Raw genomic sequence first — 72,089 nt, forward strand, 5'->3', positions numbered from 1 at the left:
TTCTCCTATAGAAGCTGGCTCTTGGGGCTGTGCTTGGGAGTTTTAAAAAGAGCTGGCATCAGAATGGGAGGAGGCTTGGGCTTAGGAACTGAAACTTTAGGGGTGCCATGGCCTGGTAGGGGCATCCTAGAGTGGGGCCTCCCAGAGTCCTGAAGCAGATAGCAGGAAACATGTTCCTTCAATGCCCTTTGATAGTCTTATCTGCCCCCTTTCCTTTCCTCTTCCTCCCCAACCCCCCAGTCATGGAGGTTCCCTCCTCAGAACTCCAGGTCTGCTGGAGAGAATTGGGACCCTCCAGCTGCAACTCACCTGCATCTGGGAAGTTTGACACTCACCACTTTTGCCTTCCTCCTCCTCTAACACAGAGGTAGCTACTTCCACTGCTAAAAGTCCAGTGTTGTTTAGGGTCATCTTGGAGAGGGGGGCTGCCTCAGCAGGTTCCTGCCTCTCCTCTGTCTCCAAACTTGTCTCAGTCCTGCTCTAGTGGCATGCTGGGTTCCCCCATCAGGCTGGCTGGACCTCCACAAATTCTCTGTCTCCTGTGAGGGTCCACCCAATTGTGTGTTCTCCAGGTTCCCTTTCTCCCAATTGGAGCAAGTGAGAGTAAAGCAGACTCATCCACTCCCTTGGATCTGCAGCCCCATCTGAGGTCCTATCTACCTACTTTGAATGCACAGGTGGGTAGAAATCTCCTAGTATCCTGGTATAAAATGCAGAGGACTTTTGTTTGGTTATGGATGTCCAATTAGTTGTAAATCAAAGGGGAGAGAAAAAAGGAACAATGCATACCACCATGATGCTGATGTCATGTTAGTTTTGTTACTTTTTAGAGTGGTTATTTCTCTAATGTAAATGCTAATTGTCTTGTTCTTTGGTCTTATTTTCTATATCAATAAAGCAAGATGATTATATTTAGATACGTGTTTTCAAATTACCAAAAAAAAGGGACATTACAATTAATCGCAGATTTTTTATAAAGCTACAATTTCATGACTATATATTAAAATATGTTTTTATACAATGTTTTGAAATTTTAGTTATTATTTAAAATCTGGAAACCACTGGACTAGTTTATTCCAATAGTCTCTCTCAAGGTTAACATTCTCTGATCTTACGGTTTATTCTTCCCTTGACTTCCTACATCCCAAGAGAAAGAAAATGTCATATAAGAATGTTTTATGAATCACATATCTTAAGGGAACTTAATGGTTGTATCAATCAGGATAGAATAAGTTATGCTGCAGTAACAAAGAACTAAAAATTCTCAGTGCCTTACAATAGCAAAGTTTATTTCTCTTGTTCATCTCAGATCAACAAGGGATTATTCATATCAGTCACTTTACATTCTGTCACAGAAAGATATTGACACATTTTTTACCATATAGAAGCCCCAAAGTAAAACATTACTTCTGTTTGCATCTCATTGCCAAAGCAAATCACAATAGCACTCCTGAATTCAATAGGACAGGGATATATATTTCACCTGCAGGGAGGAGCACTGAATATTTATAAACAACAATATATTCTGTGGGTGAATATGATATTAGGAATAAAAACTAACAGAAAAATGAATTTATTTAAAATGAAAATTAGAAAAACAGGAAATTTGAGAATAACTCTTACTACTTCTCCAATCTTCTGAGCATAGTAATATTAGCTAAACAGAAATTTCCAGATATCAGAATATCTTCACATACAATTTTTTTTTTTGATTTTTTAGAACAACCCAATGAGGGAGATTAAAAAGACTGAATTGTGGCTAAAGTCTCACTACAGAGTTAGATCGTTTGGTTTTGAATTTCAGTCTCAGCATTTACTAAAATATGTTCATGGACAAATTGCATTGCTTAATTTCTCAGTGCCTCAGTTTTCTTCTTTTAGGACTGAATATAATCGTAATTCTATCCTGAATTTATATATCTGTGAGGAGTCAAAAGTAATAACACATGGAAATGGCACATAGTAACACTCAATGCATATTGCTAGTTGTTAATTATTTTTTGTATTTTTATCATTTATCAACAGTACTATGATTCCCATTTTCTAAATGAAAACCTAAATGCAATCTATAGACTTTAATGTTTCTCTAAGGTTCACATAGTAGATAGCAAAGCTTGGATTCAAAATTAGATTTTTGGTTTAGAGATTTTGTTTACATTCTAGTCACACTTATTTAACTAATTTGACGCAATCATATTCTAATCTGTGTCTTTAAGGTTATTTTAGCAAAAGGTTGTTTGTTTTTTTCCTATAGATTGATATAAATGGTTCAGGAAAAAAAGACTGGCTGAGATTGGGAGAGGATATTGAGAATAAGAAAGGAAGACAAAGAGAAAGCAAGCAACTGAGAAGGTACAGTGTAATTAGAGTAGGTGGCAGGGCAGCTGACTGAGCTGGCGGAGGGAAGTGAGTGGTTTGCTCAGGAAACAGGAGTTATAGTGGCCAATCTGGTGCTGTTGTGGAGCTCAGATTAGACTTTTTGTACAAATTGGATTTGGAGAATTAGAGCAGGATTGTAAGACCACCTACTGAAAGGAAGAGTATTATAGGAAATCTATAAAGTCCTAAATTCAGCATTTTTTTCCTAACTGAAGAGAAAGCAAAATCAGAACTGTGTGACTTTGTTGTTTTATAATTGAAATGACTGAACTGTGGATTTGAGAGACTGCTGACTTTAGGGAAGTCGATGTGGTAAGTTATTTTAATGGTTTTTGTGTATCATATAGTTCCCCCCTCCCTTTTTTCTTGAAATAGGTGGTTTCTGTCATATGCTTTGATATAGTTCAGAGTCTCACAATCTGTTTTAGGTTTGTTGACAACTCAAGTTTCAGTTTCCAGCAGCATATACTGTTTGTGTTTGAAATGCGTCTGAGGCTTGGCTCAAAATGTTTCTCTCATTTCAGAATGTGGTATGCAAACTTCATTATGTTTGCCTTCATTTCTCTAACCTTCACATGTGACTTATTATCCTGAGAATAAACCTTACGGGTAAGTCTGAGCTAACAATTTTTTTCTTCTTAACATTGGATATGTTTTATTGAAACTTCAAATATAAATTTTCAAATATAAATACTCCCTAAAAAGTACTGCTTTGTTGTTAAGCTATTACCAAATATCCTATTTAATATTATTTAGGAATTCCCAAGACATCTTATTTAGCACATTATAGTAACCATAAGAGCTTTAAAATAAAAAGAAATTTCCTCTATTTAGAGCAATCCAGAAAAAATGAGGTGTGGGCAACAGAGCATTGATATTAGTATCACTAATTATGAATAGCTTCTCTGAGGAGAACCATTTTAGGAAAACTATAATGGGAAGTAGACATAACAACTATTTCAAGTTCTTATTTTTTTGTTTTGTTTTGATGCCAAAGATGTCAAGAATTTGTTTGCATTGTTTACTTCCCATGATATAAATATACTTTAGTTGTTTTAATTCCTCTGCTGTGAAGTTTATAACTCTTTAGATTGACTGAGATGAAAATTAAGATTAAATGAGAAAACCTATGACAATGGCTGATCCTTGGTAGAAGCTTATTATATGTTTGCATATCTCCACCTATGCTAGGATGCTAATAAAGTCCCCCAAATTGTGTTTGCAAGTTGTCCTTTATTTTAATAATATTTTTAAATGCTTTATGAAAAACACTTATTTGTTACTTAAAGAACAGTTCAGAGATAACTAATGAGGCAATGAGGAAAAGTTGTTTCAAAACTAACATGTAGACTGCCAGAAGCTCTAAAGAGTTTTAAAAAAAGAGAAGAGAATGGGGAAAAAATTGCAGGTGGAAAACATTGCTCGTTCTTTCTTATCACCATCTGTTCCTCTGGGGGATAAAAATATGTCTGAGATGTAGAAAGTATTATTAGAATTTGGGAATAGTGGAATGGAAAGACAGAATGTCCAAGTAATGATAAGTGAAAGTGGGAAGAGAACATGAGTTTCTAGCAGTTTGAATAGTACCAGAAGTAAAAATAGCAATAAAATAATAACAATATTACAGCAACCAAATACATTGAGCTTTTACTGTATCCATCCACTGGGATAACAGCTTTATATGTGTTAATCCATTTAATCATCATAACAACTCTATGAGGTACATACTACTTTTTCTAGTTTACAGATAAATTTAGAGAGGTTACTTTCCAGGATCACACACCAGATAAATGGTAAGGTCAGGATTTAAACAATGCTTAGTCTAACTCCTAAGGTCCTAGTCTTAACCATTACATTTTAACATTTGGAACCTTGGGTCAAGTATGAAGTTCAAATGTTCTCTTCTCTAACTCTCAACTCTGTATCACCATCAGCCGTATGTCATCCACTATTTAGTCAGTCTTCTCTCCTATTCTGTTTCTAATATTCATGTACATTCAGTTAGTCTCTTGTCCTCCTTGCAAATTTTCCTTCCTATTTGTTTTTGAATACCTTTCTTTGGTAATTAAACTCCTCTCCCTATGTTGAAGGTAACTCTTTATATGTTCCCTACTACCTGCCCTATCATATAGACTGCAGAGTTATAACATTGGATTCAACATGTCTATTGGTACCTTGTCAACTTTTAAGGGTCCAGCTCTCTAGGCCTGATAATCCCACCAGAGTGAAATGGCCTACACATACTAGTTGCTTATGAATGGTATCTGTTCCGACTGGTTGGTGTCTGTGCTAAATTAGTTGTTAAATCTTTTGTGTGCCATTTCTGAAGCTATCATTTCTTTGTTGAAAGCTTCCAAGTCTCTCTTCTTCTTTCTTCATATCTAATTTTTTTATAGCCCGAACTCAGTATATTCCATATTAGCTCTTCAGTTTCCCTAAATCAATCTGCCTCTAGGTTGCACTATGCATGATAATGCCATTGTCATTGTTCCACTCACTAAACTTTAAATCATAGAGTCCTCTTTGATTCTTCTTTTTCTCTATTCCCCTACATCTGATTAGCTACCATTTCTGTAGAATCATCTCCACCAAATCTATTGCATCTCTCCTCTCTATATCAATTCATTATTGCTGAATAACAATAATTTATTATGTCTCATATGTCTATGGTTCACTAAGTAGTTCTTCTGCTGATTTAGCTCTGGAACAATCATTCAACTAACAGTTAGCTGGTAGGTCAACTCACATGGTTAGAATGGCTAGGGCCAATTAGATCTCTCCATGTGGCCTTCCCAGTTATCATCACAACACAGTGGTCTCAGATTTTCAAGAGATGTGCAGATGCTAATCAAACTTCTGTTTGTGTTTGTGGCTTGTTTGCTGACATCCCTCTGGACAAAACAAATTATAAACCAATTCCATAATCTATTTAGGAAGAGATTCCACAAAAATATGGATACTGTCAAGTGTCATTCATTGGGTGGCACTTATTGTTACAGTTTACCACAGTCTCCTAATTTTCATTTTTACTGCTGAAGTCATAGTTCAGATTTTCATCACTACTCTGTTTTACTACTGCACAAGTTTTCGATTGTTTCTATCTCAGTTCTCTTTGCCTGCCAATCCATCTGCTATACTACAAAAGCTCCAGTCATGTTACTTTCCTTTTTAAAAATAAACAAATGAATAAAAACCTTCTATAACTTCTCATAGCTATCAGAAGAAAGTCTGCTTTCTTCTCTCTGACTTTGAGAGCCCCCCAATATAACTTTCCTAAGTCCTATGGCTCCCCTACTTCTAACTCAATGTTCTACAAAACTATATTAATTTCTTGCTATTGTCCTTGCCTAATTCCTACAATTGCTATATTTTTTTCTTGCTTAAAAGCCATTTCACCTTATCTCTTTTCATTAAAATCAAATCCATTCTTCAAGTCAGTTTTACCTTCCTGTATTCCCATCAGTTACAAAGGATTTTCCTATTAGTGAAATCCTAAAGCACTTTACTCATCTCTCTCTTAAGATAGTGATCATATCCTTCATTTTATTATTGTTATTTGTATTTGTGCATGGACATGTCCTTTCTCAGACTTAGTATGAGAAAGGTGCTACAACAGTGTGGTCCAATAGAAATATAATGAAAACCACATATGTAATTTAAAAAAATTTAGTAGCCATATTAAAAGAGGTAAAAAGAAACTAGGAAATTTAATGTTAATAATAAACTTTATCTAGCCTAATGTATCACAAAATATTATCTCAGCATGTAAACAACATACTAATTAATTTTTTACATTGTTTTTCATGCTAACTTCAAAATCTGGAGTGTATTTTACATACATATCATATTTCTGTCCAGATAAATCATATTTCAAGGGTTCAATAGCAAAGTGTTGCTTTTGGCTACCATATTGGACATTACAACCTGAGAATTCTATGAGAAACATTGGTGTATTACAGAGAATGTTGACTCGTGGTAGGATGATTATCAGATTTTGGCCTTGTTACTTAGTATATGAGCCTGAACAATTTATTCAGTCTCTCTTAGCCTTAGTTCCTTTATGTATACAAAGTTTTTGCAAGGATTAGAGTTGACTGTATTACACAGTTTCTGACATGGTGTTCATTTACTTAAAAAAAACCAATGTGGACATGACCCAACCTACACCAATGTCTTGCAAAATACCTGGATTTTAGAGTCTGTATATTGTAACCATTTATTGATCACATAAGCCATTATGCTGTTTGTTTTGCAAGGAATATTAAATATGAAGTCTACCTTTAAGAAGATTGGTCCCAGAATGATGGCCATATAAATACTTATTTTTTACAATATAAATCAAATATCACTTAATAATACCATATAAGTTAAAAAGCTGTCTTACCGAGGAGTCATTAACTATTCCTGGGAATATCAAGGTAAGCTTCATACAGACGCTTTTTCAACTGCATCTGAAAGGAAGAAAAGTTACCAGATATTCAGGGGTGATGGAAGGGAACCATAGAAAGTTAAATAAAGTGCATGAAAGTCATGGAGGAATAAAATTCCTTGTAAAATATGAATAAATTTTAGTTTTGCAATGGATAAGTGTTAGGGACTTCATGTTTGTGTTCCACCCCACCAAAAATTCAAATGTTGATACCCCAACTCCCAATGGAATGGTATTAGTCTATGGGGCCTTTGAGAAGTAAATACGTTAAGGTGAAGTCATGGGAGTGAAGCCCCCCTGATGGGATTAGTGTCCTTGTAAGAAGGGAAAGAGACTGAGATTTTCTTTACTCTACACCATGTGAAGATGCAAGAAGAAGGTGGCCATCTGTGAACATGGAAGGGGGTTTTCACCAGACATTGGATCTTCTGATATTTTGGTCTTGGGTTTCCCAGACTCCAGAAATGTGAGAAATAAATATTTAATTATAAGCCATCCAGTCTATGGTATTCTTGTTATAGCAGCTTGAACTGAATAAGAAAATAGGACACAGAATATATTCATAAAGTAGGACACAGAGTATATTCATAAAGTGGGTGAATATGGACCCACTTTGGGTCCTAGAAAGGACCAAAGGAGAGCATTAGGATTCATAGAGTGCTCTTGGTACCCCCTCCAAAAAGCTAGTACTTCCTCATTTTTCATCATCTTAATAAATGGTATCACCAAATACCTATTTCTTTAATACTTCTCTTTCCCTCATTCTTCAGCTTGAATCTATGTATAAACCTATTGCCTTTCTACCTCTGAGATGTATTCTGTCAGTGCAGCACTCCAAGCCACTTACTACTTTCCAAGACCACTGAAAAAGCCTAACTGATCTCCTTGCCTTCACTGTTGTCTTCCTGTAATCCAGTTTCTTCACAGAAGAGGAAGAATGATTTTTTTTAAGTAAATCAGAATCTCTTACCTCCCCTTCTTTGAGCCCCAATGGCTTTCTCTTTCATTATGTTCCAAAGGGTGCTACATGATCTGGCCTACCTCTCTGACCTAATCTCGTTTTACTCTCCCCTTGATCACACATTATTTAGATGCACTGCCTTTATTTTATTTTAGTGTCACTGAGTATTCTAAGCTTTTTTCTACCTGGGCTTTTACTATTGCACTTTCTTCTATCTAGGTTGCTCTATCTTCAAATAACGGGCTCCTTCTAATCCTTCAAATTCTACCTAAAAATCACTTTCTCCGGGATACCTTCCCTGACTATTCTAGCTAAAATACCCTGATGGTGAAGTCATTTTCTATTTTATTACACTGTTATTTCATATTAGTTCTTACTGCCATCTTAAATTGTTTTATTATTATCATTATTTACTCATGTATTTTCTTTCCTTTCCATTAAAATATAAGCTGCTCGAGAATAAAATCTTGTCTGTCTTGTTCATCATTGTATCCTGAATATCATCCTTGTGCTTTAGCAAAAGGCAGACACTCAGTTAATGCTTGTTGAGTGAATGGATCTTTTTCCCCACATGTACTATATTCTCTCTAGTAGGATTTCATGTATTAAGAAGGAAAATGGATGTGAATATATTAATCTAGTGTTTTTTCAGGTATAAGAGATATTTGGTTATAAGAGATAAGAGGGAAAAAAAGCCACACTCTATTGCTATAGCCAATGAATTAAGCAAAGGATTTGATAGAGGGGGCAGGGGGAAAGGTCTGTTTCCTCAATTCATGATCATTCATCTTCCAAATAGTTTCTTAAATCTTAATGTAGAAACTTCAGTAACTAAAAATATTGGTTGTGATACCAGAACTGAATTGAATATTCTGTTTCTTTTTGAAATCGAAACATTGCAAATGTTTGCAGTAGGTAGTTAAGGCAATATTTTGACTGTGAATTCAGTTGGCTCTAATTGTTATTTTCCTTCTATTAGTGTAGGACTTTAGAAATAAGATCTAATCCTGTTAAATAATAATTGCTTACAGACTTTTTATATGTATATATATAGATGTGTGTATATATATATAAAATGCAAGATGTTTAAAAAGGTTAATATTCCCTCAATAAGGAAAACATTGTTATAAAATGTCATTTAGATCAGCTCTAATAAGTAACCAACTTGAAAAACTCAGAAATGCATAAAAAAAAGTATACTTAAATAATTATAATATCATTACAATCAACATTTTTTTATGTTTTAGAAGATTCTCATTAACCTTTTTGTCAAAGGCATTTCTAAGAACTCAGAAAAGCATATTGAAAAACATGTTTGTTGCCATTAACACCATTTGCCCAGCTATGCATCTCTAATATATGTCTGTATTTCTTACATATGGTGTTTCTAACAATTAGTTAGGGGTAGCTGATTTAATGATTATTCCCATACAAAGTCATAACACTTGGGTGCTTTTTACAATATAAAGGCCCTTTTATGTTTAATAAGTTAAAAACTAAAAGACACAAATTATGCAGTCTATAATAATTAATTATCTGGAGCTCACAGGAATCTTCTCCTACATTCCCTATATTCTTTTTTTCATTCTCTTTCCAATGGCTTTCACATGATGATGTTGTATGTCTTTGGTTTCCTCTCTTAACCCCTAATACAAATGGATGTTTATGTAGGGCTCTCATGACACCATTTACTCCGAGTTTTCTTCCTGATCCTCTAGCTATTCTCCTTCACCTTGACTGTAAATGTGGAATTTATTAACGCTTTCATCTAGGTCTTCTTATAAATTTCAGTTGTTTTATTTTAATGATTGAATAAGAAAATAGAAGCCATAACTTGGAAGCTCTCTCTTCTTTTCACCCACAAATCTATCTATACTTGCCCCTGTCATTTTCTTCTATTTTCTTTTATGATGAACAAAGTGCACTTCATTTTACCAAAGTCCATTCCCTCCATTTTTACCTTTGTGAGGACTTTATTTCTTAAATTATCCTTTCTCTTCAGATTTAACAGTCTTTCTTTTTCTGACAGATTAGTCCCCTCAGATTACATATATCACATTAGAATCTTTCAACTAAAATATCCGTGACCCTCAGTTTTTCTCTACTTAGTCAAACTGCTGAGTTTTCATCACATAGTCTCAACATCCTCAACACTAGTCATTTTTCCTCTCCTTACTGTTCAGTTTCCATCATCACTTTATTTAATCTGTTCTTGTCAACATAAAATATTTGTTACTCATACAATGTACCTTTTTTATCCTCATCTTGCTCTACTTCACAATAGGATTCAATATGGAAAGACACTCTCACCTCCTCTCTTCCTTTGGCCTCTGTGATTGTACTCTCTCCTTGTTTTCCTTCTCTCTCACTAATTGCTCTTTTTCAGATTTTTTTTTTATTGTTTTTGACCTAAGAACTCATTTGGATCTAATTCTCTTTCTTTTCAATCCTCTCTTTAAAGTGTTTGCCATCATTTCCACGGATTTAAAACACATACTTTGGCATGGAGGCATGCATCTTGAAAGCAGATCTTATCATGGACTTCAGCCTCACATTTACTTTACAAGAGATGCTTCACATCTCTACTTCACTGTTTCACAGACATCTCCTACTTAACATATCCAAACTGTGACCTTCAATTTGTTTCTTCAGGAAGCTTTTTGGTATTCCCCACTGCTCTGTTTCACCACTTACTAAGATACCTGAGGTATTTCCTTGATTTTTTTCCCCCTTCTCTTAACAACTTGCCCTACTTCTTCATATAAACCTTAGCATGATCTATGAATTTTTATCTTCAAACTATCTCTTAATTCCTTGCACTTTTTTCTTGTATCCTCTTCCACCTCTTCATCCAGGTCATCATTATGTCTTGCCTGTGTTCCAAAACAACTTTTCTCCTGTTTGTACTGTTTTACTTCCTCAATTGATTTTACTACAAACCACAAAATAATATTCATAGTATGTAAGTCAAATTACAAACTCACATGCCTTACACTATTACATTTTTATTGCATTTAGACTAAAATCTCAACTCCTCATGATAACCTACAATACTACACATTATCTGGCATGAACCTAGCCCTCGAACCTCAGCTTTGCTCTTTCCCTTAGCAATCCCATACCCTCAGTCATGATGGCCTTTCTTCATTTACTTGAATGGGCCATGTTATTTTTCACCTTGGAGATTTTTGGGGATGTTTACCCCCACTTATTTTGGAATGCTCCTAACCCAGGTTTTAGTATGGCTGGCTCCTATTCTTTATAAGTGGTCCCATAACTCAGTGACTGGCATCACCAGTCATTCAGTTCTGCAAGCAAGAAATCTGGTCTCATCGTTGAAACCCTCTTCTCATATGTCACTCAGACCATCATGCATTCAACATCACATTCCTAATTTCCCTTCTAAATATTTCTCGACTGAGTTCTTTTCTCTCTCCACTGCCACTGTCTAGCCATGCTTTTGTTAAATGACTAAAATCTCTTATTTTGCCAACATTATTACAAAGAAAACACCACAGACTCACAATTTAAAACCAGACTTTACTGTTTGTAACAAATGCATTGCAGGATGGATGCAGGGAGTCCAAACACAAGCCACGGCCTGGGAACACCTCACAGCAGTTTTGTAACACATCAGAATTACATGCTTTCTTTTAGGTAAGATTGTATACAGAGAACCCTTTTAAGAATTTCCTGGTTGTTAGCAGGGGAGTAGGGTAACCATGATAATCAGGTATGTACATCCGGGAAGGGAAGATGAACATTATGGACTTAAGGCTGCAAACTTCAAAAAGGATATTTGAAAGGGATTCAATGATGGGATAGCAGTATTTGTACAGGGAGCATATGTATATAGAGGTTAAAGAGCTTGCCCAGGAGAATAAAACATCAAGGACATCTATTGAAATTGTTACTATTAGCATATCAAACTGATAGAACTTCACATTCTGTTGACTATGGAGAGGCTCGCTTCAGCATCAGCATCTACCTTAGCCCTTCCTCTAATCATTCCATTGTCTACTGTGCATCCAGAATGGTCTTCTCAAATCAGAAAACCACCACCAGCACCACCACCTTTCCCAAACCCTGTCAATGGATTACCACTTACCTTAGAATAAAAGGCCAAAATTCTTAACAGGGCTATTAGAGTTTTCTGCATCTGAAGCCTCATCTCCCAAACTCTCCTCTTCAACTTTTTTTTTTTTTTTTTTCCTATAGCCATACTAATCTTTCAGTTACTCAGATTCACTGAACTCCTTTTATCTCCTCAAGTTCAACTCTGGGAAATTCTGCCTCTTCTTCTTGGAAGGATCTTTTCTCACCTCTTTCCCTAATTAACTGCTATTCATCATTCAATTCTTAGTTCAAAGGCCACTCCTATAAAGTCATTTATCCAGGATTAGGTCAAATTCCCCTACTATTGTCATGACTTTCTGTACTTTCCTTCTTACCACTCACCATAAATCTATAGGACAGTGTCTATTTTGGTCTTTATTGAATCCTCAGTCACAGGACAGGGTCTGGCAGATATTATTTAAGAACTCAATAATTATTTGTAAGATAAAGTGACATAATGAAAGAGAAGAAGAAAAGAAACATGTCAATTTTTGAGAAGTAGAAACTTAGTGAATATAAGGCCTTGGAATAGAGTTATTCCCCTCATCCTCAGTCTAATTCTTCCCACATTTCACCAGTTCCTGATTACCTTGATTTCTCAGGTCATAAATGTCCTGGGATCTCAATAGAAGCAGAAGAAGTATAGACATACCTCAGAGATATCGTAGGTTCAGTTCCAGATCACCATAATAATGTGAGTATCTTAATAAAGCCATTCACAGAATTTTTTTGGCTTCACCAGTGCATGTGAAAGTTATATTTATAGTGTAATCTGTTAAGTGTACAATAGCATCATATCTTTCAAAATGTACGTGCCTGTTTGAAAAAATACTTTATTGCTAAAAGAGGCTCTCATCTGAGGCTTTAGTGAGGCATAATAGTTTTACAGTAATAGCATCTAATATCACTGATCGCAGATCACTGTAATAAATATAATCATAATGAGAAAGTTTGAAATATTGTGAGAATTGCCAAATGTATGACAAAGTAACAAAGTGAGCAGATTCTGTTGGAAAATGATGGCTTTAAACTTCCTTTGTACATGGTTGCCACAGACCTTCAATTTGTAAAAAGTGCAATATCTGCAAAGCACAACAAAACAAGGAACGAGATATGCCTGTATTTGAAAAAAAATCAGCATTCTTCTGTCAACAAATGAAGTATAGAAGGAATGTACCTGAACATAATAAAAGTCGTACAGGACAAGCCCATGGACAACATCATACTGAAAGGTGAAAAGCTGAAAATTTTTCCTTTAATATCAGGAACCTCACCTCTCCTCATTTCTATTCAAAATAGTATGGGAACTTCTAGCCAGAACAATTGGGCAAGACAAAGACATAAAAGACATACAAATGAGAAAGGAAGAATAAACTTGTCTCTGTTTGCAGATGACATGATTTTATATATGGAAACTCTTGAAGGTTCCAGCAAAAATCTGTTAGAATTAGTCAAAAAATTCAGTAAATTTACAGAGGACAAGATCAACATGAAAAAATCAATACAATAACAACAAGCTATCAGAGAATGTAAGAAAGCAATCCCATTTACAACCGCACCAAAAATAATAAAATATTTAGGAATAATTTAACCAAGGGAGTGAAAGATCTGTATGCTGAAAACTGTAAGACATTGAGGAAAGAAATTGAAGAAGACATAAACCAGTGGAAAGATGTCCTATGTTCTTGGATTGGAAGAATTAGTATTGTTAAAATGTCCATACCACCCAAAGTGATCTATTATCAACAGTGCAATCCCTGTCAATATTCCAATAGCATTTTTCACAGAAATAAAATTCAATCTTAAAATTCCCATATGGAATCAACGAAGACCTTGAATATCCAAAGTCATCTTGAGAACGACAAAGAAAGCTGGAGGCATCACACTTCCTTATTTCAAACTAAATTTCAAAACTACAATAATCAAAATAGTATGGTATTGGCCCAAAACTAGGCAACAGAACCCAGAAATAAACCCTCACATATGTGGTCAAAAGATGTTTGACAGGGGTGCCAATACCCATCAATGGGGAAAAGACAGACTCTTCAATAAATGGTGTTGGAAAATCTGGATATCCACATTCAAAATAATGAAACTGGTCACCTGTCTTACATCACTGAAACAATTTTATTTGAAATGAAAGATTAAATGTAGAACCTGACAGCATAAAACTAGAAGAGAACCGGAAAATGCTTCAGGATATTGGTCTCAGCAGTGATTTCATGTATATGACACCAAAAATCGCAGACAGAAGAACCCCAAAAGTAAACAAGGAGAACAAGATCAAACTAAAGAGTGTCTGCATAGCAAAGAAAACAGTCAGTAAAATAAACAAGGCAATCTATGGAATGGGAGAAAATATTTGCACATGGTGTATCTGTTAAGGAGTTAATATTCAAAATAGATAAGGAACTCTTACAACTCAGTAGCAAAAAACCCAAATAACCCAATTTTAAAATAGGCAAAGGACTGAGTGGACATTTTTCAAAGAAGACATACAACTGGCCAGAGGTACATGAAAAGGTGCTCAACATCACTCATCATCAGGGAACTAGCAAATCAAAACCACAAGATATCACCTCACACGTGTTAGGATGTCTGTTATCAAAAAGACAAGAGATAACAAGTGTTGGCAAAGATGTGGAAAAAGGTAACCCAGGTATACTGTTGGTAGAAATGTAAATTGATACAACTATTACGGAAAACAGTATGAAGTTCCTCAAAAAATTAAACGTAGTACTACCATATGACCAAGCAATCCCACTCCTGCATATAGATTCGAAAGAAATGAAATCAATATCTCGAATTGTTATATGCACCCTCACGTTCAGTGCAGTATTACTCATAATAACCAAAACATAGAGACAACCTAAATGTCTATCAGCAGTGAATGGATAAAGATAATGTTATTTGTCAACTTGAAGGGCATTGTGCTGAGTGAAATAAGCCAGGCAGAGAAAGACAAATCTTGTATTGTATTACTTATGTGTGGTGCGTTAAAAAAAATTAGAATTGAACTCATAGAAAGAGAGTAGAAATGGTAGCTGTCAGGGCCTGGGGGCGGGGGAGGGGGCGGCAAATGGAGAGATATAGTCCACAGGGTACAAACCTTCAGTTATAAGGTGAATGAGGATCTACTGTACAGTGAGGTCACTATAGTTGATAATATGGGATTGTACACTTGAAATTCATTTAGAATAGATTGTAATAGTGCTTACCAAAAAATTTTTTTAAAAAAGGGAGTTAACTATGTGAGGTGATGGATGTGTGAATTAAATTGCTCTTGGCAATTACTTCATAGTGCTAATGTTATATCTAATCATCACATTGTACATTTTAAATATATAAAGTTTTATTTGTCAATTATTCTTCAATAAAGCTAGAAAAAAATCATGGGGAAGTCAAGTACCTTGAGAAAACCCCATCACGTTTCTAGGATTTTCAAACCATAAGAGCTGTCAACTCTTTGGTACGCTATACCCTTATTATGTCAACCAAGTACTCCTAAACAGGCAAAATGATGCCACATGGTCTAGGTATAATACATTTGAAATCTGTTTTTTCTTTGTTCACAGTATTTTCTAATCCTTTTCTCATGTGTAATAACTTGTTAACAGTTTCTTCCTTTAGATATTTCATTTTATCTACAGAAGTAATTCTGCCTATGAATACTGAGTTATTTCTCTTCTCATGGAAGGGAAAGTAGCTATTTGTGTTGAAGAATTATTATTTGTAATTAGACTTCCATTTGTAACTCAAAACTGAGCCAACAAACACCATCATAGAGTATGATGGATAACAGAATGATTGGAACATTAGCTCATGCCTTTGCAGAGTAATCTCAATATTATGATGATCAGGATCATTTTTTATTATCATTCAGCTTCCAAATAGAGTGCCTCTAGATGCTGAACCAATATGTGATATACGCTTCCAAAAAGACACTTATGTTCAATAAACCAAATCTCTAAAGAGATTACTTTCTGTGGTATGTAGAGATAAGTCAGATGGTTTTTGCAAAGGATAGAAAAGTCTTCACGTATTTAAACCAAAGTTTTTAGAACATTTGCATTTTGTTCTTATGGCTGTATCAAAGCAGTTTCCTTCCTTCCAATATGAAAGTGTGAAAAATATGAAAAAATTTCAGGGTCTTTATTCAGGGCTAGTTCAATTGACTTAATATTTCTTCTCTTTTGTTTCCCACTGCAAGCCTCTTAAAAAAATAATAAGTCTAGAGATAAAGGAAAAAACATCTAGATCCCTCAGATGTAGCTTAGAATTTGTTGCAGAAAATTATAAAGTTTTAGAAGAAATCATTCAAGGGCTCCAATAAAAACAATACTTCAAAAAAAAAAAAAAACAGAATGGAAAGTGATAGATTAAAAGACCTTTAAAGGTCTTTCACAAGAAATTGAACAGATCAGATGGGCAGATGTGCAGTCTGTTTTCTCTTTTTGTCCTTGAACATAGACTCTGGGGAAAAAAAAGTGTGGGTAAGAGCCACTCACATAATTTGTTTTTAGGTAGAAATGGGTGTCTTGAAAGTGTTTAGGTCCAAAGAGCACGATTTACACTAGAATAAAAGGTAAAATATGTATTATTTCTCTATAATAGCAAATCTGCAAAATACAACTGATATTTTGGAATACTTTTCAAGGTCTTATTTGTTATAAAATGATTATATGTGCATCAATTCAATGAATGGACATTTTGGAAACACTTCTTTGAAGCTCAGTTTCCTCACCTGTAAAATGAAAGGAATATCTATTGTTTTAGTCTGATGTATCAAATGAGAAATTGTATATAATATACTAATCATTATTTCTGCCTAAATGCATATTTCTTCATGTCCTCAATAAAGATGTGTTTCTTATTCTTTTTTTTAACTTTATTTATTTATTAAATTTATTTTTAAACTTATTTATTTATGGCTGTGTTGGGTCTTCATTTCTGTGCGAGGGCTTTCTCTAGTTGTAGCAAGCGGGGGCCCCTCTTCATCGTGGTGTGCCAGCCTCTCACTATCGCTGCCTCTCTTGTTCTCTGCGGAGCACAGGCTCCAGACGCGCAGGCTCAGTAATTGTGGCTCACGGGCTCAGTTGCTCTGCGGCATGTGGGATCTTCCCAGACCAGGGCTCGAACCTGTGTCCCCTGCATTGGCAGGCAGATTCTCAACCACTGCACCACCAGGGAAGCCCTGTTTCTTATTCTTAGTGCTGAGGTCTGTCAGCCTAATACTCTCCTAAAATCTAACTCAAGGAAGAAAGAAAATCACAGAACATTGGAACTGGAGCAGAAAGTAACATTCAACTCTAACTTGAACTCTTGTCAGGGTCAGTCTGTGTGTGCTTACCTGTAAAAGTCAGTTGACAGAAAACCTCTCTGTCTTGAGTTTAGTACTTCTAATTCAGTTCTAGGTCATAGGATCTGTAGGAATGCCTCTATCAGAAATGTCAGCTTAGCTTTGTATATTATCTTCCATGTGTTCTAGGGCCGCGAGTAAAGATTAAGTAAATTCTGTAGCTTACAATGAAAGCACATATCAATCAATCCAACATACGTTTATTAAGTGCATAGGACTCTTTTAGGTACTTTGAAACATGTAACCCATGTTTAAGTAGGAGTCTAGTTGTGAGAGCAAAAGAAAACTATGTGATACATTAATAAAAATAGAGGAAAATATTGTAACAGTGTGCATAATGAAGTATGGGAGGAGGAAAATGATGCCTGAGAAAGCTTTGTGGAAAAGGAAGGGCTTGATATATAGATGAGGATTTGTAAGGAGGAGAAAAGAGGGAGGAGTATTCCAAGAAGAAAGGAAGTGACAGAGGCACAGAGGAATGAAAGAGACTGTGTGGTGGTACTAAATAGATTAGTTGATTAGTGAGGCTGGAGAGGGAGATTTATGGGATACGAGGGGAAAATAGATTGGATAGGTAGAAAGAGACTAATATCAGAAAAACACATTTCCTGTCAAGGCTTTCCTAATAGATTTGGTATATCAATACCAGCAATGGCATTACTGACTATGTAGAAGATTACTTTCTATGCAAGACCTTTAAATGTTTCTGTGGGGAAATTCTAGGAACTATCATTCCTTAAACTGATAGTAATACAGAGTTAGTTTATTAAGTTTTAGGTTACATTAATTTTGTGGTCTGCTTCACTCCTCCTACTAGCCCCAAGCTGTGTAGTTTAAATGAAACTGAATTCAACACTTGTAGTCCACTTGCACATAGGTCTGCCAATCTTTGAATCCTTTCAGATTTGTGTAAACCTACATCTGTCAATCCTCACTCCAGGCTACTATTGTCATGTGTTGAAATCACTGATTTTGAATGACAACCTACTTCCTGCTTACTATTTTTATATCACTGAGGATGGAAATAACAGAACTATCCCTTGATTTAACTGTCAGTCCAGTGACACCTCAAGCATACTATAACATTTTACAAAGCCCCTCAATCTGCCAGAAATGGATGGTTTTAGTAATATTGCTGGCTTTGTAGAAGATGAAAGTTTAGCTACGAAATGTTTTCCTGTACCAAAATGAGTATTAATACATTTTTAAAAATTAGAATAGAGACTTACATCCAGCAAAACCCTCCTCCAATGAGAATAAACTTAATTTTTTTTTTCATTTGAGAAGGAAAGGCATTATTTGGTATAAGGATTTTCTGCTTTATAGTCTAACGATACCAAATTAAAGAAGAAATTGGTATTTATTTTTTGTTGTTGTTAAAAAAAAACAACAAGGAAGAAAAATAAAAAGGACTAATATCTACACAGAAATTTTTCTGAGTAAAAGAAAATATTTTGTGTAAATACAGTTTCATGTTATAGAGGTTTAATTTTAGAGGTACTATATGGAAACATTTTCAGTGTGCAGGCTTAGAGGTGTTGCTACATAAGAGTCCATCTTCCCAGATCCTGGGGTGAAACTTACTGAAAAAGCAAACAAAAATGTAAGGAAGACACAAATCAAAACGATTACCTTTATTTAAAAGCTAATAATGTGGGCTTCCCTGGTGGTGCAGCGGTTGAGAGTCCGCCTGTCGATGCAGGGGACACAGGTTCGTGCCCCGGTCTGGGAAGATCCCACATGCTGCGGAGCGGCTGGGCCCATGAGCCATGGCCGCTGGGCCTGCGCGCCCGGAGCCCATGCTCCACAACGGAAGAGGCCACACAGTTAGAGGCCCGCGTACCGCCAAAAAAAAAAAAAAAAAAAAAAAAAAAGCTAATAATGTAAGAGACTAGTTTTTATCAGCAGACGAGCGTCATTCTTAATATTGAACCTAAGAATTAGATCAATGTTTACACTCAAGAGCCTGAACTGGAGCAGGGCTCCCCTGGACGGGGCAGAGCCTCCCTAGAAGAAAAAAGCAGAATACCTTTATCAACCGACAAGAGAAAGAGAAGGAGCCAGGCTACATGTGTGCAATATTTCCTTCCAAACTCATCAAAAAGACTTTACCCACTTCCTCTAGCGAGTGAAGTGGCAGAGAGACGCCAGAGTGTTCGGTACATGTAGCTATTCCTCAAAATAGAAAAAGAAGATGAATAGAGAAAAATAATCTCCTTCATACGTTTCGGTGTTTTGAAAGTACAATAAGTGTGTTGTGTTAAAGTCAATAGTTTTAAAGAAGGAAAAATAATATGAAAAAATAAAGAATCTCAATTATAGTTTCTATATCTTTTCACTGTTCCTTGCTAGTGACTCAGTAATAAATATTCAGAGCTCTCTCTAACAGTTCATTTGCTCTGGAATTCCTATCCATGCCCCATGATTGTCTTTGATTTTTCTCTCCCTTTTGGAGCCTTCCTACCCTTATGCAACATTTGGTCACGGAAAACTCACAAGAATAGCATCCCACAATTTTACAATTTTACTCTCACAAGTTCTTCCATTAAAACTTTTGTTGTTGTTGTTGTTGGGGCTTCCCTGGTGGCGCAGTGGTTGAGAGTCCACCTGCCGAGGCAGGGGACACGGGTTCGTGCCCTGGTCCAGGAAGATCCCACATGCCGCGGAGCAGCTAGGCTTGTGAACCATGGCCGCTGAGCCTGCGCGTCCGGAGCCTGTGCTCTGCAACAGGAGAGGCCACAACAGTGAAAGGCCCACGTACCGCAAATAAATAAATAAACTTTTTTTCTTTTTGTTAACTCATCTCAACTAGTAACATGTTTGTCTCTCGAAGGACATACTAACTTCATTACAGTAAACGTGAAAGAGGGTTTACTGGGGAATGTTACAAACACAACACATATAATGCTTCACAGTTTCATTAATCCACAAAGAGTGATGCTTTGGCTGGCACATCTGGACTGGGTGACCACAGAAAGTGCTCAGCAGACAGAGACCCCCACTTCCCCAATGCAATATAAATATGGGAGGGAGCAGCCAATAAGTGGCTTTGTTAGAAAATATGACTTCTGAGTCCAGCCTCTGGTATTCCCTGTTCTTCCATTGAGCTCACTTAGACCTGTGGAGTCAACCTTCTTAGTAAGCTATCAAAAGAAAAGAGGAAATGAGTCCTCAAAGAAAATAAAATTTATCCCTTCTTACTGCCTCAAAATCTTAGTAGGTGTTAATGGCTTAATATATTGATAGTTTATATTAACTGAATTAAATTTTAATGATTATTTTTAAAAATCTCCTGGAGATAATGTCTTAACTCAGAGGTGTGACTGCAGTGGTAGGAATATCTAACAGGGAGGATATGTAGGTAGACTCTGAGCAGTCTTCCAACTGCCAAATGTCAGTCACTGACTACCACGTCACTTCCCACTAGAGGGTAAAGAATACTCCGAGTGTCAGAATCTGCCATAATCTACTTACACGTCAGCTGAAAAGCTGCGTGGAAGTATGTTTGTTTTCTATTTAGCAGTAACATACATATTCCACAGATGTACTCATGAGTGCAAATGAGAGAATGTTTCATTTTCTCTCTCAAGGGTACACTTAACAAGGAGCTAAGATCTTTTCAATTGGCGACGTTTAACATGGGACATATTCTGGTAAAGGCATGGCTAAAGGAGTGATAAGAAGAATGCTTACTTTTTATAATGTGATTATTTAGGTTGTGGAGGAAAGGAATATTTCCTCTATGATGCATCATTTAGCATAATTATTGATTATTTTTTAGCTATTTATATGTGGATGTCATTTGGGTATACAGAAACAAATTACTTTTAGGAGTAAGGAGAAAATTTGTAATTTTCTAGGTAGGATGACTGTGTAGTCACATAGGTTACAAATGTGTTTTTTAACTTATCAGGACAATCCCCTCCCCCTGCCCCTTTTAAAATCAAAACCTCCTGTGGAAAATCAATGTATAAAACTCTAATAACGAGGCTCCTCTCTTTGGAATTGTGGTGGGATATTTGGGAGCTGGATTGCCCGCCCTCACCTCCTCCCTCCTTGTCCAGGAACACTTGAAAGCATCTATAGGGGCATGATATGTTGCTTTTAAACTTAAGTACAGGAAGAAATTTTGTAAATGCTATATTTTTGATTTTTAAATTCAATACCTTCTGTGGAAAATGTTTTTGAGACCTTTAAAAGTTACAGTGTTCGAAAGAATATTATGAAATAATCTGTAATATGTCAAAATGTTCTTACTATTTTTAACAGCAGCATTTTTATACAATATATTATGTTGAAAATAAGTGGAATGTAACTCACAGGGAGTGTGAAAAGCTGAATAGTTTTTAGCTGCAATAATGCTACATAATCAAGAAACTCAAAATCTTGGGAGCTTAAAACAACAAATGCTGAATTTTCCTGCTTCGAGGTCTGCAGGTTGTTTGAGACAGCTCAGCTTCATGATGTCGTTTACCTGGGCTTGACTTCAGGCTGTGAGTTAAAGTCATGTCTGATCCATTTTCTTCAGTCAGTGGCCGCTCAAGGTATGTTCTTTTCATGATGCAAACAGAAATACAGGGACCAAGTCTTGTCATGAAAGAACATTTAAAGTCTTTGCCTCAGTGTGAAAGTATTCCATTGATTAAAGCAAGACACATGGACAAGCCTAAGAGCTCTATTAGTGGCTTTGAGTAAGAAGTAATGCCATTTGAGTAAGCAGATATACTGTGTATACTTTAATAGGAAGAATTGCAAAGCCATATGGCAAAAGACATGCATGTATATTTCTTTAGCATTGACAAACTACAGAATTTGGAAGAATAACCCAGACCAAAATTATCAAAGGCAAGTACAGACAAAAACCAAACTCAACATTTATCATGGACACTTCAAGACAAATAGGGTATACTAAATCCACAATGTACTTATTAGACAACATACTTACAAGTACATGCACACTTTCCACTACCATAATTCTAAGATTATGTAGTTTCCTTTTATAGTTAATTATTATAGTTAGCAATAACTTTTAGTGATAATTCCTTCCAGGGTATTATCCACATGAGCCAGAAGATTCAAACATGTGCATGTGATGAGTATTTATTGTTCATCCCTGTCAAGCATCCCCTCCTCCTTTAGTGGTAACAGTACATAAGTTTCCTGGTAAGAAACCACACAGAGACCATGTTTCACCCATTCTGTTAAGGCACAGTTAGCCTTATTTCTCACCTGCAGGGGTAGGCATGTGATCTATGCTGGAACAATCAGGACATTCCATTCCCTTGTTGCATTGTTTGGTTCAGGGGTGGGTTTATATGCCGAGCCAGACCAATTAAGAGTCAGTCTTGACTCTTTGGCTTACATTGTTGGGAAAGAGGTGCTTACTTTTTTCTCTGAGTTTGCCACTCTGCTGGGATGTAAGCTTGACACTGCGTTTGACCAGTTTTGCCACTGTGTGGGAAAATCCTGCCTGAGAATGAAGCCAAGACACTGGAAAGCAGAGCCAAGAGATGGAGACAGAAAATGTCTTGAGGTTTCTTTGAGCTTTTAATTCCAGTCCGAAGCCATCTGTATCCCTTAACTTCCCAGTGACAAAGCTAACAAATTGTTCTTGATTGTTTTTGCCACTTGAAATCCAAAGCATTCATACTAAAACCTTTGCTTCTTTTTGCTCTGTGGTCTCTCTCCAAAATTTTCTTTTTCTGGACTCACTTGTCATATCACTTTGCTAGCACACACATGACCCCTCATTTCAAGGGTCATGTACTCCATGTCATCTTAATGTTTCACTATATCCTGGACTCACACTTAATTCATTTGTTATTTCTCCTGAAAGTGCAGATTTGCTAAATAAAAGGGGTTCTTTAGCCAATAACTTTGTTTCCTCAGTTAGGTTTCATATCAACTCTCTGGTCTCAGTGAATATGTGTCTGAAGATTCACGTTTCATTGTATGTCTCAAACTCTGACTCCACTCATTTCCTGTGGCACTGACAGCTTGCCCTCAAAGTCTTCCAGATTCTCTATCTGGAAGATGTGATGCCATATCTCAGACATGATTGTATTCTCCTGAACCGTGTGGCACCAGCCATCTTCCTCCTTTACATTGTGGCTTCCTTGATGCCTGCTAAGCTACCATGTGAAACTGTCTTTTGACTAATATAGACCACCAGCCCCTTCCATGCTGATGCAATTTCTCCTTGTGCAGAGACCATGCTGTTGAGGCCACACTTCCACGCCAAAGCCGCTATTAGAGCTCTTTAGTGCCAAAGTTTTTTTCTGTTTGGGAAGAATCTCTTTCCTGCAACACTATGTTGCATAAGTCTCAGATCAGTGTTGCCTTTTAATTCAAATGTATCACAAAGAATTTCAGTATATATGCATTTGTTCCTTCTCCAGACTTTAGCAATCAGTCTGTGGGAATTTGACCACAATCCATCTGAGAGACAGAGGCATTAGAGGACTCAGACTCCTCCCTCCTTTCCCTTAACCGTTTGATCAGGTTTTGCCTTTATTTCTTTATGGGTTCTTTCTTCAAGGTTTCCTGATTTCTTGGGAAAGAGAGAGGTCTTGTCTCTCTCAGTCCTTTTTTATTGGTTGAATTGTATCATTATTACAGCTTCTGATCATGTTGAGAATCCCTCCACTAAACATTTCTGACTGGATACACTGCGCTCATGGATTTTTATGTACATTAAATTTACAGTCTGAATTCTACGATACCACTCCATTATCTCTTCTTATCCTTAGAAAAACAACAAACAAATATATCACTGTAAATTAAGATCACAGAACCTCAACACTTAAATAGAATGGAGCATACCCTGTAGCCAGGCAGAAAAGCAGAAACACTTTAGAATTCTCAATGGTTCCATCATTCACTGTTAGAAATTAGAGCGCTGTTAGAATTATTTCAATCATCAGATGTATTCTTTGTTTCCTTTTTTGATTATAAGGAATTATCACTCTGGACTCACTTTGGCACCTAACCCTGCTGCAAACCTCCTGCCCAACCTACCTATAAATCATTCTACTGAGAATAGACTTGTTGCTTCGCTTAGTTAACCTAATGTATTTACAAGATTAGCAATACAACTTAAATGCATCAGTGCTTATATTTTGAAATATGCCTTATCTCAGTACTGTGATCATTAGCACTTAATACCTTACCGTATCATATCTGAACTCAAAGTTTTTCACAGTGACACTGCTTTTGATGGTAAAACCCAGTTTCCAAAACATCCAGGACATCAGGAAAGATGTTCTGGTACAAGACCGTCACCTAGGGGTTTGCTCAGATGTTCTGTGGTGCAGTGGTGGACTGAATTAGTCTAAAGATCTTATGTCTGGTCAGATTTGGGTCCTGTGATTATGTCCTAATGGAAGAGAAGCCACAGAATTACCTTCTCTAAACTTAATGTCTTGATGTAGCTAATATTCTATGGTTGTACGTTTTATTAATATCTATCCACCTCAGAATAAAATGTCATACTGAATTTCTTTTTTTATTTTTTCATTTTATTTATTTATTTGTTTGTTTGTTTACTTATTTATTTATTCATTGCTGCACCTGGGCTTTCTCTAGTTACGGCGAACAGGAGCTACTCTTTATTTATTTATCTATCTATTTATTTATTTATTTATTCATGTTTGGCTGCATTGGGTCTTTGTTGCTGTGCGTGAGCTTTCTCTAGTTGTTGCGAGCAGGGGCTACTCTTCCTTGATGTGCATGGGCTTCTCATTGCACTGGCTTCTCTGCTTGCAGAGCATGGGGTCTAGGCGCACGGGCTTCAGCAGTTGTGGCACGTGGACTCAGTAGTTGTAGCTCACGGGCTGTAGAACACAGGCTCAGTAGTTGTGGCTCATGGGCTTAGTTGCTCCGCGGCATGTGGGATCTTCCCAGACCAGGGCTCGAACCCGTGTCCTCTGCATTGGCAGGCGGATTCTTAACCACTGTGCCAGCAAGGAAGTCCTCATATTGAAATTTCTTAAGGGAGAAACTTAAATAACTAAAAACTTTGGTTGGGACTGAAACCAGAACTGAATTGAATATTCCGTTTCTGTTTGAAATCGAAACATTACAAATGCTTGCACTAGATAGTTAAGACAATATTTTGACTGTGAAATCAGTTGGCTCTAATTGTTATTTTCCTTCTATTAGTGAAGGACTTTAAAAAAAGATCTAATCCTAGTTAAATAACACATGATTACAGACTTTGTAGATATATATAATGCCAGATGTTTAAAAAGGTTAATATTCCCTCAATAAGGAAAACATTGTTATAAAATGTCACTTAGATAGTATTGCTGGGAGATTTTATGGCTGTTCTTCACCTGTTTAACATTTTTACTGATAGTTCTTTTCAGATTACAAATAAACAGTTTGTGCTCTAAGTATGTATTCATTTTAAAATTTACTTTGTAAAATATGCTTCTTACAGGAATACAGTTTTACTTTACTCTCCCTTTTATCACACACTGTTTAGCTGTGCTGACTGTGTGTGTGTGTGTGTATGTGTGTGTGTGTGTGTGTGAGAGAGAGAGAGAGAGAGAGAGAGAGAGAGAGAGAGAGAGAGACTTGAGTATTCTAAGCTTTTTCTTACCTTGGGCTTTTACTATTGCACTTTGTTCTGTCTAGATTTCTCTTTCTCTGATCTTCAAATAACTAGCTCCTTCTAGACCTCCAAATTCTAGTTGAAAATCACTTTCTTGAAGATACCTTCCCACATTATTCAGTCTAAAATACCGTGATGGTGAAGTCATTTTCTATTTCATTACACTGTTATTTCATATTAGTTCTTATTGCCATCTTATTATTATTATTAACTCATGTATTTTCTGTTTTTCCACTAGAATGTAAGCTGCTCAAGAATAAAATCTTGTCCATCTTCTACATCATTGTATCCTGAGTATCATCCATGTGCTTAGCAAAAAGCAGGCACTCAGTTAATGCTTGTTGAATGAATGGACTTCTTCCCGCCTGTACTATATTCTCTATATTAATGTACAGGATTTCGTGTACATTAAGAAGGAAAATGGATGCAAATTTATTAATGTAGTGTTTGATCAGGTAGAAGAGATATTTGGTTATAAGAAATAAGAGAGAGAGAGGAAAAAAAAAGCCACACTCGACTGCTATAGCCAATGCATTAAGCACAGGATTTGATGGAGGGGGGAGGGGGGAGGGGAAAGGTCTGTTGCCTCAATGCATGGGCATCCATCTTCCAAATAGTTTCTTAAATCTTAATCCAGAAATTGAAATAACTACAAATTTTCTTTGAAGGTGAAACCAGAACTGAATTGAATATTCTGTTTCTTTTTGAAATTGAAACATTACAAATGTTTGCAATAGATAGTTCAGGCAAAATTTTCACTGTGAATTCAGTTGGCCCTAATTGTTAATCTCCTTCGTTTAGTGAAGGACTTCAGAAATATAATCGAATCCTAGTTAAATAATACATGATTACGGAAGTTTTATATACATATAGATATATAGGAGCTTCCGGGAAGATATATAGGAGTAAGACGCGGAGATCACCTTCCTCCCCACAGATACACCAGAAATACATCTAAACGTGGAACAACTCCTACAGAACACCTACTGAACGCTGGCAGAAGACCTCAGACCCTCAAAAGGCAAGAAACCCCCCACGTACCTGGGTAGGGCAAAAGAAAAAAGAATAAACAGAGACAAAAGGATAGGGACGGGACCTGCACCAGTGAGAGGGAGCTGTGAAGGAGGAAAGGTTTCCATACACTAGGAAGCCCCTTCGCGGGCGGAGACTGCGGCTGGCGGAGGGGGAAAGCTTCGGAGCCGCGGAGTAGAGCGCAGCAACAGGGGTGCGGAGGGCAAAGTGGGGAGATTCCCGCACAGAGGATCAGGGCCGACAGCCACTCACCAGCCCGAGAGGCTTGTCTGCTCACCCGCCGGGGCGGGCGGGGCTGGGAGCTGAGGCTCGGGCTTCGTTCGGAGCGCAGGGAGAGGACTGGTGTTGGCGGCGTGAACACAGCCTGCAGGGGGTTAGTGGGCCACGGCTGGCCGGGAGGGAGTCCGGGTAAAAGTCTGGACCTGCCGAAGAGGCAAGAGACTTCTTCTTCCCTCTTTGTTTCCTGGTGCGCGAGGAGAGGGGATTAAGAGCGCTGCTTAAAGGAGCTCCAGAGACGGGCGCGGGCCGCGGCTAAAAGCGCGGACCCCAGAAACGAGCATGAGACGCTAAGGCTGCTGCTGCCGCCACCAAGAAGCCTGTGTGCGAGCACAGGTCACTATCCACACCCCCCTTCCGGGGAGCCTGTGCAGCCCGCCACTGCCAGGGTCCCGGGATCCAGGGACAACCCCCCCGGGAGAACACACGGCGCGCTTCAGGCTGGTGCAACGTCACGCCGGCCTCTGCCGCCGCAGGCTCGCCCCGCACTCCGTGCCCCTCCCTCACCCCGGCCTGAGTGAGCCAGAGCCCCCGAATCAGCGGCTCCTTTAACCCCATGCTGTCTGAGCGAAGAACAGACGCCCTCCGGTGACCTACACGCAGAGGCGGGGCCAAATCCAAAGCTGAGCCCCTGAGAGCTGTGAGAACAAAGAAGGGAAAGGGAAATCTCTCCCAGCAGCCTCAGAAGAGCGGATTAAAGCTCCACTATCAACTTGATGTACCCTGCATCTGTGGAATACATGAATAGACACCGAGTCATCCTAAATTGAGGACGTGGAATTTGAGAGCAAGATTTATGATTTTTTCCCCTTTTCCTCTTTTTGTGAGTGTGTATCTGTATGCTTCTGTGTGAGATATTTTCTGTATAGCTTTGCTTCCACCATTTGTCCTAGGGTTCTATCCGCCCTTTTTTTTCTCTCTTAATTATTTTTTATTTTAATAACTTTATTATATTTTATCTTACTTTATTTTATTTTACTTTATCTTCTTTCTTTCATTTTTTCCTTACTTCCCTCCTTCCTTCCTTCCTTCCTTCTTCGCTCCCTCCCTCCCTCCTTTCTTTCTTTCTTTCTTTCTACTTTTTTCCCTTTTATTCTGAGCCGTGTGGATGAAAGGCTCTTGGTGCTGCAGCCAGGAGTCAGTGTTATGCCTCTGAGGTGGGAGAGCCAACTTCAGGACACTGGTCCACAAGAGACCTCCCAGCTCCACATAATATCAAAAGGTGAAAATCTCCCAGAGATCTCCATCTCAACACCAGCACCCAGCTTCACTCAACTCAACGACCAGCAGGCTACAGTGCTGGACATCCTATGCCAAACAACTAGCAAGACAGGAACACAACCCCACCCATTAGCAGAGAGGCTGCCTAAAATCATAATAAGTCCAAAGACACCCCAAAACACACCAACAGACGTGGACCTGCCCACCAGAAAGACAAGATCCAGCCTCATCCACCAAAACACAGGCACTAGTCCCCTCCCCCAGGAAGCCTACACAACCCACTGAACCAACCTTAGCCACTGTGGACAGACACCAAAAACAACGGGAACTACGAACGTGCAGCCTGCACAAAGGAGACCCCAAACACAGTAAGATAAGCAAAATGAGAAGTCAGAAAAACACACAGCAGATGAAGGAGCAAGATAAAAACCCACCAGACCTAACAAATCAAGAGGAAATAGGCAGTCTACCTGAAAAAGAATTCAGAATAATGATAATAAAGATGATCCAAAATCTTGGAAATAGAATAGACAAAATGCAAGAAACATTTAACAAGGACCTAGAAGAACTAAAGATGAAACAAACAACGATGAACAACACAATAAATGAGATATATAAAATGCCAGATGTTTAAAAATGGTTAATATTCCCTCAAAAAGGAAAACATTGTTCTAAAAGGTCATTTAGGTGTTATTCCTGGGAGATTTTATGGCTGTTCTTCACCTGTTTAACATTATTATCGATAGTTCTTTTCAGATTATGAATAAATGGTTTGTGCTCTGTTTATTCATGTTAACATTTACATTGTAAAATATGCTTCTTACAGGAATATAAATAGTTGCTGGAAAGAACGCTGACAGCTTGAAAGCAAAATGAACCTCTTTCTATTGCTTTCAGCCATTGGATTCTGCTGGGCTCAGTATGTCCCAAATACTGAATCTGGACGGACATCTATTGTCCATCTGTTTGAGTGGCGCTGGGTTGATATTGCTCTTGAATGTGAGCGATACTTAGCTCCCAAAGGATTTGGAGGGGTTCAGGTGGGTATTGTTCACAGTATAAATTGCAGACTTCACTGTGCTTAGAGTAAATGGTATTATGCTCTGTGTCTGTGAAGCTGGGACAACATTTTACTTCACAAATAAGTACTCTAAGTAAAACAGTTTTCTGAGGAAGAAAAAAATGTGAAATTGTTGGCAACTTCATGTTTTATTTCTAATACAATATTTTTTTCAGCAGGACATTTCCAATGTGAAGTTAATATTTTCTAATGGTTGTTAAAGAATGTGGCTGCAAATACAAAGATTCATAAACAATTTTAAACTCTTGAGTCGTTTCTAGAACATTCAGTGATACAAAGTAAGCTGTAATTTGATACTTACTACTGTTGTTTTATTTGTAGGTTTCCCCACCCAATGAAAATGCGGTAATTAATAATCCTTCAAGACCTTGGTGGGAAAGGTACCAACCAGTTAGCTACAAGTTATGTACAAGATCAGGAAATGAGAATGAATTCAAAGACATGGTGACTAGATGTAACAACGTTGGTGTAAGTGAATTAAAGTTCCCTTTAAAAGTATTATATAGAAAAAGGATTTCTCTCTCTTGCCTCCTGTTCCTTTCAAGCAGAACAATTTTCATATATTTTAAAATTTTACTTCATGCTTTAGCCATAAATTAAAATGTAATTGTTGCCTTATGTTCAGCTTTTGTAAATATTTATTTATGCACTAAAGAAGATGTAAGAAAAAGTTTAAGGCCACGAACTTACTCATACACAAAATATCACCTTTTAACCCTCCTAGCTGCATATGTTTCTGAGGAACACTTTTCCAGTTAGGAATCAGAAATTCCAGTTACAGTATTGGCTGTTACTTTTATGTGACTTGTGTCTCCACCCCTAAGTCCCGGGTCTTTCTTCCCATAGGTTCTTTGATGGTAAATAATTATTTTCTCTTTGATGAGGAGCATAACAAGAGACAATACTTACTGATCCTAAATAGATAGTAGAGACTGGCTTTTTATTTCTTAGGATGACCCATGGAAATTACAAAAACCAATCATCTCTCCTGACTCATCTGATTCTTTTCTCCTGCCCCTCCCCATAAAAAAAAAAGGGTCTTTGTATTTTTTCACAGTTATGGTAGTTTTGGGTTCTCTTAATTTGTCATATATGTAAATATTCGACCAAGTGGCTAGAATGCATGTAGGGCTTTAGTTCCCAATTATTTCATTTCACATTTGACTGTTGCTCTTCTAGGAAGGTAAGTTATAAAATAACAAAGAAATATTTTGGAGTGTTATTAATGTGCTGTAAACTCAAGTTAATACCATTATAAATTTCTACCTCTCTCTAAGTCTCATTGAAGTAGAAATTTGGCCTTTCAGGTCCGTATTTATGTGGATACTATAATTAATCATATGTGTGGAAATGGTGTGGCCGCAGGAACGAGCAGTACTTGTGGGAGTTACTTCAACCCTGGAACTGAGGATTTTCCAGCAGTCCCATACTCTGGTTGGGATTTTAATGATGGTAAATGTAAAACTAGAAGTGGAGAAATTGAGACCTATAATGATGCTTCTCAGGTAATTAGCAAAAAGAGCTGTCTATGTCTTTTATTATCCACATGTAGCTTATTTATCTCATTTTAAATATTAGTTGAGATTCCTTAGAACAGGTTCTAAGCCTGACTGTTTAAACAAAGAATCTCAAATCGATATTTAAAACATTTTTCCCAATTAAATTTTTCACAATGAAAAAGCTCATCCACTATATTTCCTACATCCTCCATTTTTATACTAGAAAATGTTTCAAAGGTATGTCCATACTAGAATGTCAGTATCCCCAGAGACCAATGCAAAGAAGGCACTATAGAAATATCCAATAATGAATAAATGAATGAATAATCAAATGGATTCTCAGGCAAAGGTGATGCTTTATGTACCAATCACAACATTTTTTACCTCAATAGGTCCGAGATTGTCGTCTGGTTGGTCTTCTTGATCTTGCACTGGAGAAAGATTATGTGCGCTCCACAATTGCCGAATATCTGAACCGTCTCATTGACATTGGTGTAGCAGGGTTCAGAATTGATGCCGCTAAGCACATGTGGCCTGGAGACATGAAGGCAATTTTGGATAAACTGCATAATCTAAACACAAGATGGTTCCCTGCAGGAAGTAAACCTTTCATTTACCAGGAGGTACATCAATACATATATGTGCAGATAAAACAAAGATTCATCAGAAAATAAATGGCAGATTTCATTAAAAGTGCAATTTCTGTAGGTTAGTGGCTGACTCATGTATACGGAGGAATGTTCCTTAAACTCCTTTGATTCAGAGACATCACGTCTGACCCTATCACAGGAGCTTTTTTATGCAAGTGCCGAGATTTTTTTAGGCTGCCAAAAGTCTCTGTGTCATGTATAATCTCCCCAGAGACCATTATAGAACACAGATAAGAATATAGTTGCTGTCTTGAGCCAGGCTATGTGACTTAAATTCTTGACTGTAGTGCTGTTAGCTGTGTCTGTTTAGGCAAATTGATTAACCTCTCTGAGCAACAATTTTTTCAAAGTTTATCGAAAGGAATAATGATAATGGTTATGTCTTTGTTTTCTTTGGAGAACTAAAGAGGTAATATTTAGCAAGCACTTAGAAATATTGCCAGCTGGATATTAAGTGCTCTATAAGTGTGAGCTATTCTTATCATTTATGTGCAAGAGTAAATTAGGTCAGCATTCTCACAGGACAACAGGTTATTTTGTCATGTTACTTTTAATATTGTAGCATAGATTTTAACAAAGGAAAATAAGAATCTTAACATAAGCAAAAGGATTTGGGTCATTTCACATAACATAAATAGCATAAAGTTATTTTCTATATAATAGTAACTCGTTAGTTAAAATTCTTTTCAACTCTTATTTAAAATGATATTTTCTTCTTGATTTCTACTAGGTAATTGATCTGGGTGGTGAGCCAATTAAAAGCAGTGAGTACTTTGGAAATGGCCGTGTGACAGAATTTAAATATGGTGCAAAACTAGGCACAGTTCTGCGCAAGTGGAATGGAGAGAAGATGTCTTACTTAAGGTAAGTGAAATACAATTGATCCTTTGAAGTATTTCACAGATTGATTTGTGATATTACCCAACATGAATTTTCCTCTTTAAGCCTTTTTATTTAGACAACATCCAAGGATTCATTTACTAATAGCAAGTGTCAGAGTTCCCCAAACGCCAATTGATCATCATTATTTAGAACATCAATCATGAGGAAGTAATTTTAGAGATCCAAAACATCACATAGAGATTTTAATCCTGGTATTATACATCTCTATTAGATTTGACTAATGTTTGCACATAATTTGTGCAGGCCAGGTTATTGTTAAAATGATTCTGTACTTTATGAAGTCCCTACAATGTGGCCGTCCTATAGAATTATTAATCAATTAATTAATTTCAAATATTAAAATATTTATATTATAACAATATAATATTGAAGCCTTATTTAAAAAGTTTGCCATTGTGTATAAAATGATAAGAATGTTGAACCTTCTACAGTCCATCTAAATTATAATTTAGTGAAACTTCTAAAATAACTTTTATAACAAAAATCTTATACCTGTAACATGAATGTAAGTCAAGTAATTCCTACATATATACATGCATGAAATGAATTTGTAGATAATATATCTATATAGTTTCTATTTTGAAAGCCCTACAGAATACTCATTTAATTAGAGAGAGAATTTCATTAGAGGGTGCTATTCTGAACGAAATACACATGTAGGTAACTCTAAAGCTATTGTAAAAGAATACATATAGGTGCTTTTAAGATTTTTTTTTTTTTCTTTTTAAATAGGAACTGGGGAGAAGGCTGGGGTTTCATGCCTTCTGACAGAGCACTTGTCTTTGTTGATAACCATGACAATCAGCGAGGGCATGGAGCTGGGGGAGCATCTATTCTTACATTCTGGGACCCTAGGTAAGAAACAAAGTTCCCCATTTTTTTTGTTGTTGTTGTTTTGTTTTTGTGGTACGCGGGCCCTCACTGTTGTGGCTTCTCCCGTTGCGGAGCACAGGCTCCGGACGCGCAGGCTCAGCGGACATGGCTCACGGGCCCAGCCGCTCCGCGGCATGTGGGATCTTCCCGGACCGGGGCACGAACCCGTGTCCCCTGCATCGGCAGGCGGACTGTCAACCACTGTGCCACCAGGGAAGCCCAAGTTCCCTATTTTTAAACCTACATTTTAGTGATATTAAAAAATATATTTTCTTCTATAATATTATAGACTGTACAAAATGGGAGTTGGATTTATGCTCGCTCATCCCTACGGATTTACACGAGTAATGTCAAGCTACCGTTGGCCAAGACATTTTGAAAACGGAAAAGTAAGTTTTGGTATTTTCCAAAATGTCTTTTCCTCAAGAAAAAGAGGTTAATTTTGTTTTAATTTCACATGATGCTATTACATTCGGTATTTTTTGTATCAAATATTTATTAAGTGTAGACCTGATGCAGGACTCTTTTAACAATTCAGTGACTATTAAAAAAAATAATGATCTCTATGGACAAAGAGTATGTAAGCTATTTCAAAATATGACAAAGGTAGCCCCTCACCAAAGAAAACAAAACACACTTAAAAATAGGATACAGGGCTTCCCTGGTGGCGCAGTGGTTGAGAGTCCGCCTGCCGATGTAGGGGACACGGGTTCATGCCCTGGTCCGGGAAGATCCCATATGCCGCGGAGCGGCTGGGCCCGTGAGCCATGGCCGCTGAGCCTGCGCGTCTGGAGCCTGTGCTCCGCAACGGGAGAGGCCACAGCAGTGAGGCCCGCATACCGGAAAAAAAAAAAAAATAGGATACAGTGAGTAAAATATGTACTTCTCATAAGTACCTGCTTCATAGAGTTGATATGATTACAAATTAACACTTCAAAAAAATTAGAACAGTACATGCACTACAGTACGAGCAATATAAATATTTGTTAAATACTTTTAAAAGAAGTTTTTTGGAAAGCAAAGAGATGATCCAATTAGACCTAGGTTCAATAGGGAAAGTATGGTATAACAGGAAGGAAAGTATATGTGTTAAAGAAGAGACATTTGCTCACTCTGCTGAGAATGTTAAAAGTGAAAAATATTTGGGTGGTATGGTAAAGACAATAATCTGAGTAATAATTTTAAAAAGACTGAGAAATAAGATTATTAAAGAATATATTTAGAAAGTTAGTGGACAGTTTTCAAACTGAAGATTTCAAATGCAGCATCATATAGCAACTTCATACCTGAAGTAGAAAATTCTCTTCGCTGCAAACCAGATAGATATTTATCTAGTTTCTAGTAGATTATTTTCAAATTGAGAAGTCCACTACTTTGTACAGCAACTCATTCTATTGTTAGATAGCCTTAATATTTAGAAGATGTCCTTTTATATTGAGTCAATTTCTTGTAATTCCCACTAACTGGTCTTATTTCTGATGGCTGGAGTCATGGCGTATGTCCATTTCCCCTTTTCCCATAACATTTCCAAGACTTCTCCAGGACTTGTGCATGCTAACAACTCTTAGTTTTGTCCACTATTCATCATACAACAGGATTTAAGACAGACCTTGATAAACTTCCTAGACATAATCTGTTTTTTCCTATGATTATCTTTGAAAGTACCAATCAGAAACCACAATATTAAAAATTTGGTCAATTTATTAAGGGATATTGTGATGCTTTGATTAGTACATTTATTTAACAAAGAAGAATGAAAGAAACTAATATTTATTTATCAATTATCATGTGGAAAGCATTTTTACATATCTCATTTAATTTTTATAGCCACTAAGTAATATCTTCACTTTACTGAAGAGGAAAATCAGGCACCGAAGTTTTGTATATTAACTAAGTTTTTTGTAGCTAGTACTATTAGAGCTTATCTTTTACTCCTGCTGTTTCTGACACTAAAGACCTTGCCATTTCAGTGACATTGCACTACCTAGAGTGATATTAAGAAGTCATTGCAATTCCTTGCAAAGAAAATGAGAGGGTAAGAGAATCATAGCCTTGTTTGAAATATGGCACTAGAGAATGGGAAGTTAGGGGGAAGATAAATTCAGTAAAAATATGGAACAAGTTGGATTCTCAATGAAGACACTACAGAGACACATAAGGGACAGATTGGGTTTGGTGGACTGAATAAGGACACATGTAATGTTAATAATGTGAGCTTTTAAAATGTATTAATATTTTTTTGTTAATTGAGGATGTTAATGATTGGATTGGGCCACCAAATAATAATGGAGTCATTAAAGAAGTTACTATTAATCCAGATACTACTTGTGGCAATGACTGGGTCTGTGAACATCGATGGCGTCAAATAAGGTAGGAATACTTATTTAGAGATATCCTCTAATAATAGTTTCTTAACATTTTGTTTTAAACTGTTGGCATATTCATCAGCATTTCCTATGCTATTTTGTGTTTAGGAACATGGTTGTGTTCCGCAATGTAGTTGATGGTCAACCTTTTACAAACTGGTGGGATAATGGTAGCAACCAAGTAGCTTTTGGAAGAGGAAACAGAGGATTCATTGTCTTTAACAATGATGACTGGTAAGTAGACATCAATTAGAAATAATATTTTGTACCAACATGTTCTTGGTTTATTCTTTTCCTGTTCATTTACTTCTTTCATATCTGAAAAATCCTTTAGTCAGCAGATTAAGAAAACTTAGTGATCAGCAGAAAAATGATGATGACTCTTATTATTTTGATCTCCTCTCTTTATAAGGGCTTTCTCTTCTAAGTAGAGTTATTTTTTGTACACTTGTGCATATCATGGGAAGATATGCACATATATATGCTAACATATACATCTCACATAAAATTCACATAATATAAAGGTTGTGAAATCCCTAGAAGACTGTCTTCTAGGACTTTTAAAATAAATAATGAAAAAATACTGCCTCAGGACGGAAATATCTTTTTTTCTGTCTCTTTTTTTTCACCTACCCTGATATCTAGTTCTTTGGTCTTCTTTTTTCACTGTCCTGTCTTTCTGTGGCAAATAATACTTTTTAAAGCATACATATATATATATATATATATATATATGAAGAATATATATGTTATGGTCATTGATTGATGTCAGGAGGTTTTTTAGTTTTAGTTCTGAAACATCTCATTACTGGCTTTTCATTTGTGACACTTATATTCTCTGTCTCAAGTATACTGATTCCCTCACACAGAGAACTATAGCTGAGAAGACCTCTTTGCAAGCAGTTGAAATGCCTTTGTCCAAGGCTAACTTCCACTCATGCTTAGCTCACTCTAGCCCAAATTATATTTTACTGACAAAAAATAAATCAAGTGTATCTCTTTCTTCCCCAAGACTCCATTGTCAGTCCTTTAATTTCTGTCTTTTGTAGATGGGAGAATCAAAATAAATTTATGGGACAGCTTTGTATTTTAAAACCATATACTTCTTCATAGAAATGCGAGATTATTTTTATCTCCAGCCCAAATTTATTTGACCCTCTTGAAAAAAAAGAGGTTTTTGAAGAAATAATCATATTTAAATTCTTGACAGTAATCAGTATTTTCTTAAGTTCAGATGAAGACAAATTTAAAATGGGTGTGTTTACCACAGGAATCAATTTTCTCTAAGGGAGCCAATTCAACCAAATCTTCACTGATACTCTTCAACCTTATTATTATTTTTTTAATAATATTTACTCTTGACTAGGTTACGCCTAAGTCTTCTCTTGTATATGAATATTGTTGGCCCTCAGAAAACTACTTACAGCCACTGGAGAGGCCTTTGTATTTGGATTTTATTTTCATTGAGACCTTGACTGCTTAGAGTTCTACAGCACAAAGTTAAACTCTTTGTTTTAGAGATAGTCTGTATTCTTGCTTTTAATTGTGGTGAAATCTTAAATTTTATTTTACAGGGCACTATCTTCAACTTTGCAAACTGGTCTTCCTGCTGGTACATATTGTGATGTCATTTCTGGAGATAAAATTGGTAACAATTGTACAGGAATTAAAATCTATGTTTCCGGTGATGGCAATGCTAACTTTTCTATTAGTAATTTTGCTGAAGATCCATTTATTGCGATTCATGCTGAATCTAAATTATAAAGTTTGAATTAAATATATACACACAGAGAAATAAAAGGTGTTTCTGTTCTTATATATATGTAATCTATAACTTCTCATAATTCATTAACTTTTGGTTAAAGCTCTTATAAGTAATCAACTTGAAAAACTCAGAAAGGCATAAAAAAACACATATACTTAACTAATAATAATATCATTACAATCAACATTTTGTTGTGTTTTAGAAGATTTTCATTAACCTCTTTGTCAAAGGCATTTCTAAGAACTCAGAAAAGCATATTGAAAAACATGTTTGTTGCCATTAACACCACTTGCCCGGCTGTGTATCTCCAATATATGTCTGTATTTCTTACATAGGGTGTTTCTAACAGTTAGGGGTAGCTGATTTAATGATGATTCCTATACAAAGTCATAACACTTCGGTGCTTTTCACAATATAAAGGCCCTTTCATGTTTAATAAGTTAAAATCTAAAAGAAACAAATTATGCAGTCTATAATAATTAATTATCTGGAGCTCACAGAAATCTCCTACATTCTCTATATTCTTTTTTTCATTCTCTTTCCAATGGCTTTCACATGATGATGTATGGCTTTGGTTTCCTCTCTTAACCAAATGATTCTGAGAGGGAGGAAAACTAAGTCAGGAAGGTTGTTCTGGTACAACACTGTCTCTGAGAGGCTTGCTCTATGCTCTGCCATGTAGTACTGGACTGAATGAGTCTAAAAATCTTATACCTGGTCAGATTTGGGTCCTGTTCTTATGTCTTAATAGAACAGAAGCTACAGTATTACCCTGTCTATATTTAGTGTCTTGATTTAGCTGATATTCTACGGTTGTACATATTATTATCTATTAACTTCAGAATAAAATGTCATACTGAAATTGAAGAGGGATGTTGGGACTTTGCTAAAGAAGATTCCTTGGTGCAGTTACAATGAGATATAAAATGAAACCTCTGTTTCCTAGTGGTAGATTTTGTAAGAATTGGGTGTTACTTTAGGAATTCTACCCAGTTCTATCTTAGGAATTTTTATTCTATCAATGTCAATACTCTCTGTAATTTAATTTGACTGAGACATATCTTTTTTTAAAAACATCTTTATTGGAGTATAATTGCCCCACAATGTTGTTCCAGTCTCCACTGAACAACAAAGTGAATCAGCCACATGTATACATATATCCCCATATCCCCTCCCTCTTGTGTCTCCCTCCCAACCTCCCTATCCCACCCCTCTAGGTAGTCACAAAGCACTGAGCTGATCTCCCTGTGCTGTGAAGCTGCTTCCTACTAGTTATCTGTTTTACATTTGGTAGTGTATATATGTCAATGCTACTCTCTCAATTCGTCCCAGTTTACCCTTCCTCCTTCCCGTGTCCTCAAGTTCATTCTCTACATCTGCATCTTTATTCCTGTCCTGCACCTAGGTTCTTCAGAACTTTTTTTTTTTTTTTTTAGATTCCATGTATATGTGTTAGCATACAGTATTTGTTTTTCTCTTTCTGACTTACTTCACTCTATATGACAGACTCTAGGTCCATCCACCTCACTACAAACAGTTGTTTCATTTCCTTTTATGACTGAGTAATATTCCATTGTATATATGTGCCACATCTTTATCCATTCATCTGTCGATGGACATTTAGGTTGTTTCCTTCTCCTGGCTATTGTAAATAGTGCTGCAGTGAACATTGTGGTACATGTCTCTTTTTGAATTATGGTTTTCTTAGGGTATATGCCCAGTAGTGGGATTGTTGGCTCATATGTTAGTTCGAATTTTAGTTTTTTAAGGAGCCTCCCTACTGTTCGTCATAGTGGCTGTATCAATTTACATTCCCACCCACAGTGCAAGAGGGTTCCCTTTTCTCCACACCCTCTCTAGCATTTATTGTATGTAGATTTTTTGATGAGAGATATATCTTTTTTTTTGACAAGTGTTATTTTGCTGAAGATTTGCTATTCCCCTTCCAGTAGAGAATATTTTGTGCTCTTTTAACTCATTGAAAAGAATCTTTAGAGACGTTAGAAATAAATGATATGGTGCTTATGAAAAAAGTGCCAACATTTTTATTGACATACACTAATTAATTGGAAAAGTGGCAATAAAAGAATACTGTTTAAATATTTTCATCACATTATTGATAGAAGTAAAGGGCACACCCACTTGAAAACTAACTATTATAAGCAAGATAAAATGCTCACAAGTATGAGAGGTAAAAAGATAAGGTGTGGCCTTTACTCTTTTGACCTATCATTTAGTGGAAACTGGTCAATAATTCCCTATACTGTCAGAGAATTTTGCATCTGATTCTCTTATTAATTCAAAATATAAAAGGCTAATCCAAAATATAGACAAAAGAAGCACCATAGAGTATAATTTCAATGTATTCTTTAAATTAATTAAATTCTTTATTGCTGCAGATAAAATTTGACACTCTAGATACTGATTTAAAGTAGTTGAAAGTGAGTCTAAATTTTAGTTCTGTTTTTCCTTTATTTACTCTTATATTCACCAGTATAAATTATATACTTTCAGAATCCAAAAGCAATTATCACAAAATTTAACCATTTGCTTTTCAAAAACTTTTTGTGTATTTTCAAAGTTTATATAGGATCCTCGTTAATTCTAGAATTTATAAAACTGATTCTTTCACAAAAAATCAAGCACATAAGTTTGAAGTAAATCTTGTTTTAGGAAACTTCTTCAAATCACAGACATTTTAGTTATAGCAGAAGAAGGTCTTTAAAAAAAGTTTCATTTTCTTATGTTTGAAGATTACAGAGCAAAGTTATCTCCATTCCAACCTCCTCCTTAATGAAAAGAGAAAATAACAAGAAAAAAACTATAGGGAATAATCCCCTTCATCTCTAATAAAACTGTGAGATTGTCAGCCCAAATAATAAACAATAAGGACCAGCATGAAAATTCAACAGAGTGGAATTTGGACCCTTCTAGAGAGGAAATAATACCAACAGACTTTGAGCATGGCCAAACCTCTTAGAAATACAGAGATCTCTGACCTTAAAGATCTAATCAAAGACTTATTTGAACCATGAGCTACCAGGATGTGGTGAGCCTTGGAACTATACACAAACTCTAAAAGTCACAATGAAAACCAATACTTTCTGGAAGAAGTTAGTAAGAGTTGCAGGTATTAGCAAGGAACATATTTGATGATCAGCTTGATAGTTGTACAGAATCCTTTTGGGAGTGTAAAGAAGTAACTAAAGCAGTTAACCTGCAATCTATTCACTCTGTTTACCATCAGATGCCCTGAGAGAAAGAATAGAAGGTAGGTGACCTGGTCTAATCTCCTTGTCAGCTGGACTTCTGGGAAAAGGGACTACTGATATTTGCTGGGGGAATAAACTTTATCTCTGAAATGCCCTTTATAGAGTGTTCCTGGCTCAGGTTTACCTATAATAAATATAGCCTAGAATCTATGCGATATGGTGTATATCTTGTAAGTTATACAATTCTCTGAGACATAATTGGAAATGTTTTATACCTTAACTGCTCTTGTTTTCTGAGGTAACCCCATTAACCTTATTTAGAAACCTGATCTATTGTTCTGTGCCAGATACTAATGACCAATGCAGGAAAATGGGACCTGAGGAGCTGCTGTTGATATCTCAGGCCTTTCTCTGTTTTGTCTGAACATCTTGATTGACTATATCCTTGAAATTATTATAAAAGTTTGATGCTGGAATAGGATCTCTGATTCACTTTTGTCTGATTTGATAATCCAATTCTACATGTTAGCTTAGGGGAATAAAATACACTCTCTAATACCATAAAGGAAATCTATAACATAATAAGTTTCATAAGGAGCCATATAGATTTTCTGCTCATTCTGAAAAGATGTTGAGAAACAGACAGAGGTACTACAAAGAAAATAAATGATCTTAGAGCAGATGGATTGATGAAAAAATGTTCTGAGACAATATACACAAAATGAAGCTGTCCCAATTCACACAGCCACAAAACCCCAGCATAGACATACAAAGCTTTTGTTGGATTAAGAGACTTATTAATAATAAAATGATTAATAATCAAGAAGGAAACTATATATGGCCCATGCTAAGTCATTGTAAAAGAAGAAAATGAAGATAAATAAAAAACAGCAGTACAAAATCAATGGCATTCTTGAAAACCAAACATAACTAGAAAAAGTAATTTAAAAAACATAATTTACAGCAAAACTATAAGGTACCTAAGAATAAACCTAACAAAGGTGGAAATTGATACTATAAAAATTCTAGAATGTTATAGGACACATAAAAAAGAATGGAAATAGATTTATACACATGAATTGGATTCCTGAAAATAAAATGTGCTAACTGCAATAAATATTCAATAGAAAAGTTGAAATGTAAAATTGAGGAAACCTTCCAGAAAATAGAAGAAAATGGCAAGAGACAAAAAATAAAATGGAATAGGTTAAAAAATTAGAGGATTATTCCTGGAATTTAAACATCAAATTATAAAGATTTTTTGAAGAGACTATATGGAAAACAGGAAAGAGGCAATTATGAGCTCAAGGATATGAGTATACAGATTAAAATTGGAAATGTTAAAAGCAATGCATATTGTAATATTTCAGAAAATCAAAGGGGAAAAAGTGATGCTAAAAACTTCCAGAGAAAGAGAATGACTAGTTTACATATGGTGGATCAAAATTAGATTAGCACCAGAGTGCCAGTACAAGAGAGTCAATAGAGTGTAGATTCAGATTTTGACTGTAAAATTTATTTGCTAAGTAACCTGAGACGAGCTTTTCAATTTCTTTCGACCTCAATTTCCTCAACTATCATTATGGATAATATTACTTTTTCATAACTTTGTTATGAGGAATAAATAGGCTAATATAGAACATGGTATATAGGAATTCCTAAATTAATGTTAGCTACTTTAGAAAACTTACTAACAGTAACCCTGAAAGCTTGAGCACAGTAGAACAATTCTTTAAAATCCTGAGGAAAATGATTTCCAACTTAGAATTTTGTAGCCAGCCATACCATCAGCCATGATTTGTGGGGGAGAATAGATACTTATCACATGCAAAAACCTAAAAACGTCTAACTCCCATATACCTTTTTTCACAGAAAGGAGGAATTAAACCCAGAAAGAGGAAATTAAGATTTCTGATATAGAATCCTATACAGAAGAGAGACTAAGGGAATTCTCAATATAATAACAAAAAAAGTCCCAGGAGATTAGGGCTCCAGCATGCTATGGATAAACCAGTAAATATGAGGTTAGTTCATTGGTGGAATTTGTGAGAAAGGTCTTTTTAGAAAAATAAAATAAAATAAAGTTGAAGGGTTTGACCTCGTGAATCATTTTATTGAAAAGCATTTTAGAGAGTTGTTGGAAGTTTGGGAAGACATAAGTAGATATTTGAAGAATGCCAAGCAAATAAAAAAAATAAATAACTTTTAGAAAAGTAAAAACTCTTGTCTAAGAAAGGAAATAAAATGTCATAATGCTTGGCTCAGAATGAAAAATGTTTACATAGACATAATATTAACAACAGTAAATTTGGATTTAATTAATAAAACCATATGGGGAAGATGGGAAACAGAAAATGTGCATATATGAGGGATGCATTATAGTACTAAATTATAATCTTATAAATTTGGAAATCAAGGCATAATATCTATAACATAGAGAGGGAGAGAGACAGAGAGACAGACTTTCATAATAGATATCTCCTAGAAAAAATAAAAGAAACTTTACTTTTCATTTCACATTCATTTCTAAATATCAATGGTCACTCAAATGCCAAAGCCAGTGCTAGTTTCAAACTTTTAGAGTCACTAACTACTGAAGCCATTTGGAATCCACACTCTTTTGTAATAATAATTTTTAAAAAGAAGCAAAATTCTAAATTTTCTATAAATGAAAGAAATTCTAACAAAGTTCTGAGTTTTGAATTAGGATATTTCAATGTTTTTCTTTTTAAAGATATAAATACAAGTTTTTTTTGTTTTGTTTTTATTTTTTTATTTTTTTTTTTATTTTTTAACATCTTTATTGGGGTATAATTGCTTTACAATGGTGTGTTAGTTTCTGATTTATAACAAAGTGAATCAGCTATACATACACATGTGCTCCCATGTGTCTTCCCTCTTGCGTCTCCCTCCCTCCCACTCTCCCCCTCCCACCCCTCCAGGCTGTCCCAAAGCCCCGAGCTAATATCCCTGTGCCTTGCGGCTGCTTCCCCCTAGCTATCTACCTTACTACGTTTGTTAGTGTGTATATGTCCACGACTCTCTCTCGCCCTGTCAAAACTCACCCTTCCCCCTCCCCATATCCTCAAGTCCGTTCTCCAGTAGGTCTGCGCCTCTATTCCTGTCTTATCCCTAGGTTCTTCATGACATTTTTTCCCCTTAAATTCCATATATATGTGTTAGCATACGGTATTTGTCTTTGTCTTTCTGACTTACTTCACTCTGTATGACAGACTCTAGGTCTATCCATCTCATTACAAATATCTCAATTTCATTTCTTTTTAAGGCTGAGTAATATTCCATTGTGTATATGTGCCACATCTTCTTTATCCATTCGTCCGATGATGGGCGCTTAGGTTGTTTCCATCTCCGGGCTATTGTAAATAGAGCTGCAATGAACATTTTGGTACATGACTCTTTTTGAATTTTGGTTTTCTCAGGGTATATGCCCAGTAGTGGGATTGCTGGGTCATATGGTAATTCTATTTGTAGTTTTTTAAGGAACCTCCATACTGTTCTCCATAGTGGCTGAACCAATTCACATTCCCACCAGCAGTGCAAGAGTGTCCCCTTTTCTCCACACCCTCTCCAGCATTTATTGTTTCTAGATTTTTTGATGATGGCCATTCTGACTGGTGTGAGATGATATCTCATTGTAGTTTTGATTTGCATTTCTCTAATGATTAATGATGTTGAGCATTCTTTCATGTGTTTGTTGGCATTCTGCATATCTTCTTTGGAGAAATGTCTGTTTAGGTCTTCTGCCCATTTTTGGATGGGGTTGTTTGTTTTTTTGTTATTGAGCTGCATGAGCTGCTTGTAAATTTTGGAGATTAATCCTTTGTCAGTTGCTTCATTTGCAAATGTTTTCTCCCATTCTGAGGGTTGTCTTTTGGTCTTGATTATGGTTTCCTTTGCTGTGCAAAAGCTTTGAAGTTTCATTAGGTCCCATTTGTTTATTTTTGTTTTTATTTCCATTACTCTAGGAGGTGGGTCAGAAAGGATCTTGCTGTGATTTATGTCATAGAGTGTTCTTCCTATGTTTTCCTCTAAGAGTTTGATAGTTTCTGGCCTTACATTTAGGTCTTTAATCCATTTTGAGCTTATTTTTGTGTATGGTGTTAGGGAGTGATCTAATCTCATACTTTTACATGTACCTGTCCAGTTTTCCCAGCACCATTTATTGAAGAGGCTGTCCTTTCTCCACTGTACATTCCTGCAATACAAGTTTTCCCTGAATTTTTTTTTCCTATTTCCTATTTCTGAAGCCACAAGCATAAACTAATTTGCCTGATCCATCTCAGGTTAGAACCTAGGCGGTCCTGATGTAGTCTCCCCACAGTGTTAAACAGACTTTGGAAGATCCTGGGGAATCTGTGTCCCACTTCACTTTGGAAATATGGGAACACATATATTGTACAGCTTGACCAACATGGCAGGCAGAGTTGGATAATGAGTGTTACAGAATCTGCACTATGAAGAAATAGGCACTCCTAGAGAAGGGTAGACTTGAAGATGGGCTTAATCTTTGGCAATGACCTGTGTCCAGGCTATGTTTGACTCTAATCTCTCCCAACCTCCAGTGATGATTGACATATACACAGGAGGATAAAGGTTCAGGGCAGGAAAATGCAAGTAAGGCCAGTCCCCTTTCTTTCCACTTAAGAGGAAGGAGCAGCATTCTTTGAAAGAATTCTGGAAGATGACAAGCAAGAACATGAGTAGTGGCTTACCACAGAGTTAGAGGCACTGAGGATGAGTATATAGTGGGTCACCCAGGGATAGAGGTGAAACAACTCTTCTTTTTCCATACATACCATAAAGTGGTGACATTAATGTTTCAAGGTATGTTAGAATTATCCTTATAAGGATTTTGTATTCTCCCTTTCTCTCACATGTCTCAGATAATACCTTACATCATCTTGTCCTTGAAATAGAAGTAGGTGCACAGGCCAATATAGATTCCCTTGTATAGGTCTAGACCATTCCCCAAACCAAGGATTTCTCTGAAATCTCCTAGTTTAGGTACAAATTAAAGTATGTCCAAGAAAGTGTCTGTTGCTCTTGATCTTCTATCTTCCACCAAATTAGATTGAAGTCATATTAGATTTTGGAACAGGTTTATATCATTTAGTTCATCCTTGTTAGATTATTAAAGTCAAATCTGGATTTTAATACATGTTTTAAACTTTAAAAATGGCAGGTTTAGTTTGAGAAGAAAAAAGATTTTTGTTGGGAGTATTGTATATTCATAGAGTTAAATCATCTGTGTTATATGAATGCTTTACATGCTGCTAAGTCAGGTATGTCCCTACTCTTATGCAATCAAGTCCATCATTACATGTAACCTAGAAAAAATGCTGACATATTTCCAATTAGGGTGAGCCTTCCTATCAAAAGCCTTCCTATCCTTTTTGATATCCTTCCTAAGCCTTCCAAAAGGCTTTTGATAGCCTTCTTATCAAAATCCTGTCCTAAATTTTGTTGCTTAAAGATGAATACTGTATGAGTATGAACCATTATGTTACGGACAGTCAAAAAAGCTAAGAAAATATGTTCAATATAATTGGGAAAGTGAGTCCATTTACAGGTCAGGCAAAGCTGCATTCTCATTATTCCAGAGATTTTGGAGGAAAAAATTTAAATGAGGAACTGGCAAGGATTCCAAGGGGGAAAATATCTCAAACAGCTTAGAAAAATATTTTCAAAATTTATTATTGCATTAATAGTATTTTATCTATTTTAATAAATATGTAATTTGAGAAAAGCTAATAAAATGTTAGGAGGAATAATCTTCATAATTATTCAAATACTTATTTACATCTAAGCATATATTAAACCTTTAGCACCAAACGTGCTGTCTGACATAAAATAGGCTTTAAATGAATTAACTGATGAGTGAGTAATTGAAAAAATATAGTTCTTCATTAGATATTAGCATGCAACCTCTGAAAAATAATCTACATACATATAGATATAGATAGTAAAATAATATTGATAATTGTGAATAAAGAATCAATTTTCACATCTGTAAAAATGTGGGTGTTAGTGTGAGATAGATTTGGGTATGAATTCAATTCCTACTACTTTATTGTGTGTCTGTGGGCAATTTACTTTCCACATGCACCTTCATGTTCCTAGCTAATAGTTGTAAATAACAGCTAACTCATAGAGAAGTTACAGAAACAGCATAATATATAGGGCATAGTGCCTGCCACAATGAATGTGCAACAAGTTTTACTTATTATCCCAATAAAACCTTATATTGACTACAAAAAAAATAAATAAATAAGGCATTTGTATAAATTGAGTAGATACAAGTCAATTTCATTTAATTATTTCAATTCTCTCTACTTAAACATCTCTAATTTTTAAATTTTATAAAATTTAATTTAAATTTGCCTATAATCTGAGTTAAAATTATAAATAAATAAAAATTGACTTCGCAGCCGTGATTAATTTAGTAATTGTATTACTACATGATATTTTGAACTATATGGCATATTTGAAAGAGCAATAAATTGTAAGAATATGTAATTGCTTTTCTAATGTAAAGTCACAAAGAATATCTGGTCCAGGAGTGGTTACTATCAATTTCAATATTCAAAGGAAAATAAAAATTTAAAATCTTCTCGTTAAGTAATTTGAACGTTTCACATTTGATTAAATGAGAAAATTCTTTCAATAGGTTACCTATATAATGATTGCATTTATTTGGAATATCAGTGCAGTGTGGAGTGATAAGAAGGACACTGGAATGAGAATTCAGAGGCTCTAAGCTGCAGTATGGCTCTGATACTAAGTAGCAGTGTGATCTTGGGAAAGACATTTTCCTCTACATGTCTCAGGATGCTGAAAAAGATGATATTTAATGTACTTGAACAGGCCTGCCTTCCATGGAGCCACTTTACAGCTAAGAAATAAATTCCCAAATCATAGAAGTTGAGTAATAAGACAGTTATTAGAAGGTGAAAATATATTATTTTAGTATCTGGCATCTGAATTATCTCATAGGTAAAATCTTCCTCTTTAAGAAGATATCTTGAAAAACCACTGACAGAGTGAGATTCTGAGACAAGACCCCAAGAGTGTAAATGTGGTTTTCTAGGTCTGTACTAGAAAGAAGGAGATTTTTTTTTTCTAGGAAAGGACATCAAATTAGGAACTGATGAGGGAAAAGAGTTAGAGAAGCCAGTAAAACATTGTGAGATGACCATGGGGACATAAACTCATTCCCTCCCTACCATCCATCAACAGAAATCTTGATGGCTTTGGGTTTCCAAAGTAAGTGAGGATGGGAATATTATCAAGTCTTTCTAGCTCTCAAGGGGCAGGCAATCCCTAGATGACATCTGGCCCATATTTTGAGGGACTATACAGGTTCATGTGAACTAAGGCTTTGGACCCCACTGCATACTGAATGAAATCACCACTCTCAAACTGAGCCAGCAATAACAAAGTGTTGGGTACATGGAACAGAGTAGAATTGTGTTGATCCTTAAACAATGGAATAATTACCACAATTAAGTTAATTAACATATCTGTCACCTAATTTAGATAACTATTTTCTTTTGTGAGTGTGGTAAAATGATTAAGACTTACTCTCTTAAGAAAAAAAAAAGACTCTCAGCAAATTTCAAGTATACAGTACAGTATTATTAACTATAGACACTATGCGATACATTACAGCCCTAGAATTTATTCATCTTATAACTGAAAGTGTTATACCTTCTCGTTTCCCCCAGCACCCCCAGCCCCTGACAACCATCATTCTACTATCTGTTTCTACGAGCTCCATTTTTTTTTAAGATTCCACATATAAGTGGGATCATACAGTTTTGTCTCTGTTTGTATGGCTTATTTCAATTAGTATAATGTCCTCCAGTTTCATTCATGTCATCACAGATGGCAGTATTTCTTTTTTTAATGGCTGAATAATATTTCATTATATATAGATATACCATGTTTTCTTTATCCATTCTCCCACTGAGGAACACTTAGGTTATTTCTATACCTTGGCTATAGTAAGTAATGCAGCAATGAACATAAGAGTGCAGGTATCAATTCAAGATACTGACTCTCTTTCTTTCAGATATATACATAGAAGGATTGCTGGATCATACGGTAGCTCTATTTTTAATTTTTGAGGAACTATTGTTTTCCATAATGGCTGTACCAATTTACATTCTTAACAGCAGTGTACAGGGTTCCCTTTTCTCCACATCGTTGTGAATATTTGTTATCTCTTGTCTTTTTGATAGTAGACACTCTAACTGGTGTTAAGTGATATCTCATTATGGTTTTGATTTGCATTTTTCTAATGACGTGTGGTGTTGAGCATCTTCTCATGTATCTATGGATTGTTTGTATGTCTTTTTGAAAAAATGTCTATTCCGGTCCTTTGCCCATTTTTAAATTGTGAGATATATATATATATATATATATATATATATATATATATATATATGACTTGTAACTGTTCTTTATATATTTTTGGATATTAAACCCTTACCAGATACATAGTTTGCAAATATTTTCTCCCATACTGTAGGTTGCCTTTTCTTTCTTTTTCTTTTAATGTTTCCTTTGTTATGCAGAAGGCTTTTAGCTCAATACAGTCCCACTTGTTTACTTTTGCTTTCTTTAGCTTGTACTTTTGGTGTCATGTCCATGAAATCTTTGACAAGACCAGTGTCATGAAACTTTTTCCCTGTTTTCTTCTAGGAGTTTTATGGTTTTGAATTCTACGTTTAAATCTTTAATTTATTTTGAATTAATTTTTTGAATGCTGTAAGACAGGGGTCCAGTTTCATTATTTTGCATGTGGACATCCAATTTTCCTACCATCATTTCTTGAAAGGACTATGCCTTTCCCATTGCGTGTTCTTGGTGTCCTTCTCAAAGATCATTTGACCATATATGTGTGGGTTTATTTCTGGGTTTTCTATTCAGTTGCATTGGTCTATGTGCCTTTTCTTTATGCCAGTACCATACTGTTTTAGTTACCATAACTTTGTAATGTAGTTTGAAATCAAGAAATGTGGTGCCTCAATCTTTGTTCTCTTTTCTCAAGATTGGTTTGACTATTTGGTGTGTTTATGGTTCCATACCATAACACTGGGTCAAAGAAGAAATCAAAAGAGTTATCAAAAATAACTTGAGGGGGATTCCCTGGTGGCACAGTGGTTAAAAATCCACCTGCCAATGCAGGGGACATGGGGTTTGATCCCTGTTCCGGGAAGATCACACATGCCACAGAGCAACTAAGCCTGTGTGCCACAACTACTGAGCTCGCTCTCTGGAGCCCGCAAGCCACAACTGCTGAGCCGGCATGCCACAACTACTGAAGCCTGTGAGCCTAGATCCCATGATCCACATAAGAGAAACCACTGCAATGAGAAGCCTGTGCACTATAACGAAGAATGGCCCCTGCTCGCCACAGCTAGAGAAAGCCCGCATGCAGCAACCAAGACCCAATGCAGCCAAAGATAAAAAAATAAAAAAATATAAATAAATACATAAATAACTTGAAACAAACACAAATGGAGTGTTATCAGAAGCATGGTGGGGAGAAAAGCTACCTTTCTCTCTCCTCTTCAATCTACAACCAATAAAATACCCACAACTCAACAGAGGTACCTCCACCCAAGACAAAAGGATGTAGCAGGATTCTACACATCTGTACATTTAAAGGTGAGTGGACTGGAACACATAGAAGAGGCAGAACTAAAGGAACAGAGGAGTTGGTACCTGCCATCCCAGCCCTCTGACCATGGTAGCTGAGCCCACAGCTTCAGAAACCTTAGCAACAGCAGGAGAAATGGTGCACAGGACTCCAGCCTCCAGACAACTCCAGTGCCTGTGGCCACAGGTAATTGGGCAGACATGGCAGTGGGGCCTGAAACCCCATTCCTCCAGCTGTTGAGGGGCCCATAAATTCTATACCTCCACACCCCCCCACTGGCTGTGGCAGAGGCCAGAAACCTTACAACACTGGACACAGTAGAGGTGCCTGTGTGACCCTGGTTTCCCCCCACAACTCTCACCCTCCCACCCCAGGGCAGAGCTTGTGTCTCAAGGGACTAGGGACAGGAGGAAGGAGCCCACCATCCCAGTGATGACAGGGGCTCTGGCGGAAGCAAGGCTGCAAGGAGCTCGGAGTCACAAGAAGCAACAACAAAGGCACAGAGCCATACCTCTTACACAGAAGATGGAGGCTGAAAAGTGCGAATTTCAAATATTTGTAACCAGAGGCCCAAAAACTTGTGTCACATCTCCACCTACTGGAAAATAAAGGACTCTAATTTCTAACGTCATTTAACTTTAAATGCATCGAAAGAGGAGCAATTTGTCAAGTAAAATGAACAATCACAAAATGAAAATGAAAGTTCTTCAGAAATCAGACCTAAACTCATGGAATATTGCTGTCTAACTGATAGAGAATTCAAAATAACTGTCATGAAGAAGCTCAACAAGGTACAAGAAAACTCAGAAAGGCAGTTTAATGAGCTCAGGACTAAAATTAATGGACATGAGGAATATTTTACCAAATAGATTGAAGTTCTAAAAAGGAACGAAACATAAATTCTGGAGCTGAATAACTCAATAAATGAGGTGAATAATTCATTAGAAAGCATTGAAATTAAAGCAGACCATATGGAAAAAGAGAATTAGTGAGCTCAAAGATAGAAGTCTAGAAGAGAGGAAAGAGAAACAGATATGAAAAATTCAACAAGAGCTATTCAATCCTTTTACGAAGGACAACATTAGGAAAATGGTTATCTCAGAAGGATAAGAAGGGAGAAAGGAAGCAGGGAGATAATTTAAAGAAATAATAGCTGAGAACTTCTCAGACTTTGGGAAGGACCTGGATATACAAGTCCATAAATCTAAGAGAACACCTAATTATTTTAATGTAAAGAAACCTTCTCCAAGACTCATAATATTAAATTGTCAAAAGTCAATGACAAAGAAAGAATTTTAAAGGCAGCCAGGGAAAAGGATGGTAACCTACAGAGGAGACTCCATTAGGCTATCATCAGATTTCTCAACAGAAACCCTACAGGCCAGGAGGGAATGCAATGGCATTCTCAAAATACTGAAAGATAATAACTGTCACCTAAGAATATTCTATCCAATAAACATCATTCAGATATGAAGGAGGAATAAAAGACTTTCCCAAACAAATAAAAGCTGAGGGAGTTCATCAATACTAGATCTGCCTTATGAAAGATATTGAAAGGAGTTGTTCTTCCAGAAACAAAATGGTAAAAATACACAAAACTTTGAGCAAGGTGATAAATAGAACTAGAAAATTACAACTCTTTATCTGATTAGGTTTTTAAATACTTTATTATAGCATAAAGGTTAAAGGGAGAAAAAAGGAAAGGAAAAAAAACTACAACTGTCTCAGCAAACTCACAACATAAAAAAAGGATAATTTGAAACAGAAACGTAAAAGGGGAATAGGAAAAGGATGGAATTCATATATATAAATGAAGATAAGATGCTATCAGCAGAAAAGGGACTATTTTATCTATGAGACATTTAACACAAAAATCAGAATAACCACAAAACAAACATATAGCAGAGACACAAAGCATAAAAAAGAGGAAACGGATAAAAATATCATAGAAAATCACCAAGCCAAAATGGCAGAGAGAAACACAAGGAAAAAGAAATGATAATGATCTAGAGCAACCAGAAGACAAAAGATAAAATGGCAGTATTAAGTCCTCACCCATCAATAATCACCTTAAATGTAAATGGACTGAATTTGCCAATCAAAGGTACAAAGAGTCTGGATGGATTAAAAACAAGACCCAACTATGTGCTGCCTCCGGGAGACTCAGCTCAGCTCTAAGGACAAACATAGGCTAAAAGTGAAATGATGGAAGACAGTGTTCCAAACAAATAGCAGCCAAAAGAAAGCTAGTGTAGCTATGCTCATATCAGACAAAATATACCTAAAGTCAAAAAAAAGGTAATAAGAGACAATATACAAAAATAAAGAGGATGATTCATCAAGAAGTACATAGAGTAATTAATATATGCACCTAAAACAAGAGCACAAAAATATATAAAACAATTATTAACAGACCTAAAGGTAGAAATTGACAGCAACACAATAATAGTAGAGGACTTTAACACCCTACTTACATCAATAGACAGATCATCCAGACAGAACACAACAAGGAAACAGCCTTAAATGAAACATTAGACTAGATGGGTTTGATAGATTTGTACAGAACATTCCATCCAAATGCAGCAGACTACACGTTCTTCTGGAGTGCATATGGAACTTTCTCAAGGATAGACCATATGTTGGGACACAAAACAAGTCTCAATAAATTTAAGAAAATTGAAATCATATCAAACATTATTTCTGATAAAAATGGAATGAAACTAGAGCTCAACTATAGGAAGAAGACTGGAAAAGTCATAAATACATAGATACTGAACAACATGATACTGTACAAGTATCAAAGGAGATACTTTGTACTGTACAAAGAAATCAAAGGAGAAATCAAAAATTACCTGAAGATAAATTAAAATGAAAATAAGACATATCAAAATCAATGGAATACAGAAAAAGCGGTACTAAGAGGGAAGTTTAATAGCAATACAGACCTCCCTCAAGAAATGAAAAAATATCTCAAACAATCTAAACTTACCGCTAAAGGAACTAGAAATAGGAGAACAAATGAAGCTCAAATTTAGTAGAAGGAAGGAAATAATAAAGATCAGAGCAGAAATAAATGAAATGGAGACTAAAAAAACAATAGAAGAGATCAAATAATCTAAGAGCTGGTTCTTTGAAAAGATAAATCAACAAACTGTTAGCTAGACTCACTAAGAAAAAAAGAGAGAAGCCTCTGATAAATAAAATCAGAAACAAAAGAGGAGAAATAACAATGGATACCATAGAAATACAAAGAACTGTAAGAGAATGTTTTGAACAACTGTACACCAACAATTTGGACAACCTAGAAGAAATGGACATATTCTCAGAACCATACAACCTTCCAAGACTGAGTTGTGAAGAAATCGAGGATCTGAATAGACCAACCACTAGTTCAGAGATTCAAACAGTAATCAAAATCTCCCATAAAACAAAAGTCTGGGGCCAGACGACTTCAGAAGGGAATTCTACCAAACACTCAAAGAAGATCTAATACCTATGCTTCTCAAACTATTGAAAAAAATTAAAGAGAAGGGAACACTTCCTAACTCATTTTACAAAGCCCATATCACCCTGATACCAAAACCAGGCAAAGACATCACACAAAAAAAGAAAGTTACAGGGCAATATCTCTGATGAAAATGGATGCAAAACTCCTCAACAAAATATTGGCAAACCAAATTCAACAATACATTAAAAGGATCATACACCATGGTCAAATGGGTTTAATTCCAGGGATACAAGTATGGTTTAGCATTTATAAATCAATCAGTGAGATACACCACATTAACAAAATGAAGGATAAAAATAGTATGATCTTCTTAATAGATGCAGAAAAAGCATTTGACAAGATTCAACGCCCATTTATTATAAAAATGATAATGTGGGTATAGAAGGGATGTACTTCAAAATAACAAAGCTCATATGTGAGAAATCCACAGCCAACATCACAGTCAATGGTGAAAGGTGGAAAGCTATCCCTCTAAGATCAGAAACGAGATAGGGATGCCCACTCTCATCACTCTTATTCAACATAGTTTTGGAAATCCTAGTGAGAACAATTTGGCAAGAAAAAGAAATAGAAGACATCCAAATTGAAAAGAAAGAAGTAAAACAGTCACAATTTGCAGATGAAATTATTTAATATATAGAAAACCCTAAAGACTCTACCAAAAAACTAAATGAATACAGTACAGTAACAGGATATAAAATCAATATACAAAATCTGTTGCATTTATTTATAATAACAGTGAGACATCAGAAAGAGAAATTTAGAAACAATCCCATTTACAATCACAACAAAAATACCTAGGAATCAATTTAACCAAGGAGGTGAAAGACTTATAGACTGGAAACTATAGACATTGTTGAAAGAAATGGAAAAAGACACAAATACATGGAAAGATATTCTGTGCTCATGAATGGAAAGAATTAACATTGTCAAAATGTCCATATTACCCAAAGCAATCTACAGATTTAATGCAGTTCCTATAAAAATCCCAAGGACATTTTCCCCAGAAATAGGAAAAAGTGAAATATTACTATTTGCAACAGTATGGATGGAACTTGAAGGCATTATGCTAAGTAAAATAAGTCAGACAGAGAAAGAAAAATACTGTATGACTTCACTCATATATGGAATATAAAAAAACTAATAAACAAACAAATACACAAAAACAAAATATATGAACAAACCAAACCAAAAACAACAAACAAATAGATGCAGAGAGTCAGAGTGGAGGGTGAAATGGGTAAGTGGTATCAACTGTATGGTGATGAATGGAAAATAAATTTTTGGTGGTGAGCATATTGTAGGGTATACAGAAATAGAAATGTAATGTTATACATATGAAACATATAATGTTATAAATCAATGTTACTTCAATAAATTTTTTTTTAAATGACAGTGGATACACAGCATATGAAATCTTACAGGGTGCAGCAAAAGCAATTCTCAGGGAGAAGTATAGTAATAATTGCCTATATTAAGAAAAAAAAAGGATCTCAAATAAAAAATTTAACTTCACACCTCAAGGAACAGGAAAAGAAGGAACAAGCTAAACTCAAGGTAAGAAGTAGGAATAAAATAATAAAGATTAGAACAAAAATAAATGATATAGAGACTAGAAAAACAACAGAAAGATTAATGAAACTAAGCTGGTTTTTTGAAAAGATAAACAAAATTGACAAACTTTTAGCTAGAACAACTAGGAAATAAAGAAAGAAGACTCAAACAAATAAAAGCAGAAATGAAAGGGACGTTACAACTGATAACACAAAATATAAAGGATCATTAAGAGACTACTATGAACAATTATATGCCAAGAAATTAGATAACCTAGAAGAAAGTAATACATTTGTAGACCATACAACCTATCAAGACTGGAAAACATACAACCTATCAAGACTGGGTAAAAAGTAAATAGAAAATCTGAAATACATAGAAAATCTAAGCTCAGGGCCAGATGACTTTACTGTTGAATTCTACTAAACACTAAAAGAAGAATTAATGCGAGTCCTTCTCAAACTCTTCCAAAAACAAAAACAAACAAAAAAAATCAAAGAGGAAGGAACACTTCTGAGCTAATTTTATGAGGCCAGAATTATTCTGATTCCAAAATCAGATGATGACATTACAAGAAAGTAAAATTACAGAATAATATCCCTGATGAACATAGATGCGAAAATCTTCAACAAAATACTATCAAACTGAATTTAACACACATTAAAAAAGATCATACACCATGGTCAAGTGGGATTTATACTTGGGATGCAACAATGGTTCAATATACCAAATTAATAAATGTGACACACCACATTAACAGAATGAAGGATAAAAAAATATTATTATATAAGTAGATGTAGAAAAACATTTGAAAAACTTCAATATACTTTTATGGTAAAAAATCTTAACAAATTAGATATATAAAGTATGTACCTCAACATCATAAAAGCCATATATAATAAGCAGACAAGTAACATACTCAGTGGTGAAAAACTGAGAGCTTTTCCTCTAAGATAAGGATGCCTGCTTTTGCCACTTTTATTTAACACTGTACTGAAAGTACTAGCCAGAACAGTTAGGCAAAACAAAGAAATACAAGGCATCCAAATCAGAAAAGAAAATTAAAATTGTCTCTTTATAGATAACATGATTTTATATATAAAAATTCCTAGAGACTCTACCAATAAAACTTTCAGAACTCATAAACTATTTCAGTAAAGCTGTAGGATACAAAATCAGTATACAAAAATCAGTCATTTTTATACACAGTAAACTTTCTAAAAGATAAGAAAGCAATCCCACTTACAACAGCATGAAAAACAATAAAATACTTAGGAATACATTTAACCAAGTAGGTGAAAGACCTGTACACTGAAAACCATAAGACACTGATGAAAGAAATGAAGACACAGGTAAATGAAAAGATACCCCATGTACATGGATTAGAAGAATTAATTTTGTTAAAAATGTCCACAATACTTAAGGATCTACAGGTTCAACATGATCCCTATCAAAATTTCAATGGCATTTTCACAGAAAGAGAAAAACAATCCTAATATTTATACATAACGCATGGTTTATTAACAGGTTGGATATTTGCTCAAAGATGATCCATAACAGATTTATTTGATGGGTTAAAGTCACTAATATGCTCCATCTATATTATGTTGTATAATATAGTTGAGCATTGGAATCCCAGGAGAGACTACATTCAGCTAGTAATCAGGGAATGTTTGTAAAAGTGCCACCAAAATGGTGAAGGAGTGGAATGCTTAGGAGTATGAAAAGTGAAGGATAAATATAGAAGATTTATAGGCCCCACCATTAGAAATCAGACATACTCCCAGAGAAACTAGTGTTGGTGTTTTTGTCCTCAATTGCATGATATCTGACTAGGTAATATAAAGACTCACTATTAAATGTTTGGCAATATATGAGCAGAAAGAAGAGAAGACCACTATATTTGTGTTAGTTCTGGAGAGACTATTGTTTTCTATATATTTACTCTATCTATAACTAGGTACTATTGTGAAAAAAGAAAAGAGAAAGAAAGCATTGTGTTTTTAGTGAGGAAGATGATTTTGATGAGGTTGGGAAACTAGTCAGGATGTTGCTAGTGAAAAATGGGGAGAAACTGAATATAGGCAGTATTGTAAAGATAGAAATTAAGGAAATAATCCTTACAGTATTCAGGAAGTAGAATTAAGAATGTTTCCTGTTAATGTAATACAGATGGTGAAGAATGATTTAAGAATAACCTCTAAAATTTGTGATTTAGTATAGAAGATAGATGGTACCATCACTAAAAAGGAGAACATGGTGAATATGAGTGGAGAAGAATTAGAGAAGAGTTGATAAAGAATTGAAAAGGAATAAAGAATTGGAGGTGAATGAAATGGAATAAAGATGATAATTCAGGTTTGAACACATGAGTTTCTAGGTAGTGATGTTCAGTGGGCAGCTGAACATATAGATTCAGCCTTTATAAGAAAAACCTTTGCTGCATATACGTATTTTGGAGTCTTCAATATACAAGGTAGTTGAGGCCTTATGTGGAGTTTTACTTATGTTTATAGAGTGAAAAGAAAGGAAAGGAATGGAAGGAAGGGAAGAAAAAGGAATGGAAAAGATGGGAATGGAAACAGTGAAGGTTTGGAAAAAGGAGTTTTAAAGAGGATAAGAAATAGCTATGGAGCTCAGAACTAGGACTTACTGTAACAAAAACAAAAGAACTAAAATAAGGAAAAGAGTCATAGGAAACATATAGGGGCAGAAGTGCTGGATAGACAACTGGTTACCTTGCCATTGGTGACCTTGGTAGTATCAGTAGAGTGGTGCAACTGGAAACCTCCTCTGTGAGAATCATATGGGGGAGGATTAACAATTTCAAATAACCCTGTTTAGAAATCTAAAGCTTAAATAGAATCAGAACATAAAAGTAATTTGAAGACAATATACATGATATGGGCATTATAGAGTGTACATGATTTTGTAAAAGAAATGTATGTTTACAAGGAGATTAGTAAATGTTTGAAAACGAAGTAGCTTTATAGATTTTAATTTAATTGCATAAATTTTTGATAGTTTGTATTTTCACAGTACTGTGGCATTTAAATTTTTTAGCTTTGCAGAATTGCTGACTGAATTGAAATAGATAGCTTAGGTTCTCTGATTTCCATTTAAATGCTCAACAAACTGTCACAAGGAAGTAGTTTTGCACGATTTATAACAACTTTAAAACATTTGCTGCTGTGCTATGACTACATCCAGTTATACGAAATATGACTTTCAAAATTACTTTTTTCCATTACCTGGACAAGTTAGGGTTAGTATAGGAGGAAGTGGCTGCCTAGATGTAGGAGGCTAATACAGTTTTGAACATTTGATATACTCACATAAATCCTCTGCACACACACAAAAAGGAAAAGTTGCAGCAACTGTTTCTTACAGATAGAACTTAATTAAAAAGAGTTAAGTTTTCAGGGTTGCATTTTCTATTTCCGAACCAGATATTTTTATTAAGTGGCAGAGTTCTCAATATTAGCTATTGAATTTCAGATGATTTCACTGCAATGAAAACTATGGCTAGTTCTTATCTTCCTCACCCCAGTCAACAGTATTGTAATTTAATCTTTTCCTACAATATCTAATTCGGTAACCAAAAAAAGCAATCAGTATGAGTAAAATGATAGGAAAATCAGTTAAAAAACTGTTTTTCTTTAAATTTTAAGCTCCTTGAAAACTGAGCATCTTTTTCTCTATGATCCCATGAAGGCTGAACAGTAATAAATATCCATTGAATTAAATTTTTTAATTCTTTCATCAATGCTCTTAATCTTAATATATTTCAAAATTCTTGGAGTCCTTTTATTACACTGACAATATGAAATTTAGCATTAACCTGAAAAATAACTGGGTCTTATCCTCTAAATAATTCTTTTATAGCAAATAGATGTTTTTCAGACATTAAGTTGTTTTGTAATTCATAATTGTAATTTTAAAATAATCTGAGGATATTTTCCCCCTAAAGACTGCTAAATATAACCTTTTCTCTAAATCCACTGATACTTTAACACAGAAAATTAAAGAGAAGTGTGTTTTTTTCCCCTAAGCTAGATTTAGTGGAAATGGGAGAGATTAAAGAATAAATACCTCATTACATAAGTTGTGAGAAAATAGAAAAATTTTCCCCTGGAAATCTGTATGTGGATGAACCACATTCCCTTTTTACAATAAAAGACAATTAAGATCCAGAAGCAGAAAACATATATTTACAAACTGGGAAGACAGTAAGAATGAATATGAAGGGTGAAGAATTAGGGCTGTTCATAATCATTTCAATTTGGATTTCCCCATAATTTATGTGTCTGTTTTTTAAAATTGGTTTTCATTTATACCAGAAAATATATTTATTTACTATCTAGATCTATTTCTGTCAATATAAAAATTCAAATGTGAAAGGACAATGAATAAAATTTTAAAAATTAAGGCTAAAGTAAAACTACACCTTATTTTTAATGTGTTTTAAGGAAGGAATTGGAGAAATATTTACTTAGCAGTTTAAAATTAACAAAGATTTTAGATTTTTATTTCAAAATTTAGCAATGAGCAATCAGATGTGTCACATGTAATCCTCATATATTTTTTGAGGGTGAAAATCATACTGAATGTAGCAACAGAAAGTAGGAGAAAAAATTGGACAAAAACAATACAACGGGGCTTCCCTGGTGGCGCAGTGGTTGAGAGTCCCCCTGCCGATGCAGGGGACATGGGTTCATGCCCCCGTCTGGGAAGATCCCACATGCCGTGGAGCAGCTGAGCCCGTGAACCATGGCCGCTGAGGCTGCGCGTCTGGAGCCCACAACCGTGAGAGGCCCACGTACCGCAAAAACAAACAAACAAAAAACAAAACAATACAACGGTGTTCTTTAATCTTGAATTTTTTTTTTTGCATGACTACTTACTAACATAAAAGAATATGGTGTCATATATATTACCTATGATTGAGTTATATAAATATATACAATGTAGGATTAAAGTAAATGAAATTAAAATTCATAATTCTGGGCATATTTATAATGCTAAATAACAGTATATAAAACAGTATGTAGTAATGAGTATAGCATAAATAAGCATTTAATTATTACTTATTTTTCTATGAATAATGTTATTATGAAACAGGGAATGGGATGAAATGAAATTTGCAGAGTAAATGATGAAACTGAGTCTGATATATATCCATTATACCTATGATGGAATTTATCTGGTTAAATCAGTGCTCTGTTTACACATTGCTGACCATCTGCTCTGTCACCTAAAGTGATTCCGTTATGAAACAGAATCCAAAGATATCTCATCTTCTGTTCCTTGTTATTTCTGCATGTCAACATAACTTCAACCAGCTAAAAAAAGTAAATATTCACTACCAGCTTAACCTCTAGGATATGTTAATGAAATTATATTTTAGATTCATGGCAGCATATTAAAACCTTTTATAATTAAAAGTAGTCATTTATAAACTTGCTACATCTTCTGTCAGAAAATGAAAGCCACTTTCTAAGTAACAGTAAATATGTTGTTAAATAATGACTAGTAAGTAAACTTTAAAAGTAAGAATTTGGTAGCAAAGCATGTGAATATATTTATATTTATATAAATATATATATTTAATATATATACAAATTACAGGGAGAGATAGTGAAGGTAAATTATTCAAAGAAAATGTAACAGGGAAAAGCCAAATCTGACTGCATGTTGGATCCGTTTCTTTTACTTTAACCTTTGCTTCCCGTTGCTTTTGTTCACTAAAAGGATACTGTCTGTACATAATGGCCTGCCTCGGGGAACCCTCCCCCTCTGCCTGAATGTTAAACCAAAGTGCCTTTGTTCAGGGAAATATCTGCACCCTCTCCTCCTGTGGATAGCTGCAAGAAAGATGAAATGAACATATCCCCTCCTTGAGGCTGGCCATCCCAGGGGATATTTACAAAACTATGGCCTTTTTACTTTACTTCCTCATCCCTTCCCTCTCTCTGTGTTATAAAAGAAACTGGTATCCAGACCCCCATAAGATGTTTTTTCGGAGACACTAGTCTGCCATCCTCTTCGTCTGCCGGCTTTCTGAATAAAGTCGTATTCCTTGCCTCAACACCTCATCTCCGATTCATTGGCCGTCGTGTGGCAAGCAGAGCGAGCTTGGGCTCGGTAACACAAATACTTTTCTTGTAAAGTAGTAACGACGTGTGGAGGAAGGCCTGACAAACCAAAGGAAGATAATATATTGACCTTCTATGCAAGAATCTAATGGACAAAAAGTCTGCACATTTTCAATATGGACAAAAAGTCTGCACATTTCGCTAGATTAGCCTAGGGGAAAAACACACTTTAATTTTCTGTGTTAAAATACCAGTGGATTTAAAGAAGGGGTTATATTTAGCCATCTTTAGGGGGGAAATATCCTCTTAGATTATAACTAGACATGAATTATGAAACAGCTGAATGTCTGAAAAATATTTACTATAAAAGAATTATTTAGAGGATAAAACCCAGTTATCTTTCAGGTTAATGATAAATTGCATATTGTCAGTGTAATAAAAGGACTCCAAGAATCTTGAAATATATTAGGATTAAGAGCATTGATGAAAGAATTAAAAAATTTAATTCAATGGATACTTGTTATTGTTAAGCCTTCATGGGATCACAGAGAACAAGAAGATGCTCAGTTTTCAAGGAGCTTTAAACTTAAAGAGGAAAAGTTTTATGACCAATTCTCCTATCCTTTTACTCTTACTGATTGCTTTTTTTGGTTACTTGTTATTCCTTTTATGGTCTAGTAAGAATTGTGAGAGAATAGAAATTTTCTCTTTTCCAGAATACCTTCCTGGTTTGAAGTACTCTGAAAAGTGCCATTCTCTGCTATTTAATTTATTTGCCAAATGTTTGTTTCTTGAGCCTGGTTTTGTCAGTCTTTGTATCTGATTATGTGTTTCTCAAGAGCAGCAGTCAGAACCAATTGCTATTTCTTTTACGAATTTTTATAAAGCCTAGGAAAATGTTTTAATATAGTGACTGCTTAAAACTGTTGATCATTGTTAGTCTGATGATTAATAAATAAAGGAAAATTGACTTTTTTCTCTTTAATAAGTGATTTTATAAAGTGCCCTGAAAAACTCGAAGTGCATTATTTTCCTCGTCATATCATTATATGGTGTAAGTAAACAGAGTCGGTTAAAAATAAAGAAATAAGGAGCAGAATTATGTTGAAATAGCTTGTCACAAGGTGGCACTGCTGTTTCAAATATGAGGCTATACCTACCCTTTCTCTTCTTCGGGGTGATCTTTTTAAATATTTTAAATGCTTTGAAAATACTTCGTATTACCTTAAGGAGTTTAGATCTCAGATAAACTTTTAGAGTAGCATCCACAATTAATGTTGCCTATTGGCTATAATTTTTGCAGGTTTTTTTTTTTTCATCAAGATGTGTAAAATTCCCAGTCTCAAACATCCAACTTTGATTGAATTTAGACATACTAATCTAAGGGAAAAAAATAAGCAGACAGACATATTTCAGTCCATAATACTTCTATTTTTGACTTTCATCCCTTCTTTATTGACTTCTTAAGAAAATAATCAATTTCATAAAAAGTCATTGTTAGGGTGTGACAATCAACTTTTGTCCATTAAGTTAGTAATTACTATTATTTCTAGGAAAGAGAAAAGATATAAGATTCTGAATTGGTATTTTGAAAAGAAGGCAGTGTCATAGAACTTACTACCAAAGCACATCTCATATGCACAAAGTTGAAATCAGAACTGAATAAAATACCATCACACGCTCTTACATTCTCTGTGAGAAATATTCATTGAGGCTTATTTTCACTGTACATATGATTTCTCTAGCTATAGTTACAAATACAGAGTATCACTTTTTTACATGAATGCAGTACTTTCAGAATAAAGTATCCAAGCTATAGAAGCCAAAAGGTGAGAGGTGATGCTCATTAAGCAGGCTGGAAAGACTAATAAGAATAAACGTTAGCTAAAGGCAAACAGTCACCTTCACAAGTTTAAAGAGAAAAGAATAATGCTAAAAACAACCTTCCTGCCTGAAGTTACCAAGAGAGATAGAAATAGTTTAAAAGTACATTTTTAGAAAGAATAGCATAACAGCTTTTAAGCTCAACAAATTGTATGTTCTTAAGGAATAATTCAAGTTACAGCTCAAACCTTGAATGAACCTGCTTGCCATAGGTAGATAACTTGTGTTTGTCTCTGGATTTAACACATGGTTTGGTCATGCTAGCATGCACGGAAGGTATACCTTCTGCAGTTAGTCTGGAATAAGCCAGTCCTCTGAATATTCTTTTTTTTTTTTTTTTGCGGTACACGGGCCTCTCACTGTTGTGGCCTCTTCCGTTGCGGAGCACAGGCTCCGGACGCGCAGGCTCAGCAGCCATGGCTCACGGGCCCAGCCACTCCGCGGCATGTGGGATCTTCCCGGACCGGGGCACGAACCCGTGTCCCCTGCATCGGCAGGCAGACTCTCAACCACTATGCCACCAGGGAAGCCCCTGAATATTCTTATTATTAGTTACTTGGAAGTAGAAGAAGAAAGAGGAAAAAGAGAAGAAAATAAGACTAAACAAAAACACAAATCCCTCCAGTTGGAGATTCCTACATTAATGTCACTTTATCAGAGAGTCCCTTCCTTGACTACTCCTCCCTCTTTACCTTCAGTACGCAGACATGGCAGATACAGACTTACGTGTTATGTCTCCCTCACTAGACTATAAACTCCATGAGAGCAGGATTACTGTTTTGTTCACTACTGCATCTTCAGTGTTTCAGACACTTAACACATAATAGGTCTCTCAATAAATATTTGTTCAATAAATGAATGAATTTTCATACATCATGAATATATAGATATAGTTGCTTTATTTCATAATAGTAAGCAACCTGTAATAGATATTTATTAAATATGAATTTTGGGTGCTCTTACTAGACAATGCCTGAAATCTGGCTTTACCTAACTGACTAAAACTTTTGGATGTCCTGTATCATTTTTCTCTAATCAACATGTAACATAGAGCATACAAGAAATATGTCGAAGTTTGAGGAATCAGAATATTTGGGCTGTGGCCACAAAGGGGACTTGCCAAGTGGCATTTACTTGGTAAATTCATCATATATTAGTTCTGACTTCAGTATTAGACAGACAAACATTCAATCTTCTTATACAGTCTTCTTACTGGAGATAATAATATTTCCTGAATGATAATTTAGTCAACCAGAACTGCTCAAATTGGGGCATGCTTGCCTCCTGGGAATAGCTGGCTGAATGCCATAGCCACTCCCATGGAGGTGAGAGCAGAAAGGTACAGATAAAGTGAGGCAGAGAGCTTTGGTCTAGGCCTAAGCTTAAGCAGGGCTTCCAAACATTTTTCTCTACATGCTTCTATGGACAGAGATTGGGGATATAGCTTGAAAAAACTAACCTTGAATTCTAAGAATATAACTTAAATATCTTTACATATTTTATAGTTTACTTCATAATATATCCATGTTTCTTTTTAAATAAAAATAATATTCTGACCCTTTTAATATCAAAAGATGATGCTCTGGGTTGCTGTTCTCTCCCAGCAAGGGTGTGTGAAGCCATTTGTGTGTGGACTCAGATACCACTGACACAGAGTGAAATAGAGTACTCAGCTTGGTAAGTGTGATTTAAGCCAACATTCATCCATTTATATATTTCAGCCACCTATTATGTGCCAAATACTGTGCCATGTGCTTGGGAAACAAAGATAGGCAAGACAAGTTTGAGTAACAAGCTAATAAACAAATAAGTACAATGTGGTAATTTCAGTGATAGAGGTGGGCATAGGTTGCTTTGGGAGTTGAGGGGGTGGTAAGTAGTTGAGCCTGAGTTAAGGGAAATTTTATTAGGACAAGCTTCCTAGATGAGTAGGATTCAACAAGCAGAAGAGACAGAGTAGAATAGAAGAGGCATGAAGAGAAAAATTAAGTGTATTTGCAAAATCCATCTTTACATAGAGGTATGCCTATTACCATGATGGCTATATCAAGAATTTGAACCAGAGTATTCCTAGAAAACATTTAAATGAACATTGCTGAAGTCTACTTCCCCCATTTTTTTCCATTTCAATTAAAAATCTGACCTTGTTAAATGGCACTTTTTTCTTTAGTTATTTAATACTTCAGTCTTGCTGGCTACGAGTTATTTAGTATTTTCTCTATTTATTCTAAGACTTTCTATCAATATATTAACTGTTCTTTTTTTTCTGAAAGACAGAACTCACTTTAAATGTATCCATCAGTTGTAAGGTGATCCAGATTTGAGATGTTAAACTGTTTAAAAAGTATCAAATAATGAAGGAAAAAATGATGTTCCTGTCTTACTTTATTTTACCAGAGTGTATCACTACTCTGATTACACAGTATTTAAATTTCAGAGAGTAAAATTATTTTACGTTCAAGCCCTGAGTAGCACTTTACTATCACTTTTGTATACTAGGCTTATATTTGTCATTATTAATATTAATAAATGTTTTGCTTTCAAAACTTTCCCCTCTACCTCCACATCTTTCTTTGTGGAGGAAGTGAGGAAGAGAAGGAAGAACATAACAGGAGTAAAATTATGTTGAAATATGGAAAATTGCTGTTTCTTGAGATTATTGTTGGTACTTTGGGTACCATATTATGTAGTCTTAAATGATGAAGATAATGTAACCCAACATATAAGCATAAAATTAAGCTTAGATAGAAGTAAACACCTTTTCTCCCACCCACCTCTCCTAGTACACTGATGTAGTCAGTGTGATCAAGTGTACTCTCAAGAGACTATGATTAGCTTAATAAAACCCCAACCAAATGCTACTAAATGGTATAGATCCCACCAAAAGAATTACTGGAATAGAAAATCTGAATGTCTGACCCTCAAATAAATAAAAGAGTCTAAGATAATGAAACATCATTGTGTTAGGTCAAATTCTAACATGGTCTTCCAAGATTCTTTCACCCGGGGGCTTCTGGATATGATGGAGTAGTTACTCTCATGATTAGGTTATCTTACATGAGACAATTGACTTAAAGAAAGCAAAGTTATCTGAGATAGACCTGATCTATCCGGTGAGTTCTTGAAAGCGACTGAGTTTTTGAAGAAAGATTTTGATGTGAGGGAGGTTCTCAGGCTTTGCTAGCTTTTAAGATGGAGGGGACCACGTGCAAAGAATGTGGGAAGCCTCTGAAGTGTAGCGGGGTCATTTGTTGATCCAGCAAGGAAACAGGAACTTTAGTGCTCTTGCTGCAAAAGACTGCATCCTGCCACAGCCACACAAGCTTGGAAGAGAACTCTAAGCTCCAGGTGAGCATGAAGCTTGGCTAAAACCTTGATTGTGGCTTTGACTTGAGATGCTGAGCAGAGAGCCCAACCTCACTCTTTTGGACTTCTCACCTACCTAACTGTATGGTAATAAATAGGTATTGTGTTAAGCCACTCTTTGTGGTAATTTATTATGCAGCAACAGAAAACTAATACAATCATGAAGACCAGTCTGAATAACTAACCAACCTCTACCTTCTGCCTGGCACATACCAGCATATCCCCACATGCAGTCACTTCTATCGGGCTTTTCTCACTTAACTAAAATTCTTTTCCATCTTAAAATAATAATAATAGTTAATATTTATTGATTACTTTCAACATGCAGTACTGAGATATATGTGAATTATATCCTTCAGTTGTCTCACTGACCCCACATAGATGATACTATTTACTATTTCCATTTACTGAAGAGGAAACTGGAAGAATTAGATTCAGTACTCATCCTGATATCACAATTTGTTTAATACACACAGTGAGTTGGGATAAGAATCCAGATATTCTGATTTCAGACTCCATGTACTTTGTTTTTAGAAAATGAAAATAATGTAAAATTTTTAAAAAAATAGTGAAATTCCATCAGCAAACAACCACCACTGTTAATGATTTAGTGATCATTCTTTAGCAAGATTCCCTCAACAAATACACAAATGTATAAATTTGTATAAGTGGAGTCAAATATAAATGTCCTTTTATAAAAAAAATGGTTATTTTCTTATTTCTTCTTTTCTCTATTTCCTCCCTTTCCTTTTCAATCAATTCTTTACTTTTATTTACCTTCTCAACTTGTCCCCACCCTAAGTAATAAATAGCTTTGCACCTCTTTCTATATGCTTGTGTTATATAGATATATAAAACATAATTTCCTCATTTTATGTGTATGTGTATATATATATATATATATATATATATATACTTATACATGTGTGTATATTTGTGTAATTTTTAGAGAGTTTTGTAAAGATGAGGTTATTTTATATAAAGTTATTTGTTTCTCTTCTTTATCACTTCAATATATGGCCACACAGAGCCTTGTGGAATATATTAAGGACTTTATATTATGAGAACAATGAAGAGTATTAAGCTGAGAAGGTGACAAGATTGGATTTGTTTTGAAAAATTATCTTGGTTGCAGAATAGAGGAAGGCTGGAGTTGATGCAGGAAGACCAGTTAGTCATCTATTTTGGTGGTCCAAGCAAGGAATGATAGCAGTTTAGATTAGAATAGCAGTAGATGGTGTTAGTGAGAGGTCAATGGATTCAAATAGATATGTAAGAAATAAAATCTATAGGCTTCGGTGGAGGATTTGATAAGGAAAAGAGAGTTGTCAATGATGTTTGTCAACGATTGTTTCCTAAGTTGTCAAAGATGTTTCCTAAGTTTCTAGAAAGATGGATGTTGGTTCCAATTTACTGAGCTGGTGCCATTTTCTTCCTGTTTTCCCCCTACTTGAGAAAGGCCAAGTTTGATCATAAGTTCAGTATGATTTTTAGGCTACAGAAATAGTAGCACAAGATAGGAAATGGGTAAACTCACAGGTGGCATGGCTAGGCCCTTTATCTGCTCTCACTCATGAGCATTTGAAGAATTCTTCAGCTCCCCTTAAGTGCTCATTCTTATGGATTTCCATTGAATTTTACGTTCTCTCTCCTTGAGGAAAGGAATGGATTTCTGTCCTCTCTGTAATGGTTTCCTCTCATCTCAGCTCTGTTTAGATGATTTTTTATTCCAACCAAAATAATCTTGCTACCCAGACTGGAATACACTGCAGAAATCTTCACTTAAAATTTTATACATTTTTTTTCTAATTACAAAAGAAATGCCTATTTGCTTAACATGTATACAGAATAATAAAGAATATAGAAATAAGTAGAAATCTATATAGTCTACTATTCAGTCACACTACCTGAATAGTGCCTCCTAAATTGTATAATTTGGTATCCTATATTGATACCTACTGTTAGCATTCGTGCTTTTACTTCCATTTTTTAAAAAGCAAAACAAAACACTGAGGAACAAAGAAAATATACTGTATATTCATTTATACATATTTTCCCCCAATGAATACGGTATGAGACTTTTCCTAGTTTCATTTAAATTTAGCTACAACAAAGAAGCTGAGACAAAAAACCCATAAACTTAAAAGGTACCAAAGTACAAGTGATGATCCCATTTTTACAAATAAACTGTTTTCATTTCCTATACTTACAAAAGTGAGTCAAAAAGTGAAATTGCAATAAAATGCAATAAAAATGTATCATAGAAATTGTCAAATGATGAAATGATCAAATGATGAAAGACACGGGAAGAGTGGATAGAATTTGTAACTAGCTATTAAGAGATCTGAAGTTTAAAATTCCTTCTATCACTCATAATTCAGAAAGCAGATGTACCCAGGGTTAGAAAGTATAGTCCCTACCTTTCTTGGTTACTCTCATTTCTTCCTATTTCTCCTCCAAATTGGAGCATGGGGGATAGAGATAGCCAGTATTTAGTGAGAACCTGTAATTTCCAAGGTATTATAATATATTCTCTTATAATTTTGTGCAATGACAATTTTATAACATGCACAAAAAAGAGCAAATAATATAATGAATTCCATTTGTTCATAGCTTTAGCAATCATCGTTATTTTCCCAATCTTGTTTTATACATTGCTGCCCTCCCCATTTTTTGTGCTACACTATTTTTTTTTTTAACATCTTTATTGGGGTATAATTGCTTTACAATGATGTGTTAGTTTCTGCTTTATAACAAAGTGAATCAGTTATACATATACATATGTTCCCATATCTCTTCCCTCTTGCATCTCCCTCCCTCCTACCCTCCCTATCCCACCCCTCCAGGCGGTCACAAAGCACCCAGCTGATATCCCTGTGCTATGCGGCTGCTTCCCACTAGCTATCTACCTTACGTTTGGCAGTGTATATCTGTCCATGCCTCTCTCTCACTTTGTCACAGCTTACCCTTCCCCATATCCTCAAGTCCGTTCTCCGGTAAGTCTGTGTCTTTATTCCTGTCTTACCCCTAGGTTCTTCATGACATTTTTTTTTCTTAAATTCCATATATATGTGTTGGCATACGGTATTTGTCTTTCTCTTTCTGACTTACTTCACTCTGTATGACAGACTCTAGGTCTATCCACCTCATTACAAATAGCTCAATTTCGTTTCTTTTTATGGCTGAGTAATATTCCGTTGTATATATGTGCCACATCTTCTTTATCCATTCATCCGATGATGGGCACTTACGTTGTTTCCATCTCCGGGCTATTGTAAATAGAGCTGCAATGAACATTTTGGTACGTGACTCTTTTTGAATTATGGTTTTCTCAGGGTATATGCCCAGTAGTGGGACAGTATTTGATTGCAAATCCCAGACATGTTATTTCCACTGTAAGAACTGTCCAACTGTGTTAGAAGTTACAAATGAAGCATGTTTTTTCATAACTTGAGACAAAGTTCTACTAAAGACAGTGCAACATAATAGTCATATGTAAAATGTACCACAAATTTCTAGAAAACATGATATATTGCAGTCTATTTGATTTCATCAAGTGCCTATAATTGCCTATTAGTGCCTATTATTAGTGCCTATTACTGGGTTGGGAGAATATCTGGATTCCAAAGCAACTTTTGAACTGGTTTTGAAGCCTTGGATAAATTGCTTAACCTTCATAACACTGTTAATTAGGGTTCTTTCTATTGCAATGACATTTACTAAAATTAGCCGAAGCAAAAGAACAAATTTATTTGGAGGATGTGGGGGTATTTAATGGAATAAACAAGCATTGGACAGAGGCTCAGGGATGCAGGGGTCAGAGACTTGAGTCCTGATGGGGCTCTCATATCTGTTTCTCTTTACCAGTTTTAGCCTTCTATCTTGTTGCCAAGAAGATTATTCTCCTAAAGGATAGAAAGCACAGCTGCTAACAATTTTATAACTTAGAGCTTATCAAAATCTAACAACCTTTGTAAAGACACCAACTTCTGGAACAATCAACTGTGGCCAGGGTTAAAATGAAATAAACTAAGATGAAAAGTAGAAATCATGTGGATGGAATGGGTGAAATACAGTTACCAGGAAATCTGGGGCAGAGGATGTTGTGCAAACAATCACATACACATCCTCTAGGGGGACTAAATGATTTTATCTGTAAAATTAGATCTTTGAATTTCATGATTGCTTAGGTACCTTCTAATTTCTAATATATAACTCTTTTAAAGTCCCTAAATATACCTGTAGGAAGTTTGTTGTTTTGGAAGAGCAATAGAAACTATAAATTAATAATAAAATGTCCCACAATGTGAGTTTAACCGAAGCTCAAGACTATAGTGTGTCATTTTTAAGTGTGTATCTTAAGGTGACAGGTCATTAATATGAAACTTTAATAAGAGAAGAAACCAAAAGCAGACAATTTCATTTTGTATTAAATATATCTTAATTGTATTGTCATACTGACATGCCCCACCCATAAAACTTATGGTGGAGTACATTAAAGAATAAGAAACTTTTTATGTAAAAACAAAGAATTTGTTTCTCATTACTGATATTTCATATTTTGAAGTCCCAGGTTTATCATATAGGCTTAATGCTCTCAACATAGCCTAAAAATTTATGAAGTTTCACCTTAAAAGCCCAGTTTAAATATTTTTTGGTACAGATATTTTATTTTATGTTATTTTATTTACTTATTATTCATTGAGTGTCTAGTGAATATGTTAGGGTCTGATAAAAAATGTATCTTCAATGTAGATATTATTAGATATTATTTATTTATTTAATTTTAGTATAAAAATCTCCAAGTATATACAAAAATAGAGAAAATAATGTAATAAACCCTTATATATTTTCACCCAGCTTCAACCCAAACACTTTCTGTCTGCCAGTAACAATGCAGAACTCCCAGCTCTCCTGGCAAAGTGTTGTCAGGGTAAACCAGTTTCACCAGAATGTTTAAATAAAATCCAGAATCTCATAACATAATACAAAAATGTCCATGTTTCAATAGAAAATCAGTTATATTGCAAATGAGAAAGATTTAAACAATTAAGAATGGGATATCAATAGATGACAACAATGAGATGATAGAGATGTTAGAATTATTTGACAACATTTTAAAGCAGCCATGATAAAAATGCTTAAGCAAGCAACTAAAACACACTTAAGTGAAAATAGAGAAGGCTAAACTATATGAGGCAAAAACTGATAGAACTCCAAGGAGAAATATATGAATTCCACTATCATAGTCAGAATCTTTA

The 72,089-nt window shown here is 35.4% G+C and overlaps 1 protein-coding gene across 2 annotated transcripts; it reads left to right on the forward strand.

Moving 5' to 3' along the window:
• The first annotated feature begins 2,292 nt into the window (after window positions 1-2,292).
• Window positions 2,293-37,580, forward strand: LOC136138746 (pancreatic alpha-amylase). Of its 2 annotated transcripts, none has more exons than XM_065897574.1 (11): window positions 2,293-2,352; window positions 29,214-29,427; window positions 29,790-29,936; window positions 30,776-30,973; window positions 31,360-31,590; window positions 32,348-32,481; window positions 33,253-33,375; window positions 33,683-33,782; window positions 35,645-35,763; window positions 35,868-35,993; window positions 37,334-37,580. In XM_065897574.1, the coding sequence occupies exons 2-11, from the start codon at window positions 29,260-29,262 to the stop codon at window positions 37,521-37,523; spliced, it is 1,536 nt and encodes a 511-aa protein (XP_065753646.1). In that variant the 5' UTR covers window positions 2,293-2,352; window positions 29,214-29,259; the 3' UTR covers window positions 37,524-37,580. The 2 variants fall into 2 exon arrangements, with proteins under 2 accessions (XP_065753646.1, XP_065753655.1); XM_065897583.1 differs by lacking the exon at window positions 2,293-2,352 and adding an exon at window positions 2,445-2,691.
• Window positions 37,581-72,089: the final 34,509 nt, after the last annotated feature.

This window comes from Phocoena phocoena, chromosome 1 (assembly GCF_963924675.1).
Source record: "Phocoena phocoena chromosome 1, mPhoPho1.1, whole genome shotgun sequence".
NCBI classification, from domain to species: Eukaryota; Metazoa; Chordata; class Mammalia; order Artiodactyla; family Phocoenidae; genus Phocoena; species Phocoena phocoena.

Bases quoted from the DNA above. Each gene is read 5' to 3' on its own strand.
- LOC136138746 (XM_065897574.1), top strand. From the start codon at position 29,260: ATGAACCTCTTTCTATTGCTTTCAGCCATTGGATTCTGCTGGGCTCAG. The intron at 29,428-29,789 runs GTGGGTATTGTT...TTTTATTTGTAG, and splicing joins AAGGATTTGGAGGGGTTCAG to GTTTCCCCACCCAATGAAAA. The intron at 32,482-33,252 runs GTAAGTGAAATA...CTTTTTAAATAG, and splicing joins GAGAAGATGTCTTACTTAAG to GAACTGGGGAGAAGGCTGGG.